Below are 72089 nucleotides of genomic sequence, written 5' to 3' on the forward strand. Positions count from 1 at the left end.
CGTTCCAAAGATGCTGCTAGCAGGACTTTTTGTAGTGGCCTGCCAGCGCACCACTCCAGTGTGAAAGCCCTCGGGGCTTTCACATTGGAGACACAGCAGTGGCTCTTTCAGGGCGCTTTGCAGGCACTATTTTTAGCGCTGTATCGCCTGCAAAGTGCCCCAGTGTGAAAGGGGTCTTTTAGTAGTCAGCATATAGAACAATTTTATCAATATGTCTTTGTTAATATACCTTGAAATCAATTTAGATATATCAATAAAATACAATTTAAGCCCTCACAAACTCATACTTTAAAATACGTTTAATATAAAAATCAATATATATCTAACAAGTTCTGAACTGGACTAGAAGCAACAACTTCAACAATAGAAACCTTTCACTCTAACCATTATGCTATCACCTAAAGACTTTTAATTAGTGCTTTTTAAGTTTAATATGAGATTAATTCTCGGTGAAACCACTGTACTAGTCCAGACAAGTAATTGCTATGATCGATCTGTTATGACCAGTCTCCTGAAATTGTGAACCGCCCCCGGGGAAACTGAAGATGACATCTTAATGCTCCCATCTGATCAACCTAATATATACACATTTTTTTCTTCTAAATCTCTACTCTCTAATTTATAGTAGCCAGCATATTCTGACTTTTAAACTCAGAGTTCTGACTTTCAAACTCAGAATTCTGACTTTTAATCTCAGAATTCTGTAAAAAAAAAAAATTAATTTACAATTCTGACTTTGAAAGTCAGAATTCTGAGATTAAAAGTCAGAATTCTGAGTTTTAAAGTCAGAATTCTGAGATTCAAAGTCAGAATTCTGACTTTCAAACTCAAAATTCTGAAATGTTTTTTTTGATTGCCCCAGGGCTCTTCCATATTATACAGCCTACTTCCTGTATCTTGTGTGGTCATTAGCTGAGGCTTATGACAGCATATAGTTACATAGTTAGTCAGGTTGAAAAAAGACACAAGTCCACCCAGTTCAACCAAAAAAAAAATATATATAAAAATATCATACCAGCCCATATACCCAATTCTATACCCACAGTTGATCCAGAGGAAGGCAAAAAACCAGAGCATAGCATGATCCAATTTGCTAAAGCAGGGGAAAAAATTCCTTCCTGATCCCCCGAGAGGCAATCGGATTTTCCCCGGATCAACTTTACCTATAAATGTTAGTACCCAGTTATATTATGTACACTTAGGAAATAATCCAGGCCTTTCTTAAAGCAATCCACTAAGCTGGCCAGAACCACCTCTGCAGGGAGTCTATTCCACATTTTCACAGCTCTTACTGTGAAGAAACCTTTCCATATTTGGAGATGAAATCTCTTTTCCTCTAGACGTAAAGAGTGCCCCCTTGTCCTCTTTGTTGACTGTAAAGTAAATAACTCGACACCAAGTTCACTATATGGACCCCTTATATATTTGTACATGTTGATCATATCCCCCCTTTAACTCCTCTTATCAAGAGTGAATAAATTCAGTTCCTCTAATATTTCCTCATAGCTGAGTTCTTCCATGCCTCTTATCAGTTTGGTTGCCCTTCTCTGCACTTTCTCCAGTTCCCCGATATCCTTTTTGAGAACTGGTGCCAAAACTGAACTGCATATTCCAGATGAGGTCTTACTAATGATTTGAACAGGGGCAAATGATATCTCTCTCTCTGGAGTTCATACCTCTCTTAATACAGGAAAGGACTTTGCTCGCTTTGGAAACCGCAGCTTGGCATTGCATGCTATTATTTAGCTTATGATCTACCAAAACCCCCAGATCCTTCTCCACTATGGATTCCCCCAGTTGTACTCCATCTAGCATGTATGATGCATGCATATTCTTAGCCCGCAAGTGCATAACTTTACATTTCTCAACATTAAACCTCATCTGCCACATGGTCGCCCAATTAGACAGAGCATTGAGGTCGGCTTGTAAATTGGAGACATTCTGTAAGGAGTACAGTTCCACTGCATAGCTTGGTGTCATCTGCAAAGACAGAAATGTTACTTTTGATCCCAGACCCAATATCATTTATAAAGATATTAAAAAGTAAGGGTCCCAGCACTGAACCTTGGGGTACACCACTGATAACCTTAGACCATTCAGAGTAAGAATCATTAACCACTACTCTCTGAATTCTGTCTTTTAGCCAGTTTTCTATCCATTTACAAACCGATATTTCCAAACCTGTAGACTTTACCTTACACATGAGCCGTGTGTGCGGAACTGTATCGAACGCTTTTGAAAAATCCAAGTATACCACGTCCACCGCCACCCCTCTGTCCAAGGTTTTACTTACCACCTCATAAAAAGAAATCAGGTTTGTCTGACAACTTCTATCTTTCATGAATCCATGCTGTCTGTTGCTTAAAATATTTTTTTCCTGCAAGAACTCGTCTATGTGGTCTTTTATTAATCCCTCCAGTATCTTCCCAACTATAGAAGTTAAACTAACAGGTCTATAGTTACTTGGTAAAGACTTTGTTCCTTTTTATTACATTAAAAATGCAAGCGGTTTGAAATGACTTTATATCTGTTAAATGTCATTTTGTGCAGGGACTGTTCTAAACACGGGAAACATGTGGCACTTCACAGGCATACTATAGACACCCCCCAGGCACGATATTTAAAGGAATATTTCACTTTTTTTTTTTCACTTTAATTGTCATTCGTTAATCGTCAGTGCTCCCGCCAAAATGGCCATTTTTAAAAACATTTTAGGCATTGATTCATGTCCCCTGGGGCAGGAGCCAGGTCCCCAAACCCTTTTTAGGACAGTATCTTGCATATTAGCCATTAAAATTAGCACTTTTTATTTCGAACGTTCGAGTCCCATAGACTTCAATGGAGTTCTAACGTTCGTATGAATTTGTGGTCCATTCGAAAGTTCTGATGCGAACCGAACCGGGGAGTGTTTGGCTCATCCCTAGCTAAGATCATCAGCATTATGATAACTCACAGACAGCAGGCACTCTCATAACATGGCTGCTGGGTGCTGATTTTGTAAACTAAAAAAACAAGAGCAACCAGTTGGGACTTTGTATTAAAAGGCAGGGCTGATACCGCCAAGCGCCTCCATCCCTAATAATTGATGAAAAGGAAGAAAGGTAGGACTTTATATGAAGCATGCACCCCTGGAGATCACGATATACATGAAGATGGGCGGTACTAAGTATATTAGAACTATGGACATTCCATGACAGCAATGAACTTTGCTCTATTTAATGCTTATATTATGAACTTACTATGTCAATATTTTATCATGGTATTACTATTATTGTTATTTTTATATCAATAAACTAATGACTTGCCAATTGTTGTTTTACAATGCTATCATGGAATGTCCATAGTTCTAATATACTTATCACGATATACATGAAGATGGGTGGTACTATCTCCAGGGGTGTATGCTTCATATAAAGTCCCACCTTTCTTTCTTTTCATCGATTTTGTGAACTTATGACCAATAAGTGCCTACTACCTGTGAGTTCTGATACCATCCATTATGCCAGAGAGACAGACACAGTGCAATGTAGTCTATTCATAGACACCCCCAAAGCACTCCTGTGTTGAAGCCTTGAAGGCACTGGCAGCCCCACGATTGGATCTGCTTCCCCTCTACTTCTGCTGCTGGATATAGCCAGCTGAGCTCAGCTGCCTCTCTCTGCCCGTCGCCACCTCCGCCGGCCTCACAGCCTCTCAGGTCTCACTCTCCGGGCTACTACTGGGTGGGGAGCAGAGGAAAATAATTCTGCCGGGGAAGGCAAGCAGATAAGCAGGCAGGCGGCTGGCCGGGATTTGAGCCAAAGCAGAAGAACATGTGAGCTGAATGGGCATGTGCCAAAAGCTGAAGAAATAGTCCATCCGCTCTGACCAGCACATCATCATCAGAAAGGGACACAGATAATAGAAAAAATACACCCGCCTAAGCTAGTAGGAGCGGGGGCGTGCAATTCATATTTTTTTTTATTATTCTGCACTGACTGGCTTTGAAAATTGCCCCAGCTCCTGTTGAAGTCAAATCCGGGGACAAAACCGGGGACAGAACTGGTCCGGGGACAGTGTCCTCAATCCGGGGACTGTCCCCTGAATCCGGGGACATCTGGTCACCTTAGAGTAAGGACTATGCAAGTATAAATGAGAACTCCTTTCTATTAAAATATATATGACTTGTTTCACAGTTGGGCAACTTTTCCAGCAAATTTGGACCTCTGAGTTGCATGACAAGTTTTACCCCGTGATTCTCAATGAAAACCATTCATATCTGTGCTACTTCAAGTTGCAACAACTTCAAAGTAGTCACTGTACTACTTTGGTCTGACTTTCATGTGACTTGAGGCACATAGGGCGCAATATTACACAGGCATTCCCAGAAGTTGGGGCCAAGTTGCAGCAGCAAAGTGGCAGCAAAATAATGTGACTTTCAGGTCGCAGCAGTGTGAATGAGATTCATGGTCAATACCTTTGAATTAGGCACTATTCTCACTTGCATCCTGTAAGTGGGTTAAATTCGTTCCTGCACTACTTTGGTCTGACTTTGATGCGACTTGAGGTCCATATACCTCAAGATTACACAGGCATTGGTTGCAAAAGGGGCCTAATTCAGATGTGTTATCAATGAATCTCATTAGGTTCCTTTCATACTTGGCTGACTATTCATACAACTTAAGGTCTATAAGGCCCCTTTCACAATTTTGTGATCTAAAAGACCAGCGATTTAGCAGCGCTTTTTCCTGCAAATTTGATGTGATCTGAAGCAATGCCAATGTAATCTTGAGGTCTATGGATGCAGGAGTCACAGGAAAAGTTGCATAAGTGTGAAAGGGGCCTTGGGGCCGGTTCACAATGCTGTACTGTCTGACATCGGATGTGATTTGGCCCACACTGCAAATCACATCCGATGTCTGTGTGATGCAAACTCAGCCATACAGATTGTATGGTTGATTTTGCATCGTGTTTTGTACCAAACTCGCACAGGACCCTTTTTTTGTTCCACAGCAGAATTGGATCGCATGGGTGTTGTCTGAATTTGAAGTTCGCTCTGCGATATGCAAACCGATTTGGGGGTGTCATTAGCTTTCTACTGACACTCCCAGAAGTTCGCATAACGCAGTGTGAACCCGCACTGGATTCACAGGGTTCCCGCATCGCTCCAGTGTTAACTGGCCCTGACCCTGGGTTCACACCTATGCATTTTGCAGTTTGCAAAAACACTCTACAGTCCATTTAACTAATTGCCGACCACTGCACGAACATTTATGTCAACAGAATGGCCGTGTGGACGCGTGCGTCCCTGTTGCAAGCTCCGTGACCGTTGGACCCGGGGACTCTATGTCCGCTGGTGTCCCGCGATTGTGTCACAGAGCTGCAGAATGGGGAGATGCCTATGTAAACAAGGCATTTCCCTGTTCTGTCTAGTGACATGACAGAGATAACCACTCCCTGTCATCGGGAGCAGTGATCAATGTTGTGCCACTGGTAGCCCAGCCCCCACACAGTTAGAATCACTCCCTAGGCCTCTCTTAACCCTTTGATCGCCTCCTAGTGTTTAACCCCTTCCTTGCCAGTGTCATTTATACAGTAATCAGTGCATTTGTATAGCACTGATCACTGTATAAATGACTGGTCGCAAAATAGCATCAAAAGTGTCCAATCAAAAATCGCAGATAGCCGCCATTTCTAATGAAATAAAAAATATTAATAAAAATGCCATAAATCTATCCCCTACTTTGTAGGCGCTATAACTTTCGCACAAACCAATCAATTTATTGTGCTTTTGGTAAAAAAATAAATAAAAATAAATAAATGTAGTAGAATACATATAGGCCTAAACTGAGGAAAGAACATTGTTTTTTTATATATTTTGGGGGATATTTATTATAGCAAAAAGTTTTAAAAAATTGCTTTTTTTTCAAAATTGTTGCTTTCTTTTGTTTATACCGCAAAAAATAAAAACCGCAGAGGTGATCAAATACCACCAAAAGAAAGCTGTACTTGTGGGGAAAAAAGTACGTAAATTTTGTTTGGGAGCCACTTCGCATGACCGCGTAATTGTCAGTTAAAACCACACTGCAGAATCGTAAAAAATGGCCAGGTCATTGGGCAGCCAAATGGTTCGGGGCTGAAGTGGTTAACATGGTTACCTATGGTACTAGTTCATATATACACGATTTGCGGGTAAAATATATTTCAATGGACCTGCACCAGAAATGCGACTGTTGCGTTTGTGATGTGATTTTTGATGTTTTGTGGCTATTTTAACACTGTATATAGCCGTTTGCTATCCGGGGGGCCGGGAAGCCAGCTGCCGTGTCCTTAACAACCAATGAGTCATCAGCTATCAGCAGCTTCCCCACTGAAAGTAAAAAAAAAAAATGCCATCCAAAAACATCGCAAAAAACTCCATGGGGTTCCCCCCTGGTCTATACCAGACCCTTTTGAGTCATTAAGGGAAACCTTAACCCTAACATTAAGGGAAACCCCGCATCAAAATATAAAAAATTGTGTGGGGGTTCCACCAAGATCCATACCAGGCAATTCAGGTCCGCAGACCCCGACGACCAACGGCCAGGTTTGTTGTGAAGGGGCCCTTGTCCTCATCAACATGGGGGCAAGGTGCTTTGGGGAGGGGGGGTGCAGGCCCCCCTGCCCCCAAGCACCCACCCCCCATGTTGAGAGCATGTGGCCTGGTAAGGTTCAGGAGGGGGGGGTCGCTCGCCCCTTATCACCCCTTTCCTGATCTGCCAGCTGCGTGCTTGGATAAGGGTCTGGTATGGATTTTGGGGGGACTCCCAAGCAGTTTTTTTCGACATGGGGGGTTCCCCTTAAAATCCATACCAGACGGAAGGGCCCCGTATGCTCATGAATGCAATGCACACCCTAAAATTCAAAAATTTCCTGGCACTCGGAGATTTCAACCTTTGGGCAAACGAGCCTAAAGACCCCATCGCAACTGCCTGCATCAATCAACTAGAACCACTTAAACCACTCTACGGAGGAAACACTCAACTCCCTGAACAAGGCATTACTGCAATCAGCAGACTCGGTAGCACAAAACGCAGGGCACTCATCAGGAAGAAAAATGCTGGATGGTTTAATAGCTCCCTCTCCGTACTAAAGCAAGAACGCAGAAGAGCGAAAAGAACATGGAGAAGAAATTCCACCGAGGAAAACCTATTTAACTACAAAGGTCTCACAGAGAATTATCGGAAAGCAATCTTCAATGCCAAAAAGGACCACTTCTCATATACAATCGCAACGGCTGCAAACCAACCACGGGAACTGTTTAAACTGGTTAATCAATCAATGAATCCGGTGTGCCTAGAACCCCCAGAAAGCGAATCCCAGGATTACTGTGACAAACTGTCGGATTTTTTCATTGATAAAGTCAAAACCATCAGGGAAACAATTTGTCAGAAGAAAACATCCAACCTCAGCCAGCAAATACATAAAGAGGATGTCTGCACCAACATACCGCAACCGCCAAAATTTTCACTATCCCCAATTACCGTAGACACCGCAAAAAACATCATTAATAAACTGCGTGACAGTACCTCACCTATTGACATCATACCCACAAAACTACTGAAAGAATGCTCCGACATCGTGGCTCCAACCATAACCCACCTCATAAACCGATCATTACACGAAGGGATTGTTCCCAGCATCCTCAAACAAGGCATCGTCAAACCTCTACTCAAGAAAACAAACCTGGACCCTCAGGATCCAAACAACCGTAGGCCAATTACAAGCCTCAACACCATTTCTAAGATCATAGAGAAAGCTGTAGTACATCAGCTACAACTTCACCTGGATACTCACAAACTCCTGGACCCGCTGCAATCAGGCTTCCGCCCGGGTCATGGAACAGAAACAGCTCTCCCCAAGATTTGGGATGACGCCCTCGAAGCAGCAGATGACGGAGAGCCGTGTCTCCTCGTACTGCTAGACCTAAGTGCAGCGTTTGATACAGTAGATCACAATACTCTACTCGTCCGCCTCACAGAAGTAGCCGGAGTCCAAGACATAGATCTCCAATGGTTCGCGTCCTTCCTAGGAAATCGGTCACAGACAGTGAAACTAGGAAAATTCCTCTCCGAAACTAGGGCAGTCACCTGCGGAGTCCCTCAAGGCTCTCCGTTGTCACCCGTTCTCTTCAACATTTACATTCGCCCACTCCTTCAAATCATCAGATGCTCAGATCTCTGCTTCCACTCTTACGCTGACGACACGCAACTTTATTTCCGGATCAATGGAAAAAAAGATCACCAACAACAACTTGAAAACTGCCTCAAATCAATAGAGGACTGGATGACCACCAACTCCCTCCAGCTGAACGAATCAAAGACAGAGCTTCTTATCTTACACCCAAATCATAAGCCCGCAACCAAAACCTCCTGGTCTCCACCAACTGTCTTTGGGCAGACTATCTCCCCAAAGACCAAAGCAAAGAGTCTCGGGGTTATTTTAGACGCACAAATGTCAATGGATGCGCAAATAGGATCTGTAGTCAGTGGATCTCACCATCTGCTGCGCATGCTTCGCAGACTCATCCCTTTTATCCCAAAGAATGACAAAGCAGTGGTAGTTGGAACAATCATTAATTCACGACTGGACTACGCAAACTCGCTTTACATAGGATTACCACAATATCAACTTGCGCGATTACAACTGATCCAAAACACGGCGGCAAGGCTGATAACAGGAAAAAAACCCTGGGAATCCATCTCTCCTTCACTGAGGAGCTTACATTGGCTAACCGTAAAAAATCGGATCACGGTCAAGACCCTGTGCCTCACCCACGTGCGTGCATAGAGAAGCTTCGCAATACCTAATGGAGAAAATAAATCATTACACACCAAACCGCAGTCTTCGATCAGCCAACAAAAACCTCCTCCTCGTGCCCAAAGCCCGGTATAAATCCAAGGGTGATCGGAGATTCGCTGTCCAAGGGCCTCGGCTATGGAATGCTCTACCAATCAACATCCGCCAGGAAGAAAATCACCTGGCTTTTAGGAAAAAACTCAAGACCTTCCTCTTTTAGCAGATGATCAAAGCTCGCCACAGCGCCTAGAGACAATTCAGTTCGCATTGTGCGCTATACAAGTATTTCATTCATTCATTCATTCATGAAGGGGGAACCCATGCCGGTTTTAAAAAAAAAATTGATGTGGAGTTCCCCATAATTATTAGGGGATCAAAGTCGCATCCCCGTCATTGAAGTCATACTTCAAGTCGTAGGGCAAAGTCGGATTCATTGTTGTATGACTGTCTTGTCAAAATCGTGGCCGCATCGTGCAACTTTGGAGTAGCACAAGAGTGAAAGGGGCCTTAATATCACTGCACCTGAAAAAACGGATGTTTTTAAAAAAAAAAAAAAATGCATTTATGCATGTCCCTTGGGGCAGGACCCAGGTTCCCAAACACTTTTTTATGGCAATAACTTGCATAAAAGCCTTTAAAGTTAGCACTTTTGATTTTTCATGTTCGTGTCCTATAGACGTTAACGGTGCTCACACAAATTTTTGACCTGTTCGCAAGTTCTGGTGCGAACCAAACTTGTGTTCGGGAATCGGCTCATCCCTACCCAATAGCCAATGGCACATGATCATGGTTGGTACCATAATATTAATGCCTCAAATGCAAAACATTATTGTATAGAATACAAAATCAAACATTAGTAATAGTATTTTCTATAAAGGATTGTGCTCAGCTCCATAGTGTAGTTGTATGCCCTGCTACCTTCAAAGGGTCATGCCATGGCTTTGAATCCCACCAATGGTATCACCTCCTGAAAACATACATTAAGAGAAAAAGATTTTGAGAGAGAGGGAATCTTAACAGATTATGGATACCACGTCCCCATATTGATGAATACAACAAGAAAAGAGGGAGGCCAAAAGAGGGCTGGGGAATCACCAACCCCCGGGACTTTAACGGTATCAAGTCAAAAAGTATTCGCAGAGGAAAAATCTTAATGTATAAAATATTACAATTTTATTCAAACTAATACACAATTATTAAACATTCATAAAAACGATGTTTTGACATCAATTTGCCAGAAAGAGCATATTCATGTTTGATCCCATTTTTCACCAAACAAGAAGAGTGAAAAGAAGGCAAGCTGCAATCATTCTCGACATGTTTCGCCCGGAATGGGCTTCTTCAGGAAAAAACTGATTGAACAGCCAACAAAGCTAAGGTAATAGATAATAGAGAATGAATGTTACTATCAATTGGTGTATAGAATAATAACAGTCAATAAAGTAAATAACAAAATTGATATAAACAATCTATTACATAAGTCAAATTATGAAAACACAGATACATAATATGTTATAAATAATTAAGTTATAAATTACAATCAATAAGTATCTCACCAGAATTGCCAATGCTCCAAAGAATTCAAAGTCTTAGACAACAGTCAATGTAGGGCAGTGTTAAAGAAAGAAAGTCTCTCTATATTTGTTATAACGAAAAAACGCACAAATCAGAGTGAGGTTTGGCGCCTAATGGGAATCTGCAGAGAGAAATAAACATTCAGGAGATATAAAACAATAAAGAAACTCCAATTGGACCCTTTAACGAAGAGAGGGCCAATTATGAAAATTGAGCTAAGAATACATAAGTCATAAATATGATAAATTACCATGATGGTGACGTTGAATCAATGACAATTTGTAACCGAGATTATGTGAATTTCCCAGGTGGGTCAAAGTCAACATAGTCTATGTGAAAATAGACGTAATGGTTAAAGCTGAAAAAATAGAAGAAATACTATTGAGAAAGGAATTCAGCATACATTTTCTTGTTGTATTCCTGAAAACATACATTGTACTCAGCAGCTTAATTAGCGAATGCACATCAGTTTGGTTTATTTCATCATTTTAAGTCTTCAAATGCATGCAATGGTATGTAATTATTCAATAACAATATGGTGTTGAATTCCAAAAATCCAGCTATTCAAAAATCAAGGAAAAAAATGGCGTAAGGCCCCCCCCACCCCCGTGCATACCAGGCCCTTCAGAGCTGGTATGGACTTTAAGGGGAGCTCTATGCCGAAATTAAAAAAAAAAGTGAAATGGGGTCCCCCTCAGAATCCATACCAGACCCTTCAGGTCTGGTATGGATATTAAGGGGAACCCTGCACCAAAATTTGAAAAAAAATGGCGTGGGGGGCCCCCTCCCAAAATCCATACCAGACCCTTATCCGAGCACGCAACCTGGCAGGCCACAGGAAAAGAGGGGGGATGAGAGCGCTCCCTTCCTGAACCAAACCAGGCCTCATGCCCTCAACATGGGGAGGATGCTTTGGGGTCCCCCCAAAGAACCTTGTCCCCATGTTGATGGGGACAAGGGCCTCATCCCCACAACCCTTGCCCGGTGGTTATGGGGGTCTCTGGGCGGGGGCTTATCGGAATCTGTAAGCCCTCTTTAACAAAGGGACCTCCCGATCCCAGCTCCCCCTATGTGAATTGGTAACGGGAAAAAGACCGGAGGACGTATCAGGGAAGAAGAAGACCGGAGGAAGATGGAGAAGACCGGAGGAAGATCGAAAAGACCGGAGGAAGATGGAGGGGAAAGAAGAAGCTTGAGGAAGATGGAGAAGACCGGAGGAAGATGGAGGGAAAAGAAGAAGCTTGAGGAAGATAGAGAAGACCGGATGAAGATGGAGGGAAAAGAAGAAGCTTGAGGAAGATGGAGAAGACCGGAGGAAGATGGAGGGGAAAGAAGAAGCTTGAGGAAGATGGAGAAGACCGGAGGAAGATGGAGGGGAAAGAAGCTGGGGAAGATGGAGGGGAAAGAATAAGCTTGAGGAAGAAGGCAAAGACCGGAGGAAGATGGAGGAAGAAGCAGGGGAAAGAAGAAGACATTTTTAATAAAGGAATTGTCAAAAACCAGCTATTGTCTTTTGTCCCATTTCACTGCTTTTTTTGGTGAAATGGTAGGGGTATAATGTACTTGTTAAAGGGGGCTTCCAGATTCCGATAAGCCCCCCGCCAGCAGACACTCACAACCACTGGGCAAGGGTTGCGGGGATGAGGCCCTTGTCCCCATTAACATGGTGACAAGGTGCTTGGGGGGGAACCCCAAAGCATCCTCCCCATGTTGAGGGCATGTGGCCCTCTCACCCCCCCACTTTTCCTGCAACCTGCCAGGTTGCGTGCTCAGATAAGGGTCTAGTATGGATTTTGGGGGTGACCCCACACCATTTTTTTTTCAAATTTTGGCACAGGGTTACCCTTAATATCCATATCAGACCAGAAGGGTCTGGTATGCACTGGGGGGGGTCACGACTTTTTTTTTAAAATTTGGCGTTGCGTTCCCCTTAATATCCATACCAGACTCAAAGGACCTGCTATGGACTGGTGGGGGGAACCTACGCCATTTATTTGATTTTTACTCTATATTGCTGGCAACCGGCAATTCATTACAGCTGCAAGCAATTTTAAATGACAATTTTTCCTTTAGAAATGTAAATTACAGTATAGACATGGGAAAGGTGCGCTACTTTACAGGCATACTAGAGACACCCCCCAGGCACGATATTCAAAGGCATTTTTAATTTTGTTTCACTTTAACAACTTCCCGACCGGCGCGCGCCAATGTATGTCAGCAAAATGACACGGACAGGCAAATGGGTGTAACTGTACGTCCCTTTAAGTTTGCCGCTGGGCCATCGCGTGCGCACCAGCTGGGACCTCCTTTAGTCAGATTGTGTGTCCCGCTGACTCAATCGCCGTGGGGATACCCATGATCGTCTCACCGGGAGGAAGAATGGGGAGATGCTAATGTAAACAAGCATCTCCCCGTTCTGCCTAGTGACAGTGTTACTGATCTCTGCTCCCTGTCATCAGGAGCAGAGATCAGTGATGTGTCACACACAGCCAAGCTCCCCCACAGTTAGAAACATGCCCCAGGACACACTTAACCCCTACACTGCCACCTAGTGGTTAACCCTTTCACTGCCAGTGTCATTTATGCAGGAATCAGTGAATTATAGCACTGATTGCTGTATAAAGGACAATGGTCCCAAAAATGTGTCAAAAATGTCCAATGTGTCTACCATAATGTCACAGTCACAATAAAAATCACTGAACGCCGCCATTACTAGTAAAAAAAAAAATATTAATAAAAATGCCATAAAACTATCCCCTATTTTGTGAACACTATAACTTTTATGCAAACCAATCAATTGCGATTTTTTTTTTTTACATTTTTTACCAAAAATATGTAGAAAAATACATATCGGCCTTAACTGAGGGAAAAAAATGTTTTTTTTTAAAATATATTTTTGGAGGATATTTATTATAGCAAATTGTAAAAAAGAATGCGTTTTTTTTTTTTTTTAAATTGTCACACTTTTTTTGTTTATAGCACAAAAAATAAACCACAAGGGCGATCAAATACAACCAAAAGAAAGCTCTATTTGTGGAAAAAAAAAGGACATCAATTTTGTTTGGGAGCCACGTCATACAACCCCGCAATTGTCAGTTAAAGCAACGCAGTGCCGAATCGCAAACAGTGCTCTGGTCTTTTGCCAGCCAAATGGTCCACGGCTTAAGTGGTTAAGCATTATTTAAATCACAATATTTAAAGCGTTGCTTGCCATTTGCATTAGCACCTAGTTTCTGAGAGTTGAAGTCTTATTGGCCTTATTTGAGCACTATTTTTTGACACTGCAGGATAATTTTGGGGAGCTAAAGTAAATGACCCCCAATGAGTTCTATATGGTTGATTTGAGTTTGAGTATAATATACACCAAATTGTTGGGGTCAGTGATTGCAAGAATAAGCTGTGGTTAAGTACATAATCCTATGCTGTTGCTCTGCCTCTGCTGGGCAGAACATTTACTGTTGGGCAGAAGACCAGTCTTCTTATCAGTCCCACATGGCAATGCAGAATGCTTTTTAGCCTCCGGGCCTGTGGGACATGCCCAGAGGATTTGGCACACTTAGCATGTGTGTCTTCCTTGCCAGAGGAAGCCTTGAGGCTGAAGTGTGGATGCTGGACCACTATGCAAATAGCATGTGTTTTAAATGGGTTAAAGCTTTAGCACCCCCACTCAGAAAGCATCTGAATGTGAGCTTGATCATAATGAGGGTTTGTGGTCCTGGAGACTGCTAATGGTAGTAAAGTGGAAATAAACCTTCCTAGTCTGTACAGACAGGAAAGGTAACATTCTAGCATCTATTTAGATCTGCAGTTGCCATGTTGCCATATATGCGATCAGCTATGACACCAACTATATGAGTAGTTTGGTTGAGGGCTGACATAAGCACACTGACAGCTAGCCATACCTGGGTTAATTTCAGCATACCTTCAGCGAGATTCTGATGCCAAACCTGAACCCCTTTAAAATCACAAAAAATCCCACACAAAATTTAATTTGGTGTGGGGCAGCAATTTTAATAATGCGCTGTGAGTGGCCAGAGCCACGATATCGTCATTCCCGCGCAGTGTTCAGCATCTGCTGGACTTTCAGCCGAGAATCCCCTGTGCGCATGCGCTGCTGCAGCCAGCGGCGCATTGCGAGGGGAATATCTCCTAAACCGTACAGGTTCAGGAGATATTTTTTTACCTACAGGTAAGCCTTATTATAGGCTTTCCTGTAGGTTAAAGTAAAAAATTTGACTATACAACCACTTTAATAGCACTTAGTTTTCCAACCACCCAATCGATTAATAAAAGTTTCAAAAAGTCCTAACCTAGATACTTCTGTTGAAATACGAAATAAATTGGGCTTGATCTTCAAATGTTGAACACCAAGGTAAGTTAAGCATTTATTAAGCAGTGCCACAAACTTATAATAGGTAAGCCATTCTGATGGCTAAGGAGGTGATTTTTAATCTGATTAAATGCAAATAAATAGTTTAGGTAGCAAAAAGGAAGGGTCAATAATTTGTCTGAACAAAATCCATTGACCTTTTTTCGAAGCTGATCAAGCCCAATTTATTTCGTATTTCAACAGAAGTATCTAGGTTAGGACTTTTTGAAACTTTTATTAATCGATTGGGTGGTTGGAAAACTAAGTGCTATTAAAGTGGTTGGATAGTCAAATTTTTTACTTTAACCTACAGGAAAGCCTATAATAAGGCTTACCTGTAGGTAAAAAAATATCTCCTAAACCTGTACGGTTTAGGAGATATTCCCCTCGCAATGCGCCACTGGCTGCAGCGGAGCATATGCGCACAGGGGATTCTCGGTTGAAAGTCCAGCAGATGCCGGACCCTGCGCGGGAATGACGATATCGCGGCTCTGGCCACTCACAGCGCCGGAGCCGCGATACCCGGAAGAAACGCAGAGGGAACATGTCAGCTCCCTCGGCGTGGATCGGGCCAGATGTCGAGGCCTTTTTCTAGGTAAGTATTTCATAATGAGCTAGTATGCGGTGCATACTAGCTCATTATGCCTTTTCCTTTGCAGGTCTGGAAAAAAAAAAAACTTCAGCGGGTATACAACCGTTTTAAAGGAGAAGTCCAGCCTGAGCTTTTTAGACTGGGCTTCTCTTAAGAGTCACATAAACACAATTAGTTTTGTACTCCTGTGACCCGTTTTCAGCGGAGAAGGGTCTGAAGTCCACTCTCGGCTGATGCCACTGCCATCAGTCGAGGTCGGGCGTCATCTCGACTTTCAAGTTGGGATCCGCCAGCTGCCCTGATTGATGGCAGTCTCAGCAAGCCACTGAGACAGCCTCTGCCCGCTCTTCCACAGCTCAGTGCTCCAATGATACTGACTTCACAGATCCGAGAGGAAAGCTGCTGACAAACTGAGCCATCTGCAGTGTTCAGTGGCTCGGTTCTCAGTGCAGAGACGGCGGGGGGCAGATGGTCTGGTGCTCCTTCCACCGAGCTAAGTATGAATCAAAAATAAAAACAAAACTCATACTTCTCTCTTAACCACTTAGCAACTGCCCTATGTACATTTACTTTGGCAGGGTGGACGCTGTGCGCTGGATCACATATCTGGTACGTGATCGGCACTTCTGGGTAGGGTGGACATCTGCCGCCCCGGTTGTACTGTTATTTGTTACAGAACAAGCTGATCAGCAATTACCAAGGGCCCACTGATCAGCTCAGTGATTTACGGAACAGAGCTCTGTGTTGGACAGGCAGTATTGCTGTTTTTAATTCCCTGCAAAGGTAAAAAAATGACAAGGTCACTTAGTAAAAGCAGCATACAGTATATTACATGCATTACAAATAGTTAGGTACATGGTTAACCCCTTGATCGGGCCTCGATGTTAACCCCTTCCCAACCAGTGTCATTAGTACAGTGACAGTATATAGTATTAGCACTGATCACTGTATTAGTGTCACTGGAGATGTAAGTAGCAGTTAGTCAGTTCCCCTGCCCACTCCCCCCCCAGCATCAGTTAATGATCGCAGTCCCAATATAAGTGATCACTGCCATCACTAGTATATAAAAAAATGATCTATGGGTGGTTAATTTTTCTAGACTGGTGTCAACAAGATACCATCTCATACAGTACAAGTTCTTACACTCACTCCTGCCAGATTGGCTAGGATCTTCCCCACTCAGTCATCCAGCTACTGGTGGTGCACTTCTTCTAGGGTGCATTTCATATATATATTCTGGGAGTGCACGGCTTTACAAAAGTTTTACTAATCCATGAGAACGTTATATTTTTGTTAATTTGGATCATAAATATGAATGCATCATGTCAATTTTATGTATCATTTGTTAAAGCGGGAGTCTGGCGTTTTTTTTTTTTTTTAAAAGCCAGCAGCTACAAATACTGCAGCTGCTGACTTTTAAAATAGTGACACTTACCCGCCCAGCGCGCCCGCGATGTCGGCACCTGAAGCCGATCTCTCGATCGTCTCTCGGGTGCTGCCGCCGCCATCTTGGGTATGGGAATCAGGAAGTGGAGCCTTTCGGCTTCATTTCCCGGTTCCCTACTGCGCACGCGCTGTGCAATAAGGATGGTCCCTGCTGTCTCTGGGATCCGTGTGTTTCCCAGCAGGCAGCGGGGGACTTTCAGAAAGGGGCGTAGATTCTGCGGAAAGGGGCGTACCTTCTGCAGAATCTATGCCGGAAGTGGGTGCAGATACCTGTACTGTACAGGTACCTGCACCCCCCTCCCCCCTGAAAGGTGCCAATTGTGGCGCCGGAGGGGGGGAGGATTCCAATGAGTGGAAGGTCCACTTTAGGGTGGACCTCCGCTTTAAAGTATATCACCTTTATCTGTAGGCAGTATGTTGAAAAAAGTCAAATTCCATGAATTATATTTTCTAATAACTTTAAGTGTCATTGAAGTGAAATGCAAGCAAAACCTAAATTCTTTAGTTTTTGGAGTGGAGAAGCATTAGAATCTTGTACTTTATTGGCATATGTAAGCCCATTGAGACTAACTTTCTGTTCTGTAATCATTGTCACTGGGACAGGAAGTTAAGGGAAACTTAAAAACTGTCCACAGAGAAGTAGAAGAAACTCAATAGGGACACTTGTTCAGGTGCCAATTATTAAAGGGAATATTTTCCCTCGATATGTAGGCATTTCCTCTCACTCTAGGACAGGAAACCCTCTAATTGTAACAGAGACTACAATAACAATCTGAAAGCGGTTCTAAACCTTTTCTTCTCTTTTTACAGTAGAGAAAAAAGTTTTCCTCTGAATTATCACATTAATGCTTAGTTTCAGGTCAGTTGAAACTTAAAATTTTGATGAACAGTTAGTTTGAGGTGCCAATTTCTACAAAAAGAAAAAAAAAACTCACACCATATTCCATGCTAAAGCATTTATTTATTTACTATTATTTAATAGGAAATTACATAGAATTTATGCATCATTTCATTTGATTCAGAACAAATGTCACTAGACAAAGATTAAATATTCCCACGTACAGTATAATTATCAGTGTTATTCAATAGGCATTCCCATGTATTTTGTTTTTTTTTCTGAACTAGAATAATCTGGAAATCTTCACACTTTTTGTTACGGTTTGTCTGGGGTGATCATAGTTGATGAAAATGGATGTCCTACAACATCTGACACATACAACTTGGAGTAGCTTGGATTCATTTTATTTTGGTTGATCTATTTGATTTGGATAGGGTTTATTTTGGAATGTATAATGTTAGATTTTGGTTTAGATAGTGAAGTGAAAGAGAGGTCATAATGGATCAGGTAGGCATCATTATACATGTAGAGCCTGTGATCATTTGGATTGTAGGACAGGCTTTGCACTTTCTCCTTCATCTTATCAAAAACTACACTCAACCTCCCTTCCTCATTAGTTTTGGTATCATACATGTAGAAGATCTCCTCTTGCTTTGTGCTGATGGCTCGGGTAGCATACAAGACCCCACACACCATGAAAGCATTGCTGACTCCATGTTTGAACTGGGTGGTGTTCCAGGTCTGCAGTACTGCAAGACTAGTATCGTTAAGTTTGCTGATAACAATATTTCCAGCATTCTGCTCAGTTGCATAAATGACCCAAAGACCCTCTTCATCAGCTGATAAGTCAATGTCTTGAAAAGCAGTGTGAGAATAGGAGAAACGGTTTGTGTATGTGGCACCAGGGAGAGCTGCTCTGGAATACACATTCTTATTCCAGTCATATTTACAGATGTTCAAGGTGTTATAGCAGTTATAGTACAACATGTTATTGTACAAAATCATTCCACCACCTTGACCACAATCAGTATAAATATAATCATAGCCATTGCTAGCCCTCCTTGAGAGAACCCTCTCTGTAGCACCACTGTAGATTGTGAGATCATTATAAGAAGGGTAGACGTGCAGAGTTTCCATCATTCTTGCATCAGTTCTTAGTGGTGCAACCCACTGGACATTCTGATCAGCTCCTAGTAGTGAATCTCTCCCCCATCCTCCATACAAATAGTTGCCTAGCATCCAGTTTACTTGGACTACAAATGGTTTGCTGATGTTATTGATTTGACCATGTTCACAAGTACCTGCAAAAAAAAGAATAAACAAATAAAAAAATAAAATAAAAAATACAAAACAAAATGTAAATGCAGCAAAATGCAACATCTGGACCAGCCAAGGCTTTGCTAAGAACACGTTGTAATATCAGGCATTGCTACATTTGACTAAGTTCTTTATTCATGGATGATACCAAGTTGTCGGCTTAACTATATCACTGGACATTTGACAAGGTGTGATTTCAATGGCTTGCAATATCTGTAGGTAAATCAATCTGACATACAGACGTGTTATATTTATGGATTTTCTTGGTTGGCTATGAATGATGATTATAGTGGAGGAAAGGGAAGAGTGAGCGAATTTTATTCTATGCCCCCTGTCGCTTTTCTATGGTTGTTCCACATGTTATTTTGGGAAAAGAGGAATATCGGCTCAAAATGACTCAACCATAGAATTTTGAAAGGCGACAAAATTATGTAGACACACAAAAGATAAAAAATATATAATTAGCATAAACACATGTGGAGCAACTAGTAAACCACGTTATCTGGTGCACATAGAGACAAAGAAGCAAGGCAGATGATAAAAAAAAGTTGCAAAAAAGTTTAAAAAAATCTGTGCCTTGTCCATGCAAAGCAATGCAACAGATCCTGGTTAAAGCTGGGTATGATGATAGTGAGGTAAAATGAACCCCAAACAATACCTCTTTATGAACCTTTACCATCTTTGAATGTTCATGATGGCTGTTTATGATTGATTGTGTTTTATTCCCACCTGTTTGGAATTGTAAGGCCTGTAATTTTTACATTTTGGCAATAAAAATGATTAGAAACTAAAATGAACCCTAAGAATATGTGGTGAGAATGGGGAAATGAGGTTAAACACAAATCCATCCTAATTTTCCCCAAAATTCCAAAGTTATTAGCAAGACAGTCAGATGAAGCAGTCATGATAGTCCACACATTTGACAAAAAGCAATCCAGTTAGATGGAATGCAGAGGCATCATAAACCTCAACTAGCCCTGGGTTGTCAAAGAACTTCTGATGTAAATGGTCTTATGGCTTAGAAATACACAACTGGGGAGCTGAGATATTGACTTAAATTTTTTGTCTTTGTAGCACTAACCCCCCGAAGGAGCTGCTGGTTTGATTGGGCTTACCATTACCTTCTTCATCTCGATTTGCGTGTCTAGGGGTTCCCATGGTAGATGGCCCAGAAACTTTAGAGACTGACGACAGATCCGCTTTTATTTGCAAAAACGTAGTTAACGAACAGTCTCTCAGTATGGGATCAGAGGGTTAGGAGAAAAGTCCAGGTACTCTTAGCCCTTGTACACACGGTCGGACATTCTGAAGGAAAATGTCAGATCGCACCGTGTTGTCGGATAATTGTGGGCTCCATTGAGAGCTGGATATAAAATTTTCTGACAACATGATCCAATCGGACTTTGTCTGATCGGTATTCTCTACAAACGATTGGACAAAGTGCCACGCATGCTCAGATCAAATTAGGAGACAAAAGCTATTGGATACTAGGCTGAACGTAGTGCCGTCAGGAACAAACGTCCTCACGTTCTGCACAATTGGATTTTCTGACAACTTTGTCCGACCGTGTGTATGCAACACCAGTTTCGGACAAAATCCGTCCTAAAAAATCAGACGGATTTTGTGATTGGAATGTCCAACCATGTGTACAAGGAGTGTCAAAGTCAATAATAAAGAACTTTCTTACTTTGACTAAATCCAGAGAATAGCCATTCACAGCTGGATGTTCACTCTAGTTGGATAGTCCCTCTCTCACAAGGCCTAGCAGCCAACAGGGTGCTTAAATCAAGAACAACTATCTGCCACAGACTTTGTTGTAGAACATTAACAAGGAAACTTGAATACTTGTAGAACACTCGTATGGTACCAGTATTTTTCAGTCGGTTCGGCGATACCTCACAAAACTGGATTCACTTAGGTCCCTCATCCTCACCAGGCTCTTGCTAAGAAGCCAACCCATGCGTGGCCTTCTACTGAAGAGTCCTCCCCTGGATAGCTACGACGTTGCAGGGCCTCTCCAAAACCGAAGACGGCACCGGACCACCTCTGAATCCTTTCAGAGATCCTTAGATCCTTAGATTCCTTGCCTCGGGCTAGCCAGCCCAGAGACATAAAGTCAGGTGGATCCGCACCCCAGGCCATAGCCTTCCTGGGGGCTGGTCGGGAGGACCAGGGTCATGGAGTCAGAACATACTTCTGGACTGGAACCCCGAACCACGTGACATCCGCATTTTAAGTACCCCTTCCCAGAAAGCACAGCAAGAGTGACACTCCCACTGGGCTGGCTCCAAAAGAAAGTAACCTTAAAGCATTCAACCAGACTGTGTTCCTATGCCTGCCAGAAGAGACAGTGCCCCTTATGGCCAGGCTGAACACTCTATAGTCCAGTCAGACTGATGCTGAGTTCAAAATTTGGAATAATTATACCCAAACCAAACTGCAGTTCAGGTGTAACATTAAATTTCAAAACACATAGCACGTGTTCTTCAGGAGACAGCGCTACATCTTTTTGACTGATATTGACCTACAGCTGATCATCAGTGTTCATTCTTAAACATGTACCAGAATTCTTGATGGAATGGAATTACCATCCTAAAAAGTGGTTACGTTTATATAGAAGAAGATGACACTTGGACATCAAAGACGACTATATCTAAAGGTTTAGAAGGATGATATTATCAATTAGACTTTATAGGAAGAATACACATCAGAAATATATTATGTCTGGTCTCTAACTCATAATTTCATCCTGATAAATGATGTACTGGTTTTCAGACCATGGAACACTGTCCTATGGAAATCTAGATCTACCAAGGAGTTGGCATTATAAAATAAATACACAAAACACATTATAACATACCTACAACACACTCCTCAGACCTTTAGATTGGGTGTAGCTGGTTCAGCCACACCCTGTTCAGAAAGATGAAAGGATGGCTCCAGCTGGGGACTCTTAATTTACCATCAGAACTACTAATTATTGCTGAGAATCACTCTACAAGGGCCAGTGAATCTTGGAACATCAAATAGGCCTTCTTCAAGTAACCTGATCTCTGCACTGTATCAAAGAAAAGATAGTCTTAACTTAAAGCGTAACTTCACCCAAAAGGGCAAGTTCCGCTCTTTCTCCTCCTCCTCCATCCTCCTTCACATTTGTCACAGGTCAAGAAAGATACGGGACTATTTAGATTGTACATGTGCAGTGAGCAGCTGACTGTGAAGCAGCAAGCAGTCACAGCCCGCTGCCCACAGTTAATATGTGGTGCCTGGGCTTGAAGGCGATGATGACAGCGCTGGATCTTGGGACAGGTCAGTGTCTAATTATTAAATGTCAACAGCTACACTTTTGTAGCTGCTGGCTTTTAATTTCTTGAAAAGTGATTGAAGAACTACTTTAAGTATCTTTTCACTTTCAAATCCAGTTTTTACAGTTGTATGTCTGTTTTGTAATATATTTTCTGTAAATAGTTACAATATAAAATATTTAAAAATCATTAAGCTTAATATCTTAATGCTTTAGCTAGAAATGTAGGAATCCTGCATTTCTGAAGAAGTTATCATAGTGTAAGCTCTGTTACATTTTTTCTGGGCATAACAGCTAGGTCAGAATCGCAATTATGGATGGTGAGTGTGAATGGTGCATGTTTCCATTAATATGTGCCGGTAGCTACCATGTGTATGTGCTCAGTTGACTTGCCCCAGTGATAGTCACTCCTAATCTGTTGGTACTTAGATTGTTATCCCACTAGCTGTAAAATCTTTGTGCAGGGTGAGGCAGAGATCATGTACATCACACTTGTTACTTCTGGGTATGAAGGAGTATAGGACTTGGTTCATTCCTTCCATGTAACAATGATGATCCCTTACGACTGAACTAGTGTTGTGACAACTCTGATAGGAGATCTGCCTAGAGAACTTACAAAGTTGCCTTTTCTAGTTCCCAATGACTGAATAAATCTATGAGATAGTAACAGGAAGATAAGTACTGTATATGACCTCACATCCTGCAATACAGGGCCAGTGGAAGAAACCACCTGACAGCAGAGAGGGTTATGATTTATGCTTAATGATGGCATTAGGTTCAATGTGTGTAAAAACCTTCCAGCACTGCAGGCAGGAAATATAAAGTGAGAGCAGAATAAGGAGATGCTGATACTACACTTACCACAGGGGAGAGCCATGTCCATGGCAAGTTTTCTGACCTACCCAACAGGTGTTATCCTTCAGAGCTGTCATAGGCATTAAAGTTTGATTTTGTTTTATCCCCTTATCTGTTTTGGCCTAAAAATATATCTTGTGCTTATAATAATTAGGCAGGTGTATAAACTATTGGACTGAAAGAAATATGGGGCCAACCATTTCTCAAAAATTCTAGTTGCTTGGCTGTTATGATCGCCAACTTTAATCATTTCTAAGTATCTGACCCAGTACAAGTATTCAGAAAAACAGAACTCATCTTTATACTTGTTGCAGGACAATGACTCAATATATTGAAGTCAGGAGTTCAGTTTGACAGCCAGGTACCTAGATACTTTTAGAGGGAGAGAACCAAAAATGGCAACAAAGTGTGGACAAGGGCCCATGGGTTCTGTATATCGTAATACATTGTTAAATATATAATTTGTCTCCTGAATTTCAGTCTTTCTTCTAACCTACCAATATCAGGTGAAGGCAGGGAAGGATAGCTTGGTTTTGTATTGTTCTTCTCACATTCCTCCAGGCGTTTCTTCAGAGCCTCAATCTCCCGTCTGATTACCAGCACGTTGTTCTTATCATAGATTTCCAACTGGTTCACCATGATGGTAATGTTACGAATCTACAAAGAAAATACAGACAAATTAGTAAAGACTTGTTTTAAAGTGTTTCACTGCTTGTTCAGAGTATGTAAGTACTTTACCATTCATAGTCTTGGCACAAGTTCACTTAAATAGGAACATACATCTCAGTGTTTATAGAAATGAAGGGTGTGTCTACAATGACCAATATGGACAATCTGGCATGTTTTCTAATCTTTCTGCATGTCTGGGTGTTCCATAGAAATATCACAACATCATTATGGTCATGAAATGTGACCCAGTCCTACCTAAAAGTGTCCACATTGTATATCTTATATACATTTAAATATTTTGGTAATTAGGTATATACAGCATCCATTTTTCTTTACCGCTCTAAACATTTTTTGAGTAATCATTTTCCAGTTTAGCTCCCTAGTGACCGATTTAGGACCCGTCTCCATTTTATTTTATTTATCACTCTGAAGAGGGCCAAAGTACAGTAAGACAATGCTCCAGTAGGGATGAGCTGAACACCCCTCTGTTCGGTTTGCACCAGAACCTGCGAATGGACCGAAAATTCATGTAAACTTTAGAACCCTGTTAAAGTCTATGGTTCTCGAATGTTTGAAATCAAAAGTGCTAATTTTTAAAGGCTAATATGTAAGTTATTGTCCTAAAAAGGGTTTGGGGACCCGGGGGTCTGCCACAGGGGGTATCAATGCAAAAAAAAAGTTTTAAAAACAGCCGTTTTTTGGGAGCACTGATTTTAATGATGCTTAAAAAAAAGTTTAAATATCATACCTGGGAGGTGTCTATAGTATGCCTGTAAAGTGGCGTGTCTTTCCCGTGCTTAGAACAGTCCCTGCGCAAAATGACATCTTTAAAGGAATACAAGTCATTTAAAATTGCTTGCGGCTTTAATGTAATGTCTGGTCCCAACAATATGGATAAAAATCTGTGAGACAAATGGCAAGGGTACCCCCCCCCCAGTCCATTACCAGGCCGTTTGGGTCTTGTATGGATATTAAGGGGAACCACCCAAATTAAAAAAAGGAAAGGTGTGGGGCCCCCAGGTCCAATATACTCTGAACAGCAGTATACAGGCGGTGCAAACAAGACAGGGACTGTAGGTTTGTTGTTAAGTAGAATCTGTTTGTAATTTTGAACTGGTACATTTTCAGTTTATTAAGCTTTTTGGAAAACATAGGGAAGGGTTATCACCCCTGTAACATTTTTTTTGCTGTCTGTGCACCTCTTCAGAAGATTTCACCTCACTTTCTGTCCCAATGACAAATGTTTTTTGAAAATTTAGAGTTTTTAGTGAAATAAGAATTGGTGATAAAGCATCAGTGGAGAGGAGACACGTTTTTCCCATATCAACTCTTACAGGAAAATATTTGCCTTCCTAAGGGTAGATTTCATCTCACTTCCTGTTGTCTCCTTCCATTTTCAAGTAGGAGACGTTTGTAAGTTGGATGTTTGAAAGTAGGGGCCTGCCCTATATGCTCTGCAGAAATTTGGGCCTAAGGTGTTGGTGTTGCCACAACACTGTATGGCCTCACAGTTACTGTTTGTGGGCACTGGAACACCCAGCTGTGAAATATTATATCAAGAATTGTAATTACATGCACCTGTTGAACAGGGGCAGAAAAATTGGGCCTTAGGCACTGGTGCCACAACACTGCAACACCTCACAGTTACTCCTGGTGGGTGCAGGAATGGGCCCTGCTGCAAAGTATTGCATCAAAAATTGTAATTACACGCCCCTGTTAAACAGGGGCTGAAAAATTGGGCCTTAGCGACTGGTGGCAGTACCCAGAATCAAAAATGTTCTTACAAGCTATCAGCATGATCATTGAGGAGGAAGAGGATAGTCACTCAGCATCAACATAGGCAGCCTTGAAGGGATCTGACATTTCAAAAAAAAATTTGGTTACATCAGCATCAGGTGCTTGGTAGCTGGTGGTGATCCAAAACTGATGCATTTTTATGAAGGTCAGTCGATCAACCGAGTCGGTGGATAGGCGCACCCTGTTATCAGTTACAAAGCCTCCAGCAGCACTGAATGTGCGTTCTGAAAGAACGCTGGATGCAGGACAGGCCAGTAGCTCAATTGCATACTGTGCAAGCTCTGGCCAGTGATCCATCCTCAAGACCCAGTAACCCAGAGGATTTTCGGTGGGAAAGGTGTCCAAGTCTAATATTGCCCCTAGGTATTCCTGCACCATGTAAATCAGACACTGGCGATAGTTGCTGGAACCGGTCATACCTTGGGGCTGCGGACTAAAAAATTGTCTGAATGCATCGGTCAGACAGCCACTTTCTCCACCATTCCTTCTGTGACTGACCGAAGCCTCAGCAACACGTTGCCCAGGACCAGGAATTTTTAACCTCCCAGTCTCTGGGAACGCGTTGCACAGACCTTTCTGCAAGGCCTCCTGAAGATGTTTCATCCTCTGCTCCCTCTGTGACAGCAAGATCCACAACCTTACCCTTGTAACGTGGATCAAGGAGGGTTGCCAGCCAGTAATGATCCCTCTCCGATGGATATGAGGATCCTTCCGCAGGCTTTGCAGGATCAGGGAGGCCATGCAGTGTAGGTTTGCTGAGGCATTCAGTCCGGAGTCCTCTGAGTCACTAAGGATGACATGATCTGCAGCCACCTCCTCCCAGCCACATACAAGTCCATTAGTTTCTTGGGACTGTAAATGATCCCTTAAAGACTGCTGCTGATGCTGAGTGCCAGGATCCACCTCCATGCTGACACAATCCTCCTTCTCATCCTCTTCCTGTGTGATCGGCGGGCCAGCAGGAACACTGTCTGGATAAAGGGGGCCTTGAAAGGTAAGGAAGTCCTCCTCTTCCTCTGTTCTGCCTCAAGTGCTCTGTCCATTATTCCACGCAGAGTGTGCTCCAACAGGTGGACAAGAGGGGGACAGTGTCACTGATGCATGCACTGTTACTGCTCACCATCCACGTGGCCTCCTCAAAAGGTGATAGAACAATGCATGCATCCTTGATCATGGCCCACTGGCGTAGAGAAAAAAACTAAGCTCCCCTGACCCTGTCCTGGTGCAATAGTTGCACAGGTACTCATTGATGGCCGGTGGAAATGCATACAGTCTTTCCTGGCCTGCCTCAGGACATCCTGTAAGCCTGGGTACCTGCCCAAGAACCGCTGCACCACCAAGTTAAGGACGCGAGCCACACAGGGCACATGGGTCAGTTGTCCCTGTTGGAGGGCTTAAGCTGGCATGGCGTCAACCACCTCTCGACCTGCCCCTGCAGAGTTGACAGAATATCTGCCCCAGTGTGGCTCCTGTCCCCCAAGCACACCAGCGCAAGCACCGCATGCCATCTTTTTGCCTGTGTACTTGCCAAGCCCCTTGAACGCCTAAAGAGCACCGCTGGTTCAGAGGACAAAGCACAGTAAAAGGCCATGGAGTAAGAAGAAATGGAGAGGAGGAATCACCAGTAATAGCATTTTGGAGGTGTGATGGCGGAACAACCTCCAACACTACTGCACCTTGTCCTGCATCCTTCCCAGCTGCCAGCAGAGTCACCCAATGCACCGTGAAAGATAGGTAACATCCCTGTCCATGCCTGCTGGACCATAAGCCAGTGGTAATATGCACCTTACTGCTGACCGCCCTGTCCAGCGAGGCAAAGGCATTGCCTTCCACATGGCGGTAGAGAGCCAGAATGTGAAAAAATGGCATTTGGGTACCTGACACTGAGGAACCGCACATTCCACAAACTCACGGAAGGGGGCAGAGTCTACCAACTGAAAAGGCAGCAGTTGAAGTGCTAGCAATTTAGCCAAGCTAGCATTCAACCGCTGGGCATGTGGATAGCTGGGAGTGAACTTCTTTCGGCGGTGCAGCAGCAAGGGCAGGGAAATTTGCCTGGTACAATCGGACGTCAGTGTGCAGATAGCAGATTGCCCACAAGTACTTCGCTGTGACACACCTAATTCTACATCTTCATTCCTCTCAGTGCAGGTTTCAGAGAGGACTGAAGGTATAGCGGGGTTGGCGATCGCAGCTGATGAGGAGCAAGGAGAGGTCCGCTTTGTACTTTGGTGTGTGTCTTTTAGGTACGCTTGCCAATGAACTGAATGGCAGGCCGACATATGCCTGATCAAGCATGTGGTGCCCAAGCTGCTGATGTTTTGGCCATGCGTGATACGCTCGAGACATATATTGCAAATAGCAACGGTGTGATCTCATGCACTCGTCTCAAAAAAGGCCCACACCAAAGAACTTTTTGGAATAATGCGGAGGCAGAGCTCTGAACATGTGTAGCTCTGTGGTGTGATGCAGTCCTTAAGTTCCTTAAGCCTGGGGGGCATCCTGCCTCATTGGAGAAGTGCCTCCTCCTCCTCTCTCCTATCAGACACCCATGTGGAGTCAGTGACCTCATCATCCCCTCCCTCCTCATCATTGGAGCAAACCTGGCAGTATGCTGCAGCTGGAGGAACATGACTGCCAGATTGCTGTCCTTCTGGGGCACCCCCTCTATCTGGGCTCATGTTACTGCCTTCCTCTAGCTGGGTATCATCATCAGAGCCTTCAAAACGCTGGGCATCCTCCTGGAGCATGTACCCAACACTGTGGTGAAACAGTTTGGGGGACTCCTCAGGAGGACTAGGGAAGGAGTAACTGATGCCTTTGACCCGAGGGAAGAGGCCACGTTGGCAGCTGCTTCACCAGACAAAGTACCCTGCACCTGGGTGAAAGAGGATGAGGAGCATAAGGATGGCTTGATCATCCACTCTACCAAGTCTTCGGCATGTTGCGGCTCAACATGGCCAGCTGCTGAAAAAAAGGACAAGCGTGTCCCATGGCCACGTGCTGATGAGGATGCACCGCGTGTCCACGACCAGCACTGTTGCCTGTAGACACAGAGCCTACTTGCCCTCTTTTATTGGCTCGTGACTGTCTGCTTCTCCTTGTTGGCCTTCCAGACATATTAATGGCCTGCAGGGAGATGTAGCTGCACAAAGCTGGGACGTATATAATGATTATACTGCAGCTAGCAGAAGAAACTGCTTGCCTGTAGTATTATTAGTATGAGAACACCAGCAATTTCCTTCAGGTAGCTTTATGTGCACACCATGCAGAGGACACAGTACACCAACTGTAAATACTGCAGCTGCCTGCCTGTGGTATAGGATCAGAAGAACACCAGCAATTGGGGTAGCTTTATGTGCACACTGTGCAGAGTACACAGTACACCAACTGTAATTACTGCAGCTGATGGCCTGTGGTATAGGATCAGAAGAACACCAGCAATTGGGGTAGCTTTAAGTGCAAACTGTGCAGAGTACACAGTACACCAACTGTAATTACTGCAGCTGCCTGCCTGTGGTATAGGATCAGAAGAACACCAGCAATTGGGGTAGCTTTAGGTGCACACTGTGCAGAGTACACAGTACACCAACTATAATTACTGCAGCTGCCTGTGGTATAGGATCAGAAGAACACCAGCAACTGGGGTAGCTTTAAGTACACACTGTGCAGAGCACACAATACTCAACTGTAATTACTGCAGCTGCCTGCGGTATAGGATCAGAAGAACACCAGCAATCAGGTAGCTTTATGTGCACACTGTGCAGAGTACACAGTACCTCAACTGTAATTACTGCAGCTGCCTGTGATATAGGATCAGAAGAACACCAGCAACTGGGGTAGCTTTAAGTACACACTGTGCAGAGCACACAATACTCAACTGTAATTACTGCAGCTGCCTGCGGTATAGGATCAGAAGAACACCAGCAATCAGGTAGCTTTATGTGCACACTGTGCAGAGTACACAGTACCTCAACTGTAATTACTGCAGCTGCCTGTGATATAGGATCAGAAGAACACCAGCAATTGGGGTAGTTTTGGCTGCACACTGTGCAGAGGACACAGTACCCCCACTGTAATTAGTGCAGCAGCCTGCCTGTGGTATCGGAACAGAAGAACACCAGCAATTGGGGTAGCTTTAAGTGCACACTGTGCAAAGGACACAGTACACAGGAACGAATCTAGCTAAACTGAATACAGTGTGTGTATATATATATATATATATATATATATATATATACACAACATCTAGGATGCATATATATACACTCACTGCAGATAACTGCAGATGACTCGCCTCCTGCCTGCTCTAACTCAAAAGAAATGAAATGACACTGCCTATCTCTCTCTCCTATCTCTCTCTCTATCAGCACGCCGGAACACACTATACAAGGCCGACTTCCAGGCGGCCTTATATAGTGTGGGGCGTGTACTAAACCCCCTGAACCATAATTGGCCAAAGCCACCCTGGTTTTGGCCAATTATGGCTCACTGTAGAGACGGAGCTGCGATTGGCCAAGCATGCGGGTCATAGTGCATGCTTGGCCAATCATCAGCCAGCAATGCACTGTGAATTATGGGCCGTGACGCACCACTCTAATTTGGCACAAACGGCCCATAACGCTCGCAATTTGAAGAACGGTCGAACAGCCGATGTTCGAGCTCATCCCTATGCTCCAGTTAAAGCATATTCAAGCACAAAAATAAAATTGTAATATAATACAGCTTGCTGGTCCTTTGATGGTGGTGACCAGCGGTGGCCTGTCCATAAGGAGCGCAGGGGCACTGCTCCTTGTACACACGGTCGGACATTCCGATGGACAATGTCCGTTAGGACCGCGTTGTCGGATAATCCGACAGTGTGTGGGCTCCATCGGACTGTTTCCTTCGGAGTATGCAACGGACCAAGTTTTCCAGCTGGGCTATAAAATTTTCCCACAACATGATCCGATTAAACTTTGTCCGATCATGTGTAGAGAATTCCGATCGAACAAAGTGCCACGCATGCTCAGATCAAATTCCTAGACCAAAGCTATTGACTACTAGCCTGAACGTAGTCCCGTCCTAATGAAATAACGTCATCACGTTAAGTATGATCGGATTTTCTGACAACTTTGTCCGACTGTGTGTATGTAACAGTTTCGGACAAAATCCGAGGGATTTGGTTGTTGGAATGTCCGACCGTGTGTACAAGGGCTTAGATATTTTAGACATATTCACAAGTGAGGCTTCAAAATAACATGTATAACATATGTTAAATGCTCTTATTTGGGAAGATTTTTGTTGAAATAAAAAATCTTAAGGTATGTTCAACATTGCTCTTGTACAAGTAACAAGGCCCTTACCATATTGTGAGAATACACAGTTTTGTCTTACCTCCTGGTAGAGAGTCTCTATTATGACACTAGAACCATTAAACGATGCTTTCAGCTGTAGTATGAGGGTCTCCATCTCTTTGATCTCTAACTTGATGAGTTCAAACTCCAGCTCAGTGTAGGAGAGACCTCCATTCTCCATGATCTCCACACGTTTGGTCAAGTTCTTCATCTGCTCTATGTACACAGTCAGTGTGCTCTGATAGATGTAGATCTGTACAGAGAATTCACATCTGTAGTTATTACTGTCAGTATACTTTACAGTCTGCTAAAAATATATGTGAAAACAAAACTATGTTTTTACAATTTTTGTGCCATGATGGAGATTTGGACAAAAGTATATTTAAAGCCTATTTTTTTTAAGATTTGAATACAGTGGGGAAAGGTTAACAATTTAGGAAGTGAAGGGACATCTCCCCAAAAAGAACACACAGCAATAAATGTCTGATAGATTAAAACATTCCTTACTTTAACCACAACAGAATTAAAAGTTTTGGCAGATGCACTTTTAGGCACTTGCAGTCTGTGCTCCCCACTGTAGGTAGCGCTTGACCGAAGTGGCAATGCAGAAGGGGCAGGAAACCTTGAGAAACTTGTTGCCTCTATGACTATCAGGGTAGATAGCTGTCAGATTGGACACCCGACCCCACATGACCACTATTTTAGAACCTGCCTCCTGGGTATGACGTGCTTTGTGCATGTGGCCAGCATAGGGACAGGTTTCCTGTCTGGCAGGGACAACACATAGTAGCAGGGAAAGGTTCCTGAGGAGGAAGGAAAGTGCAGGGACTATGCAACTCCACTTAGGAAGCCTTCATTTTGGGTGTGAACCAGCCAGGCCACATTTCCACTCCTCAATGAAGAAGCTGTTAGCATTATTTCAAGATCACAATACTCTGCTACTGTTTATAAGTGGCTCTGGTCGGCTGTACCTACCCTCCGGACCTGATTGTACATTGTCAGGACTTTCCTTAAATATTATTGTAGGCAGGTGGCCTACTGCATTGTATGTTAGTTAGCTATTTGTTAGTTAGCTATTTGGCCGACCAGGTCAGGTTAATATACAGTGGTGTGAAAAAGTGTTTGCCCCCTTCCTCATTTCCTGTTCCTTTTGCATGTTTGTCACACTTAAGTGTTTCGGAACATCAAACCAATTTAAACAATAGTCAAGGACAACACAAGTAAACACAAAATGCAATTTGTAAATGAAGGTGTTTATTATTAAAGGTGAAAAAAAATCTAAACCATCATGGCGCTGTGTGAAACAGTGATTGCCCCCCTTGTTAAAACATACTATAACTGTGGTTGTCCACACCTGAGTTCAATTTCTCTAGCCACACCCAGGCCTGATTATTGCCACACCTGTTCACAATCAAGGCATCACTTAAATAGGAGCTGCTTGACACAGTAAGGTCCACCAGAAGATCCTTAAGGCCGGGTTCACACCGCTGCGATGCGGGAACGCCGCGAATCCGCAGCGTTTTCCCGCATCGCATTACTCCTGCCGGCAGTTCACACTGCCCTATGCGAACGGCTGGGAGTGTCAATGATATGTTAATGACACCCCCAGATCCGTCCGCATATCGCAGTGCGATCTGCCGACTCGCACAGGAATCGGATCGCATGGTGTGAACACCCATGCGATCCGATTCTGTTGCGGACCAAAAAAAGGGTCCCGTGCGAGTTTGCTGCGGGAGCGATGCGAATTCAGCCATACTATCTGTATGGCTGAACTCGCATCGCTACGGAGATCGGATGTGATTAGCACTGCAGTGCGGTGCGAATCACATCCGGATCTCCCCCCCCAGCAGTGTGAACCCGGCCTAAAAGCTACACATCATGCCGAGACCCAAAGAAATTCAGGAACAATTGAGAAAGAAAGTAATTGAGATCTATCAGTCTGGAAAGGGTTATAAAACCATTTCCAAAGCTTTGGGAATCCAGCAAACCACAGTGAGAGCCATTATCCACAAATGGCGAAGACATGGAACAGTGGTGAACCTTCCCAGGAGTGGCCGGCCGCCCAAAATTACCCCAAGAGCGCAGCGACGACTCATCCAAGAGGTCACAAAAGACCCCACAACAACGTCCAAGGAACTGCAGGCCTCACTTGCCTCAGTTAAGGTCAGCGTTCATGCCTCCACCATCAGGAAAAGACTGGGCAAAAATGGCCTGCATGGCAGAGTTCCAAGGAGAAAACCACTGCTGAGCAAAAAGAACATCAAAGTTCGTCTCAATTTCTCCACAACACATCTTGATGATCCCCAAGACTTTTGGGACAACATTCTGTGGACCGATGAGACAAAAGTGGAACTCTTTGGAAGGTGTGTGTCCAAGTATATCTGGCGTAGAAGGAACACTGCATTTCATAAAAAGAACATTATACCAACAGTAAAATATGGTGGTGGTAGTGTGATGGTCTGGGGCTGTTTTGCTGCTTCAGGACCTGGAAGACTTGCCGTGATAAAAGGAACTATGAATTCTGCTGTCTACCAAGAGATCCTGAAGGAGAATGTCCGACCATCTGTTCGTGTACTCAAGCTGAAACGAACTTGGGTTCTGCAGCAGGACAATGATCCTAAACACACCAGCAAGTCTACCACCGAATGGCTGAAGAAAAACAAAATGAAGACTTTGGAGTGGCCTAGCCAAAGTCCTGACCTGAATCCTATTGAGATGTTGTGGTATGACCTTAAAAAGGCAGTTCATGCTCGAAAACCCTCTAATGTAACTGAATTAGGACAATTCTGCAAAGATGAGTGGGCCAAAATTCCTCCAGGACGCTGTAAAAGCCTCATTGCACGTTATCGCAAACGCTTGGTTGCAGTTGTTGCTGCTAAGGGTGGCCCAACCAGTTATTAGGTTTAGGGGGCAATCACTTTTTCACACAGGGCCATGATGGTTTGGATTTTTTTTCACCTTTAATAATAAACACCTTCATTTACAAATTGCATTTTGTGTTTACTTGTGTTGTCCTTGACTATTGTTTAAATTGGTTTGATGTTCCGAAACACTTAAGTGTGACAAACATGCAAAGGAACAGGAAATGAGGAAGGGGGCAAACACTTTTTCACACCACTGTATTTTGCCACCTTCCCTGAGTATGTTCACAGACTTTTTCTTGTCCAGCCTCCCTCCTGTGTATTATAAAAAGGGAAGAGGTTCCGATCCCAGAGAGGGGGTCAGAAAGAGAAGGCCTGAGAAAGAATCAAAACATTGCAGAGGTCTGTTGGGACCAATAGTCCACCAAATCATGGACTTCTCTGTTAAAGTTTGGCAAATATGGATTCTTCCCCTAAGGACTCCACCTGTGCGGGTACACTGGGTCAGCCACAGTTGGCCTTAGTTAGGAGAAGTACATTTATAGAGATTATGATATCAAGATATTATTCAAAGTCTAGGCTCAGCAAGGTGCAGGAGCCTTAGAGCAGTAAATTAAGCAGAGAAGAAGGCAAAAGTGCACAAACAGCATGAGCCACTCATTCCAAAAACTGGACCAGAAATAGTAAGAGTTTGGCCCTGGCAGGTGGCAGTAGCCTTAGCAACAGTGGCAGTGTGTCCACCCCTTGTATCACCAAAAGATAGATTCATGCATTGCATGAATCTAACTATGGCCGCCGCTGCCACCCCCTATTCAGGTGCCCAGCCCCTCTTCGGGTGCCAGGCGCCTGAATTACAGTGGCAGGGGATTTTTTTAAGCACCTGATTAGAGCCACAGGCTCTAATAGGCATGAAAAAAGGCAAACAGCGAGTGCCATGCAGATCACCTATTTAGTACACTTTGGGTATTAACAGTGTCCCGTGCCCCACAAGCATGCCACAGGAGTTCTTTGTTACTCTTTAGGGAAGCAACTTCTTTTTCACTTATTATTTTAGTTTTATTTGTAATTTCTTTCACATTCTCTACTGTAAGTATCAAAAATTTGTATTTTTTGAACTTTTTCACACTCACGAAGCCATGGATGTATTTAATTTCATGAAGGAACGCCAAATCAATATTGAAGAAGTCAAAATAGAAGTCAACAGACCCCCAGTCCCAATCTAGATCTAGAAAAGGGGGTTAAACAATTACAATATGACATGGAGAAGCAAATTAGGTTATGGTGGGACATTGGGTGAATGGTACCAGTTCTTTAATGCCTGCGAACAAAAGCTTATGTAAATGATTAGGAGAGGCAGAGCTAAGAATGTGATTTTGGAATCTAAAATTGCAGATGTAAAAGAAAAAAATCGAACCATTTAAGACCAATAATGAATATGTAGAGAGAGCTAAAACGTTATTTCCCCATCATATTTGGATAGATGGGTTTGTAAAGAAAAAAAAAAATGTAAAAAATATCAAAGGGACTTTAAGGATTTTGATAAAAATAAAGTTTATAAATGGCAGGAGACCCTCCCACCTCATCATCAGAAACATCAGCAGAAAGGGAGATTGAAATTCATACAAATGGCCAAGACACCAAAAACTTCCGGTACCCCCCAAAAAAACAAACAAACCTCTAAATAATCCAAAAATTACCCCCCACCAAACCCCTACTCTTATCCACCTCCATACCCAGTGCCCACCTACAATAGGTTTACTCCTTTGGACAACAGACCATCTGAGTACATTTACTATGATCAGAGTCGCAATCACTATCCACCTAGACCACAAAGAGGGGGTTCTGGAGGCAGTTTTAGGGGGAGAACAGCACCCTATTAAAATCAATACGGGGGGGAGGTGGAGAGGATGGAAAGAGCCTTACAGGATCTCGTCCATTTCCAACGCACAGAAAAAGAGATAGAAGAGGAAGAGGGAGAAAGAAAAGGAAAAGGACAGACAATTAAACTCAGGTATTTTTAACTTAGCAGGGGTCCAATTTTCAAACAAAGAATTGGAAGTTTTACATCAGGGTTTGAAATTTGCACCAGATGAAGATGTTAAGTTTGATCTATTTATAGATATTGAGAAATATATTACAAAATTAAACATTAAAAAACACTTTGCAGGCCAAAGCAACAATCCCAGTGTAGCAAGCATCGACCAACATTTTCTACATAGTGAGTTGAAAAACAATTCCAATCCCAAAAAAGGCACTAATCATTATATAGAGGTATTTAGAAACATGGTGTAGGACGAAGCCAGAGAATTTCAAATTAAAAAAAACATAACACAAATCAGCATATATGGGAAGGAATAAAACTATTGAAAGAAAACAAACAAATAGTTGTCAGACCAGTCGACAAGGGGGGGGGGGGTGCTACTATAAAGAAATGAAAGGTTACATGATAATACAGCCACCTACAAAAAGCTTAATGGCTTAGCTTAACTGTCAAAGTGGGTAACAGAAGGATTGAATAAACACATTTTGAATCAAAATGAAGCAGACTACATAATTCTCCATGCTCCCAATTTTCTGGTGTTTTATATAGTGCCAAAGATACATAAAAATAAAGAATTTCCCCAAAATGAAAAGATCCCAGATAAAGTTTGTGATAAAAGGTCTAGACTTGGCGATGGGGAACAATTATTTTTGGGCCAAGGATCACTACTATAACCACACCGGGGGCATAGCCATGGGGGCTCGCTATGCCCCGAGTGTGGCCAACGTAGTGTTAAATAAATGGGAACAGGAAACTATAACAACACAAACAAATCACTTTCCTTTTACAAAAGGTATATTGATGATGTTATCTTGTTTTGGGAGGGATCTCAGACAAAGTTGAAATATTTTTGGCACAACTGAACAATAATCAATATGGTTTAAAGTTCACAGCGGAACTTAGCAAAAAAAGGTGAATTATCTAGATCTTACACTTACAAAAAACAATGGTATTATTGGCACAAAGACATTTTTTAAGGCCACCGACAGAAATGGCTTTGTGCCAGCCCACAGTTGTCACCATCCTCAGTGGATAGGGGTTATCCCAAAAGGACAATACATGTGATTAAGGTGCAATTTCAACAAAAAATTTTTTTTTTTCTCCAAGCAGAAACACTTACCAGTAGGTTCCTTGACAAAGGCTACCCATTGGAGACACTGAACAAAGCACTTGATCAGGTGTCTTCAATGGATAGACAATCCCTTATGAAATGAAGTGGCTTTTGTATCAGGATTCCACAGACAATACAAACAAGTTGAATCCATATTCAGGAAATTCTGGCCTATACTTTTAAAAGATAAAGATTTACATTCTTCAATACCTTCAAATCCTAAATGTATCTATAGGAGGGCTCCAGGATTAAGGAATCTAATAGCTCGCAATGTTCCATACCCCCCAAAGAAACCTTCAACGTTTCTGGATGGTTCTGTCTTCCATTTCTGTACTAGATGTAAAGCCCATAGAACAACAAGAAAACCAGGCACTTCTAAAAAAAATCTCACACTTCTAGTAACTTGTAACTAAAGAAAAAATTAAGATCAAAACCCTGATTACATGTTTTTCAGACCATGTCACCTATGTGTTGGAGTGCCCTTTTTCCCTCCAATACATGGGTAGAATTACACGGCAACTCAGATTCTGAATAAACTAACACCTTGCTAATACCAAAAAAGGTTTTCCAAACCATAGTGTATCAAAACATTTTTAAACTCTTTCATAATAATGATCCCACTCCTTTGACATTCTATGGAATCAACAAGATTTCCAAACATTGGAGGGGAACACATATGAAGAGAGCAATTTCACAAAATGAAACCCAGTGGCTGTATAAATTGAGGAATATGCAGTGTTATAATATGAATATAGAGTTAGATTTGAGCTGCTTCTGTCAAATGACTAATGGTATTATGTGCCCGCCATACTGTCGCCATCTGGTGGATATATGGTGTTTTTTTCATTTGAGTTTCCAATTCCCTCCTCTCATCACCATTTCTCCAATTGCATTCTTTATAGGCATTTTCTATATGTTGGTCCATGCTGTTACAAATTCTACAGTACATTATTTTTACAAACCTAGATTACCTTATAACATTTTAGGAAGTTTTACATTACTATTGACATTTGTCTGTTGATATTAATTCCGCTGTACTTAGTTTGCCACAGGAGTTCTTTGTTACTCTTTAGGGGAGGAGCTTCTTTTTCACTTATTATTTTAGTTTTATTTGTAATTTGTTGGCGCAGAGGTTTCTTTTACATTCCATGCTTGGCGCTCGCCGTTCACCCAGCTGTGTTAGGAAAGCGAATGACTATGACTATGAACCACCTCTCAGCCAATCAGGTACCCATCACCTGATTGGCTGAAATGACAGGTGATGTGTTTGGATGCCTATCAGGCGTCCAATCATAGCAGAGGACAAGAAGAGAGGACGGGAGAAGACACTGTGGTGCATGGGGGAACATGGAGGACACCGCTCGCCGCCCGGGGGGGTGGGGCACACTGGCAGCATTTGATGGGCACAGTGGGAGTATTTCATGGGCACAGTGGGATCAATTCATTGCACAGTGGGAGCATTTCATGGGGCACAATGGCAGCATTTGATATGGCACAGTTGGAGCATTTTATGGCACAGTGGCTGCGTTTGATGGGCACAGTGGCGGGATTTGATGTGCACAATGGTGGCAATTGATGGCACAGTGGCGGTAACTGATAGGCACAATGGCTGCGTTTGATAAGCACAGTGGCTGCGTTTGATAAGCACAGTAGCTGCGTTTGATGGGCACAGTGGCGGCAATTGATGGGCACAGTGGCTGCAATTGATGAGCACAGTGGCTGCAATTGATGGGCACAGTGGCGGCAATTGATGGGCCCAGTGGCTGCATTTGATGACACAGTGGCTGCGTTTGATGTCACAGTGAGGCTGCAATTGATGGTCGGACATTCTGACCACAAAATCTGTCGGATTTTGTCCCAAACTTGTGTTGCATACACACGGTCGCACAAAGTTGTCGGAAAATCTTATTGTTCTGAACGAGGTGACGTCAAACGCGTATGTCGGGACTATAAACAGGCCAGTAGCCAATAGCTTTTGTCTCTTAGTTTATTCTGAGCATGGGTGGCACTTTTTGTCTGTCAGAATTGTCTACACATCATCGGAATTTATGTGATCGGATTTTGTTATCGGAAATTTTAGATCCTGCTCTCAAACTTTGTGTGTCGGAAATTCCGATGGAAAAAGTCCGATAGAGTCCACGCACATTTGAATTTTCTGACAATATAATCCAATCTGATTTTTTCCATCGGAATTTATGACCATGTGTACAGGGCATTACAGATATCCAGTGCCCCTCCTTCATCTTCCTTTACTCACTGGTCTTAACACAACACTGGTGGTCTCTTCATCTTGCAATCCACTATTGATTCGAAATAAAATCTTTGTAGATTTCTCTCTTTAGATATCAAGAGTACCTTGCAAAACACAGTCCAACTGCTAGGTTCTCCCCATTAAGGGGAGACACCAGTTCATACTCTTATGGTGGCCTCAAAGTCTCTCCACACCTTAAAAATAAGTCTCTTTTCAGTCTCTCAGAATGCCTCTATCACCCATCAATTGGCACAATTTCTCCAGATTGTAGGTAGAGTTTCCCCAATCAAAGGGGTCAGAAATATGTAAGCACACCTTACATACAGATTGATCAGGGTGAGAATATTGAAGAAACTAATTCAGTATAGCATCCAAACAACTAACATTTTCATATGAAGCATGACAATAAGCAAAACATTCACTTTACCTACTTTCACTTTACCTTCCTTTATCTCTTTGAAAATATACTTGCGTCTAGTTATTAATTCACCATTTCCCCCAACTCCCTTAGTCAGCATACTAATGATCTTTTTCTTATCTGTTGGCAGTAAAGGGGAGGGATTCCTCAACACACCAACTGCAAACTCCTCGCCCTCTTTTACATGCAGAAAGCCTCATTGCCACTTAGTAATTTGCCCGTTTTTTTTTCTGATGTATAGGCCTTTACAAAGAAATGTACTAGAAGTGTTATATTGCAGTAAAACTTATATTTAAATGCAAAATTATTGCATTTGTTTATTTAAATTGCTGGTATAAAAAAAAATATATATATAATTTGTTAGTTTAATGAATACATTTTTACATATCAATTCTTCATGGCCTACATAACATGGTGCATCGTATTCATGTGTACTATATACCTTATACTAAAAATGTGTCCCTCTTTTGCTTCTCAGACAGTTGTGCGGTATATTAATCTATATTCCCTAGTTATATATAGAAGATACAATATTTATACCTTAGTGATTTCCTTCTGCACAGTGATTGTCAGGTTGCGGTTTGCTATCTCCAGCTTCTCAAAGCGGTCAACCGGGAAGGTGGTATCTGGGAGGTTGATGGTGCAGTAACAGACTCCATTCTCATCAAGGAATCCAGATCCAGATTCAGAGATCAAACTCTGCGTCTTGTAAAAGACAAAACATACACATTACTAACCCATACATAATTGCTCTAACAGATAAACACACAAAGTATTAAAATATAATTAGAATCATTGGAAGGGGTTCTAATATTTATATCTTATTATGAAAATAACTACAATATGTTAAATGCACTGGTATTGCCTTTTGTTCACACCAGATGCTTTGTCATGTATTTCCAGTGGAAGCAAAACACATAGAGATGAGAGAATAAATGCTTTGCAGTAGAACCTGTTCCAACAAAATGTAAAGGTGAAATCCAGGGACATTATAAAAATGACTCCTTCGTGAGGCTCCCCTCACTCTGCCAGGGTCAAATACTAATTTTTGCCTAGCGTACCAAAAAGCACATTTACTTACCTTATACCACACTCCCACTGGCTTCTCCTTCCATGCAACCCGTCCCCCACAGCCTCTGCTCTTCAGCAATCTAGCTGGTGGTTACAGCTGAGACATCATCACATACAATGCAGGACATTGTAAGTGACGACGCCGGGGGACCCTTCTACAAGTCATAGCAAAGGGGTGAGTGGTGGCTGTTGAGGGATCAAGGATAAGATAAGAAAACATGCTTTTCCCTGTTATCCCAGGCAAAAAGAGGACTTCAGCCTTGTACTGCAGTGTGTGGAAGGAGACACATTGCATGAGCTTTTTTTTTTGTTGGTGTCCCTGTTCAGATAAAAAAAAAAAAGTCCTATGCGCTGCATTGTGGGTGTTTAAAACCCACCCAAATTCTCAGAAATGGAAATATAGTCAGATAACCTTTTCACTGAGGCACACGGGGCTGTATGCAGAACAATACATAAATAATAATTAATCAAATAAATAAAAAAAGACAACCTCATTTATAATGGTTTGAAATCGGCGCAGACCTTTATTATTGGTATTTAATATAGTTTAACCAATAAGAACATGTCTTTATTATAATACCATGACACTCACTTATATAATACCATACCACACTTTTAACTCAGCCATAACAGCTCGAGTTAATACCAAAAACATGTTCAAAACTGTATAACTGTCCCTTTTCTAAAGAAAAGGACGAAAACCACATAATAAGGTCCGCGACATGGGCTTTTAACCAGTAAATTTAAACTTTAACTGCCAATATTAACCCTTAGTCTACCCTGGTCCCATAGATGGGAGGAGCCAATTTCTTCGCTCCTCCCTTTTCCTTTCAATGAATATCAGTTGAAAGCCTAACATATCGTGGCACAGGAACATGAAGAGAAAAATATCTAAAAACTTTATATAAGCTCTGATACAGAATAGGGTTAATTTTACTAAAACTGGATAGTGCAAAACTTGGGGAAGCTCTGCATATAAACCAATCAACTTTCAGGTTTTATTGTCAAAGCTTAGTTGAACAAGCTGAAGTTAGAAACCAACTGGATACCATGTACAGCTGCACCGGATTTTGCACTCTCTAGCTGTAGTAAATCAACCCCATTGCATCTAACCAGCTCACCACTATAGACAAAGACATATTTAATTTATCTTGAAGGACATTGCTGGGAATATATTGAGATTTTTGATTGCAACAATTAGTTACTGTATAAGATCAGTTCAAGATCAAAGTGAGATGCCTTTGAGAAAGTTTTGTATTGACTTTGTAGAGAGGCAAAAACCAGAAGCAATATAATGCATGCATATACTGTATATTGTTTCATAAATTGAAATGAAACATTCTGACATTGCTTTCCACGGCTTTGAAAAAAAACATTCACAGCTGATGTCAGAATAAAGCAAAATGCCTGTAACTCCTAAAGTGCATCTAAATGCTTTTGTGTGACAGCCTCATAAATAAAAAAAAAGCTTTTTACATCCCTTTAGTCAAGCAAACCTTCCTTCATTTTTGTCTCACTTGCTCCTACTCCAAGACACTGCATATCAAGTGGAAGGGATTCAGCAGCATAATCAGTTCTGCCAATGTATTAGTGCTTGGTGTGGCCAGCTGCTACTTGACAAGCTACAAGCTTGCCCTCTGCAACATCTTCTCATCCTCTGTAGTAAAAGCAGCCACAGCCTACATGAGGGACAATTCAGCTTTGAATTCAGTATCAGTAAAGCAGTATAGTCCCCCAATAGAGAAAGCTGCATGAAATGGATCAACAGGCATTTCTGAGACTTTACCGGGGGACTAAGGGAAAAAGTTAAAGTAGTTTAATTTGTAATTTTTACCTAAAATACCTATGTAAAATTAATATCTCCTAAACCTGTACGGTTTAGGAGATATTCCCTTTGCATGCAGCCACTGACGTCAGCGGCGCATGTGCTCTGAATGCCTGGCTGAATGTCCAGCAGATGCGATGCATACTAGCTTATTATGCCTTTGCCTTGCAGGGTTTTTTCTTTTTTTTTTCAGATGTGCGGGTATACAACTGCTTTAAGGGCAGATTCACTCACAATTAGCGCTGGAATCTATGGAGCCAGTCAGTTGCTGAAGTGCTCATAAAATGGGACATGCTCATAGGTGAATGGAGTAAAGTGACAGAAAGATGAGCTCATCAGTCTACAGGTCACCAGTCCCAGGGTAGGGAGGGTCAAGACCTGTAAGGCCCCATCCACACCTGAGCAATTTTCTGCTTGAAGCTTGTAGCTCTAAAACACTGCGCCTTAAATAAAATGCCTTAAGCTCAAAAATGAAGCATTTTTGACCCCATAGACTTCAATAGGAATGCCTGACTTGAGCATTTTACGAGTGTTTTCTGCTCAAATAAAAAAGCTCTCCAACCCTAATTTCCTCTCCCTCTCCTCCCCTAGTGCTTTCTATCGGTTATACAAGAATACATGAAGTTGTAAAACGCTTGTAATGCTCTTCTAAAAAGCTTTAAAAATCTTGTAAAAAGCTGCAAAAAAAGCTTAAAAGAACACCCGAAAAACGCCAACAAATCTCTACACTCGAATGGAGTGCGAATGGAGCCTAAGCCCACGTACACACGGTCGGAGATTTTGCCAACCAAATCCATCGGATTTTGCCCGTCGGATTTAGTCCGACGGATTGTGTCCGAAACTGTTGCATACACACGGTTGGGCCAAGTTGGCGAAAAATCCGATCTTTCAGAACGTGATGACGTAATTTCGTTACGATGGGACTACATTCAGGCTAGTAGCCAATAGCTTTGATGTAGGAATTTGATCTGAACATGCGTGGCACTTGGTCCGATCAAAATGCTCTACACATGATCGGATTAGGTCCGTCCGGCCCAGTTGGTCGGGAAATATTTCCAACATGTTGGAAAATTGGGTCGGACGGAGATTCGGACAGAATCAGTCCGATGCATACCACACACAGTCGGATTATCTGATGACACGGTCCGATAAGACTCATTCCGATAGATTCTCCGACCGTGTGTACAAGGGCTTAGTGCTACTAAACATTAGAGGAGAAAAAGCAGGTATTTTGCTCTGCCGGATAGAGCAGCAGTACTGTGTTTCAAAGCTGTGTATATCTCAGGACTGAGTGGGCAGAAATACAAATCCTTTGACAGGTAAAACTGTTCTCTTACAAATATTTAATTTTTCCATTTAGCTGTTTGCCTGGAGTTCTGCTTTGAATGTTATAGCACATAGGGGATTATTTACCAAAGGCAAATCCACTTTGCACTACAAGTGCAAACTAAAGTACAAAGTGTACTTGAAATTGCACTGAAAGTGCACTTGGAAGTGCAGTTACTGTAGATCTGAGGGGGACATGCAAGGAAAATAAAAAACAGCATTTTAGCTTGCAAATGATTGGATGATAAAATCAGCAGAGCTTCCCCTCATTTCAGATCTACCCCTCAGATTTACAGCGACTGCACGTCCAAGTTCACTTTCAGTGCATTTACAAGTGCACTTTGCACTTGTAGTTTTCACTTGTAGTGCAAAGTGGATTTACCTTTTCGTAAATAACCCCCATAGTTTTTAATGCAAGGCTATAGTCCGGCTTTAAATATATGTACTAAGAAAAAACGTCATATGACAATCAATGACATTGGCAGTACATTTTTATACCCGCATATGAACTGCAGTGTGTGTTTCCTAAAAAATTAAGAAAATAATACAATGCTTTTGCAGGAAATCTTTCCCTAAAATTATGGCAGTGGCTAATAATGTTTAATCTCTCTGTTAAGTTGTTGTTGACTTACCAAAGTGACAGCTTGAGTCTGCCAGATGGAGAGCAGAAGAATGAAGAAGGTGTACATGGTGCCTCTCTGATCTTCTGTACTGATGACCTTCTGCTGTCCCACTATATATACCTATAAGGCCACGTCCACCCCCATTTACCCACTGTTATTCATTAATAAAAGTAGGATGTGAAAAACTGTAAATGATAACATGGTTATAAAAATGTACTGATTTTGATGAGCAGATAGACAAATTGAATAATTATTGCAATCAGGCTATGACATTTCGATAACTGTGTAAAATACTATAAAAGTTTTAGAGATAAAGGAACATAAATATCTCTTTGTTAGATTTGCAAATGTACCTCCAGCAGACTCTTCAAGCACTATCCTTATTTGGGAGGAATAGCAATTACTGAATCCAGCTCCACTAGTCTATCCCCCCAGCATATTAAGTTGCAGGTCTGATGGCATCCCAATGAACCCCTAATACCTACACGCAATTTTTAGTGATTCTTTCGCTATCTTTAAAACATGAAATAAAGGTCTGCTTTATTACTTACTTGCCCTGCTGCCCATACCACCAAACTTGGCTAGGGTAATGCTTGCTCTAAGATTTTCTGTATTTGACACTGTTGGCAATGTGGAATGTTGGTGTACCCTGCTGTGCTATATGGTTTCCTTTACCAGCCAATAAATTACTACAGGAAACATGGGCTAGCAAAGGGAACCAAACCACACAGCATGGGACCATGCATCTGACACACTTTAATGCCGCGTACACACGATTGCACATTACGACAACAAAATCCATGGGATTGTTTCCGACAGATGTTGGCTCAAACTTGTCTTGCATACACATGGTCGCACAATGTTGTAGGAAATTCCGAACGGCAAGAACGTGGTGACATACCACACGTATGACGACACTATAAAAGGGAAGTTTCAAACCAAGTGTGCCACCCTTTTGTGCTCTTTCTGCTAATCTTGTGTTTATCTTTTGTTAGTAGAAGTTTGGTGAGAGACGATTCGCGCTTTTCAGCCTCGTGCTTTTCAGATCGTTACTGCTCTTCAGTTTGTGCTTGTGGGTTCATATCTGTTCTTTAGTGCATGTAGTCAGTTTACATTTGTTTGTCAGTGCGTATTATTATTATTATTATTAATAGTACGTATTGATCTTCAGTGTGTTCTTGTCCGCTTGTTTCTGATTTTCAGCTTACTCTTCTCGGGCCTTTCTGTTTTTCAGTGCTTTCTGTTAAGTTCGCTCTGGCCAGCTGACCATTTTGAAGCCATGTTGTGGTTATGTACTCGTTGCAGACTTCATGCTCTTGCTTTGACTCAAGCTCAGTCCATGAACAGGGTGGGGAGGAGTTCATGGACGAAGAATTGGTTTCTCCAGCATGACCAATTTTTACACATGCCTTTGTTGCGGGAGATCCGTGAGAATATTCCTGATGATTTCAGGAATTATCTCTGGGTGACGGACCCCATTTTTCACGGCAGTTGGCTTTGCTGTCCCCTTATATTATGAAGCAGGACATCTGCATGCGGCAAGCCATCACTCCCGAACAGAGTGATGGTACTTGAGGACAGGGAGAAGTCTGCAGGACATCAAGTTCTTGACAGGAATCTCCCCCAGGCTCTGTTCTGCCGTCATTCAGGTCCTGCAGAAGGACTATATTAGGGTTTTCTCCTTTACTAACATCACATTCTATGTATTTAATGCTTGCTAATGTATTGTATTTCTTTCATCATTCCCTAATTACCATGAATGTAATATGCTGTGAATGTCCTCTTTATCCTGTATGCATGCTTGTATTTTTTCAAGTTCCTTTTTTGTCCTTCATGCCTATTTGCCTTCACTAACCTCCCCAGCATGCTATCTTGGGCCCATACACACCTAGCCTAGTGACTTAACAATGTATTTTGTAGCTCAATTTACCCTAAACACCCCTTAAAATGTGTACAAATGCTATTTGTGTCCTTAAATTCAGGCAGAGTGCCATAGGCTTTTTTTGTGTTCCCAAACTCATTTGAAACTCTACCTCCCCCCAACCGCTAAATCAGCTGATACCAATCCTCTGCTGACTTTGCCCAAACCGTGCACACTATACCTACATTTTTGTGTTCATATTTATGGATGAATTCACCAAAACATGTAGTGAAAGGGCCTGCCTGAATACTTTCAAATGGTACTGTTTCTAGTTTTGTTCTCCTATTATCTTGATAGTGTGACATTTGCGAATGTTTAACTCAGTGGTAGGTGCCTTTTCAGTAAGTTCACAGTGAACAGGAACTTTCGTTTAAGGGCATTGTAGCCCACTTTTATTAAGAGGAACAAAATAAAGTTCATACATACACTTGGTTGCCCACACAGGGGTTCTTCTTCCAAAAACAATAAATGAAAAATGCGGAGCCACCTGGCTCTCTTCAGCAGTACTTCCACTTAAGTTTTACGTTTCAGCCCTCTTGGCCATATAACAGGGTTCCTGTACAACTACTGTACCTCTTTTCAGCTTCCTTGCTACTCAGGCATTCCACTTCAGGCTCTCATCTGTCTCCTTAGATGCACACAGCTTCAACACAGCTTCAACGCACACAGCGTCTATCTAGAAAGCGACCCCTAACTGCTCTGATCCTCAGACTTGGGTCTCTGGCTTTCACTAGTGCACACCTGCACTCTCTGGACTCCTGGAATCCTCCTGTCTCTCTGGGTGAAGCCCAGAACCCTAATCCTGACTCTGCTATAAGGCAAGGACCCATCTGCTTAATCAACCAGACAGAATCCTGACTGTTCCCAAAACCTGGTCCCATGTTTGAAGATTTCGTCCCACCCATAACTTAATGGACTCTCCGGGTTCCAGGTCCCTAACTGGATTTTACAAACTTTGGAGGAAACTGACAAAACAGATTCCTCCACATTAAATACCCCTGGAGCCCCTTAACCTGCCTATTTGAGAAACCTGGACGACAACTACTAGGATAGGGAACTGTACTGTCACAATAGGTAATTGTAGAATGTATAAATGTGCTTCAATTTGTAGAGTATGTATTCATATTTTTGTATTATCACACTTCTTACCTGTCTAGTGGGCTGCCATGTCCACATTGTCCCACCCCCCCAAGTCGGGGGTCATACTATTATAACTATAATGAGTTTAATAGTATTTTGTTGTTGGCGGTGGTGTCGGCTACATATGAGTGTGGACGTGTGAAAGAATGGCCGGATTTTGGATGGGGGAGTCATCGTCCCGACTGAATTTTACCAACGGCTCCAGAATGGTGGCTTGGTATTACCATCTGCTGAAGAGAACGTGGAAGGCTCCTGTTCGTCTTTGTGGCTGATGAAGCATTTGGTCTAGGTGAACACCTGATGTGGCCGTTCCTGATGAGGAACCTTACCCCAGAGCAGAGGGTCTTTAACTACTGGCTGGCCAGAGCCAGAAGAATCGTGGAGAACGCTTTCGGAATAATGGCCAGCCGGTTCTGCCTATTCCTTATGGCAATAAACATGGCGGAATATAAAATCAATTATCTTGTTCTGGTATGCTGCATATTGCATAACTTTTTATGAAAAAATGCATTGAACTATGTGGCCTCAGTTGGGACTGAGGCCAGATTATTACCGGATACAACCCTGATGGCTCTTGAAACTGGCCGTCCTGGCTTGCCACCTCAAGGCGCCAGCGAGGTCCGTCTCAAATATATGGAGTACTTTGCGGGTAGGGGGGCCATTGATATGCCAACAAATTCTGAAACAACATTTTAAAAATACATTTTTCATTTAAAATGAAATAAGATTTCCTTTGATTTACTGCTTGTGTTTCTTTTAGCGGTCTCCTAGGTTATGAACAGATTGTGACAAATTATAAAGCACTGTGGGAGTTTCTTTACTAAAGGAAAATCCACTTTACACTCCAAGTGCACTGCAAAGTGCACTTCAAACTGCACTGAAAGTGCACTTGGAGTGCAAAGTGGATTAGCCTTTAGTAAATAATCCCCATTGCCACTGTAAACAACTTACTCCAAAAATGGTATTGTGCATTGAAAGAAGGAAGCCACACATTTTTGAGTAGAAAACATTTTACTCAAAGAACATTCACATGTGTGTTATTATAAATGGGATTTTGAACAAACCAACATTTTGTGTATAAAACTTTTTATCAAAAATTACACTTTTTTTTTGTTTAAACACGCATGTTTAAAAACATAACGTACACAACTCAGGAACTTACAAAGTTCAACTTTTTGAAAAAGTGAAGGCAATATCAGACATTAGTATGTCCAAACTGTGTTGATCTTGCCTTCATCAGATGGGGTGATGTCACCCCTGTAAAAAAAACATTTTGTGTTTTGGGGGTGCAAACCCTTCCTCTCAGCTACTAGAGTTGCGAGGAAGGAGTTGCACACACAAAACGCGTACCTTGATATCCCGTGATGGCAGATAGCGCATCTTAACACATTGTGTGCATCTTCAAAATTTGGCATAGAAAATATATTAAAACCTGACGTTAAAAAAGCAAAGATACAAAACGATAACATTTTTCAGGGTTTTATAGGCTGCCTAAAACATCAATGATGTTCTTCATTTTTTGTTGAACATCATTGATGTTTTCCTTTAACGTTTCTAAAGTATAATTGCACCCCATTATCTCCCCGATGAGTATCTGGGCACTTGCACTTGTGAAATGAGATTCTTCCACCATCTCCACCATTTCTACAAAGGACATATTTGAGGCCTTAAATCTCCTCCCAGATCAGGAAGTTCATGGCTCCGGGCTTTCGTTGTTGCTGCTATATGCATCCCTTTGCTCTTTCTCAGCCATGTGCTCTTCCCACTGCGTAGAAAGATAAGAGGTGGGAAATATACTAGAAAGAACATTGGAAATATACTAGAAAGAGCGTTAGGGACAAGCGGAGTTTCACGCATACGCAGTGTATATAAAGCGTAACACACGTGCGTCGTACGTACGTTCTGTGAGTGGAGGAAGGAGTAGCGGAAGCAGCGATCTTGATAAAGAAGGTAAAATTTTAACTTGGTGCATCAGTGGCCTATACTGCTTATAGATTGAGGCCTATATTGGGTCAAGATTAGGAGAGTTTCACCTGACATTTAAGGGTTTGTCTTATGTTGTGTCTTGTAGAGAAAATGGATCCCTTCAATGATAGGGAATTTCTAGCAAGATTCATTGATATGTTCAGGGAGCTGCCCTGTCTGTGGCAGATGAACCACCCATTTTTTAATAATCAAAGAGGCAGGCAGCGATGGAGAAACTACTTGCATTTGTGAAACCGCAGATACCCATGGCAGACATCAACTATTTAAAGTCCAAAATTGGTGGCATGAGGAGCACTTATCGTAGAGAGCACAAAAAGGTCCAGGATTCCCAGAGATCTTAAGCAGCAGATGAAATTTATGTACCCAGGCTGTGGTACTATGACAGACTGCATTTTCTGGCAGACCAGAGGGAACCCAGGCAAGCCCTCTACAATATTCCTTCAAGGCTTCCTTCCACCCCAGCTGAGGCTTCTGATGACCAACCTGGACCTTCCAGGCAGCAACATGTGGAGGAGCCCAGCTTAAGTCAGGTATATCATTGTTCAACATATTTCTGGTTGTCAAGTTAATGATGTTTAATTGTTATTTATGATCAATAATTGATGATTTCACAAAGTGTTTTACATATCAATAGACAGTAGAAGACAAAAATGATTAGGACAATAATGAAAAATGCTAGGGTCAGAATGATAGTCTTTTCTATTTATTAGCATTCAATTTGTAACAGTCGTTAGCAGAAAATTGTGTGTGATTGATGAACAAAAAACTAAAACTATGTCCCTTTTTCATGCACAGGAAAGCCTCGGCCAGGCAGTGGAAAGTGGCAGTCAGGAGGTGGCCGGGCCCAGTAGCCTGCCCGAATCCCAGGTCTCTCCCCTCCGCATTCCAACAGAAAGTCCCAGGAAGGAGTAAGGAGTAACCTGGAGGAGGCAGCAACTGGCCTATTTCGGAAGGCTACTGTGGCCCTCAGAACCCGCCACAATATTCCAGATGACTTTGCCTACATGACAGCTTGCAAAATTCAGAAAATGGAGGAGGGCCAACGCCTATGTGAGTATCTGATCTTACAAGCCCTAAATAAAGGGTTGAGGGGCAAACTCACAAACCAAAGCCACATTTGTGAGTTCAACCATGGTCCTGCTCCTCTTCCTCCACCTCTACCTCCTGCCACAACTACAACACCAGAGCCACAACCTGAAAGGAAGCCTGGAAGGAAGTGTTTAAGGAAGACTGTCAGTCTGGTCTGACAAAAGATTCAGGCTGTTATATGAGGCAGGGGTTCATACAACCAAATACCATTCCTGCCTGCACACTGCTAAACAGACCTACTTTATCACTCTCATTAATACCCTCTCACTATCAGGGAAGCGGAATGGCGCTTTGGCGCACACATATGCGCAATAGAGCTGGGCTTTGGCACATGCACGTTCACGGCTCTGCTCCAGCACAAGTTGCTGGTTAGTTTTCAGCTCTCCTGTGATCCTTGCTTCCTGTTCCTGTGTACCGTCTACCTGCTGTGACCCAGACTGTTTCAAGACCATGCTGACTCTCTCCTGGATCCGACCTCTGGCTTGTTTTACAGACTTCCTGCTCTCATCTGTGTTTGACCCTCGGCCTGTTCTCAGATTGTCTCCTGTGATTCACCTTCAGCCTGCCCCTGGATTGCCTTCTTTCTTCAGTGCTTCAGACTCTTGCTTGTTCCTGGACTTCTTGCTTGTGTTTGACCCCCGGCCTGCCTTTGGACTTTCGCTTACTTCTTCATGGACTTGTTTGCTACTGGCTTCCTGGACCTACCCTGGGCTACTACCTACCTGCCATGCACAGCTATCTTCTTGACCTTCATGCAAGTCAGATGTCCTACTGGTAGCTTGTGCCTCTTGGTGCAAACCACTCTCTGTACCATCTTCAGGGGTGGTGTGCACTGAGTCGCAACAGCGACCGCTCTCTGCATCTTGGCCTCGGTGAGTTCTCCTTTTGCTGATACTCACGCAGTCCCTGTCAACTCTTTTCTACCTTTACCACTCTACTTCGTCCTCCATTACCTCCACCCACTAACTTAATGCCCAGGAGATTGCTAATCACTTCAAAAATAAGATTGAAAGTCTTGAGATCTCTGCTCTACAGATATAGCCCTCACTTTACACTCCTCCTGCCCAATTAGAGATGGTTTCGCGGTTCATCCCGCGGTCGGTTTGAGGCGAACTTTGTGCATTCACTATTCGCCAAACTGGCGGACATATGGCGCTGTTTGCAGCTGCCATATTCTTTTACATTGTGAAGAACTTTGACCCATGACACATCCATCATGTGGTACAGGACAGCCAATTGAGACATTTGAGCACATGGACATACCCCCTACCTTATAAATAGACCTCATCTGGCTGCCATTTTACATTCTGTCTTTTGTCAGTGTAGGGAGAGGTTGCTGTGTGGAGCAGGGACAGTCTGTAATCACTAGCTATTAGGTCCACAAAAGTCCTTTTAAGGACTGGTATAGGTGTACTATTTGGTGTGCAGTATATAGGGGTGTAATACACGTATAAAATACTTGCAAATATAGAAAGCATAGTATAGTGCATTTCTACTGTGCAGCATTGTGACTGCTGAGCGGTTCTGCAGCTCTTTTGTCAGTTTAAGGAGAGGTTGCTGTGTGTCGCAGGGACAGACTGTAGCGACACAAATCACTAATGGATATAGGTCCACAAAAGTTCTTTTAAGGACTGGTATAGGTGTACTATTTGGTGTGCAGTACATAGGGGTGTAATACATGTATAAAATACTTTCAAATATAGAAAGCATAGTATAGTGCATTTCTACTGTGCAGCATTGTGACTGCTGAGCGGTTCTGCAGCTCTTTTGTCAGTGTAGGGAGAGGTTGCTGTGTGTCGTAGGGACAGACTGTAGCGACACAAATCGCTAACGAATATAGGTCCACAAAAGTCCTTTGAAGGACTGGTGTAGGTGTACTATTAGGTGTGCACTATATAGGGGTGTAATACACGTATAAAATACTTTCAAATATAGAAAGCATATTATAATGCATTTCTATTGTGCAGCATTGTGACTGCTGAGCGGTTATGCAGCGATACTACAAAGAGTGACAAACGCAATTAGAAAAAAGTATTATAACTGGTGTTATAGACCAGTGGCCCCCCAAAACGACAGATTGAAGTGGGGTGTTATATACCTTCTTCCACATATGACTCACTTGTAGAAAAAAAGCACACCGTATTATATGCCCGTACCCTCCTCTTTGAAGAGGTTGAGCGGTGTCATATATATTATTTTTTTCATTTTTCCAATATAATTTTTATTAGTAAAGAACAGACAATTACAATAAATCGCAACATAACTTTTGAGCTGATACAGCGTGCCTTAGTACATACTCACACTTCTTAGTCTAACATTTCAGTAAAACAATTCAACCGTATGCATATTCCAAACTTAAGTACTATAGTACTAACTGTTCCCCTGAAAAGAATACCACAGCTGCATGTGGTGAAGGGGATGTATAAAGGATGATCGGTCTGAGCCAAGTTGAATGATACAAATTGTAAAGGTATTGCCAACAACTTTCAAGTAGAACCATAGCAGCCCCTCTCGACCCCCGCACCCCTAATGGGACCTCACTGTGCGGGGGGAGTGGGGAAATGGGTTTCTCATGACATAGCGGTAATCTTGGTCTACATTTTGCAGGGGAGCTTGCCTCTACCTTGAGAAAGTTGAGTGGTGTCATATTTTTGGGTCCCGCAGTGAGTTGCTTCCTTCCACTGGTTCTCCCCTCTAGAGTTTAGAGGCAAGTCTTTACCTTTCCCAAAGATGGGCAATGTCCACACCACGCTTCAACTACAACACAAGTTTATTTTCTTTTTACGCTTCAGTAACCGGAGAGTTGAAAAGAGAAAGGGGTTAGCAGATAAAACTGATTCAGGCACACTCTTGGCTTCATCACCACTTGGTCTCGAGTGGGTACAGCTCACTTGGATAGTCACCCAATGGCACTAGCAGCCGGCATGTAGCTCGATCAGTGACTTAGTCCCCTCCAAGGACAAAGTCAAGGAGATTCCTCCTTAGGTAGCAGGCTAGCAGCACTCCACAAAGGCAGTCTGCGGAGCAAGGAATCCTTCCCTCCGACAGGTCAACAGGCCTCTCCTGAGACAGCAATCTTTATCACTCGCCTCCTGTTATGGGACCGATCCTCCCCTGGCTTCCTCTTAGACAGAGCGGCTGCCCTCCCCTGGGCTCCCTGGGTTTCCTTTCTGGCTTTGTAGACCCAGTTAAAGGTACTGGGCCTACCTGGAACTCTGTAGCCTCGGGCTGAAGGTGCCCAAGACCCCACAGGCAATGCTCGTATCCCCCTTCAAGGGGATACACTCCTCCGGGTACAGGTCCCTGGGTATTCACGCCCAGAACCATGACGTCTGCCCCTTTTGTACCCTCTTCCAGCATGCACAGCAGATAGACCACGCCTACTGCATGGCTGCCAAGAGAGGATACCCAATAGCCACTCCATCACCTGTGGTTAAACCCCGGGTACAAGTGTCAGCACCACCTATACACCTAAGGGGAACTGCAGGTGAAACAGCAGCAAGGCGGAGTCCAAACAATTAGAAGACCGAGCCAATTATTGCTCAGGTCACCCCTAAATTTGGGATACCCGCTACAATAACTTATATTAAAAAAAAAAATATGGCAACTTTTCCAATAGAACGATCATCTCCTGCACCCCCTTCATAGCCTGGCCTGGCCTTGCCTCTCCTCCCTGGCCTTCATGCGCTCCTGAATTGACGAAATTTCACAGATAAAAAAAGAATGCTTGAGGATTGCAGATTCGCTTAATACTTCTGGTATGTCAGTGTCCATGTTGTGGAACTATGTGTGCACAGCTAGTAAGTATTTTGTGGCTGAAAATATGACCTGGAGGTTTTTAATGTTCGCCTGCCATTAAAATGAATGGGACAAACTGCGAACCTGCGGTTCGCAAACATTTGTGCACGTTCGCGAACCGTCCCGTTAGATGTTCATCCATCACTATGCACAATCAATACTTCCCTCTTTTAACCCAGCTACTATAGAGGAAGTCACTAAACTTTTTTCTAATGCCCACCTAACCTCCTGCCCCCTGGACCCTGTTCCTTCTAAAATACTACAGTCACCATCTGACTGAATCCTACACTCCTTAACTCATATCTTCAACCTCTCACTCTCTACTGGCATCTTCCTCAACCCTCTAAAATATGCGCTAGTCAATCCTATACCAAAAAAGGTCTTAGACCCCACCAATCTTAACAACCTAACACCCATCTCTTTACTCCACAGAAACTGCCCTCCTAAAACGCACAAACGACTTACTAACAGCCAAAACCAATGGTCATTAAAACATACTCTTAAAACTTACCCTTTTTTAACTAATGACACCACCAAGCTTCTAATTCAATCCCTGGTTATCTCTCGCCTTGACTACTGAAACTCCCTCCTCATTGGATTACCTTTACATAGACTATATTAATGGTGTTGTGGTATCTTGACACACAAAACGATAGCAAAGATTATGTAGATCACTATAAAAAAAAGAAAAAAAGGAGATCTTGAGAAAAAAAAATAACACTATAAACAAAAATTAAAAACATTATTATGGAGATCTGATGAAAAAAATAAATAACATTAATCATGAGATCATGAGAAATAATAAATAAATCAGTTTGTGAGAACTCTGTGTGAATATCAGCAGCAAAAAAACTTCATTATTCTAGCATTATAAAGAAAAAGAGAATGCGCTGCATTAAAAAATGTAAAAATGACGAATCTCCATTACGAATGCTAGTTTTACCAGACCGAGTGCTTCCATCTCGTAATTTATTCTGAGCATGTGTGGCACTTTGTGCGTCGGAATTGTGTACACACGATCGGAATTTACGCAAACCGATTTTTTTGTCCCAAAATTTGAGATCCAGATCTCAAATTTTGTGTGTTGGAAATTCTGATGGAAAATATCCGGTGGAGCCTACACACGGTCTTCCATTGAAGCTCCCATTGAACATTTTCCATTGCAAAATCCGACCAAGTGCAGAATGCTGAAAGATATTTCAACAAAATAATAATTTGAACTCAGCAGAGTTCGGCAAGGCAGGCAATGGGACAGATAACCAAAGGGCCCCTGTGAAAGATCCATTTTCTGGTCTCTATTCAAATACTGCCCAAATACAAATACTTATTTAATGCATATAGATAACAGACAGCTAAACAGAAGGATAGACAGACACCTTAAAGGGGGGAATTTACTAAAAGTGGAGCACACCTTACTAAAAGTGCAGCTGTTTATGGTAGCAAATCAGCATCTAACTTCAGCTTGTTCATTTAAGCTTTGGCAATAAAACCTGGAAGCTGATTCATTTCGATGCAGAGCTGCACCAGATGTTGCACACTCCGGTTTTAGTAAATCTCCTATATGTCTCAGGGACGATCAGCCAGGTGATGCTCTGAGAATCACCCAATTTAACTATTTCAAATTATTGTCCAGGTCTAAGTGGCTGCAGAGGGAATTCCAGTACACTCTGGAGCCAAAACAAGTATAATTACTGTAGATTCCTAACTCACAAAGTGATTTTTTGAAACTGTAAAGTTTATAGAGGGTATATTCACCCTTGCTGGCCTTTCCTTCTGAAAATGATAGGGGAGTTTACTTCCACTTTAATAGGTGGTTTGGATTGAAGATCTTTATGATTTTATGATAGACATGCCTTTATGTACCAGATTAAAGGAAACTGTCACATTGTCATATGGATTCAAACAGAACTTGAAAGCCTAATGTTACCTCCAGACATTAGCGAATGTTTTCAAATTCAGCCTTTTACAAATGGGGGCATTTCCGTCTGTGCAGATGACACCAAGCTATGCAGTGGAATAACGTCCTTACAGGATGTCTCCAATTTACATGCCGACCTCAATTCTCTGACTAATTGGGCGTCTATGTGGCATATGAGGGTTAATGTTGAAAAATGTAAAGTTATGCTCTTGCGGGCTAAGAATATGCATGCATCATACATGCTAGGGGAGTACAACTGGGGGGATCTATAGTGTAGAAGGATCTGGGGGTTTTGGTAGATCATAAGCTCAATAATAGCATGCAATGCCAAGCTGCAGTTTCCAAAGCGAGCAAAGTCTTTTCCTGTATTAAGTGAGGCATAGACTCCAGAGAGAGAGAGATATCATTTTGCCCTTGTTCAAATCATTAGTAAGACCTCATCTGGAATATGCAGTTCAGTTTTGGGCACCAGTTCTCAAAAAGGATATCGGGGAACTGGAGAAAGTGCAGAGAAGGGCAACTGAATTTATTCACTCTTGATAAGAGGAGATTAAGGGGGATATGATCAACATGTACAAATATATAAGGGGTCCATATAGTGAACTTGGTGTCGAGTTATTCACTTTACAGTCAACAAAGAGGACAAGGGGGCACTCGTTACGTCTAGAGGAAAAGAGATTTCATATCCAAATACAGAAAGGTTTCTTTACAGTAAGAGCTGTGAAAATGTGGAATAGACTCCCTGCAGAGGTGGTTCTGGCCAGCTCAGTGGATTGCTTTAAGAAGGGCCTGGATTATTTCCTAAGTGTACATAATATAACTGGGTACTAACATTTATAGGTAAAGTTGATCTGGGGAAAATCTGATTGCCTCACCGGGGGATCAGGAAGGAATTGTTTCTCCTGCTTTAGCAAATTGGATCATGCTCTGCTGGGGTTTTTTGCCTTCCACTGGATCAACTGTGGGTGTATAATTGGGTATATGGGATTGTATGATATTTTTTTTTTGTGGTTGAACTGAATGGACTTGTGTCTTTTTTCAACCTGACTAACTATGAAACTATGTAAATGGATCAGGGAATGGCCGATGGTCCCTGGCCAAACCTTCCCAATGGAAAGTTGACTGTACAAACATTACTGTATCTCCTTCCTCCAGGTCTCTCCCTCCATCTTTTCTATGCACAAATTATCCTGATGCGGACTAGCACATTTGTAAGAAAGAGCAACATTGTCAGTGAGAGCAAGAATAAAGCTGGCCATAGACGGAGCGATTTCTTACAGGAAAGAAAATTGATTCTCTGCCTCAGCCAGGCAGAATATTTACTTTTGGTCAGACGATCAGTCTGCATCATCGTGTACAAAGTGTATTATCATTTGGGACCCTCGTTCCACTAAATACTCTAAATCCTGAGGAATGGCCTGTGGGAGCCAGACACTACGCAACAAGTCCTGGGACGCTTGGCATTGATGCCAGAGGGAGCTTTGAGGCTGAGGAGTGGATGCTGGCACACTAAAAATGGCATATGTTTTCAAGTGGCTAAAGCTTCAGCACCCCCACTCAGAGAGCATTTGAGTGCTGGAGTTAAGCCTGTGCACACTGAGGGTTTGTGGTCCTGGAGGCTGCTGGTGATATTAAAGTGGAAATAAACCCTCCTATTCTTTACAGACAGGGAAAGGGACATTCTAGCAGCTACTTTATTTAGATCTGCAGTTGCTGCGTTGCCTGATCAGCTATGATACCAACTATTTAAGGATTTAAACGTTTGTCTGAGAGCAGTCTAAAGTGCACTGACAACTGTGAGACAGTTGTCACTAGTGATCAGCTGAATGTACCAAGGTAGATTTCTGTATATATTCAAGCAAAGTTTCTGAAGTACGGATGCCAAATCTTTGTAATCAATGGGAGTTGAGTCCTTGAGATCAGTGAATTTTCTAGGCTAATAGACAAGAGATTTTGAAAACGTAGCAGTGCCCAGGGAACATGTACCAAAGCAAAAAATCAGTTTGGCATGTAGCAGCAATTGTAACAATGCCTAAAAAGAAAAAGTCAAAATGCAAAATGTCTTCAAGTAACATGCTTGGGGTGCCTTTAACCTGCCTGTGAAGTGGTGCATCCACACAATGTCTAAAACCTACTACAGCAAAAGTGATATTTCCACAACTAAAATGCTGTTTAACTTGCCAGTAGATGACAGCTCCCAGCTGCTTCACAGTAAAGGAATAGAGAAGAATGCCCTTTATCTATGCCAGACCCCTATCCTTAATGAGGGTCTGGTATAGATGTTAATAGGGGAACCCATGGGAATGAGCATGTGGCTCTCTCCTCCTGAACTATACCAGGCCACATGCCCTCATAGCGTCTTGTCCCCATCTTGATAAGTACAAGGGCCTCTTCCCCACAACACTGGCTCAGTGGTTGTATTGATCTGTGGGCAGGGAGTTTTTTTGAGTCTGAAAGTCCTCTTTAAAATAAAGGGCCTCCAGCTACACACCCCCGCATGAATGAGTAAGTGGCACATACTATCCTTGCCCAAACACAAAAAACTTGAATAAATAAACATACAAACACACAAAGTCCCTTAATGAAAATAATATTAACAGTAAAAAAAAATCCTTTTAATATTACTTTAATATTATATGATTTTTTTTTTAGAGGCTGGATTCACACTGATGTGAATCAGATGAAGCTTTCCCCGCGTCCAATTTGCATGACAGGAGAGTGTGACTGGCTCTCAATGGAGCCAGTTCACATACCTCTGGGGCGGCTGCGGTCCGAATAGCAGAAGGGTCCTGTGCATCTTCTGGTCCATTTCAGGTGCGAATTCAGCCAAAAATTTGGACCTGAATCACACCTGAAATGGTGAACAGACACGCACGAGACCCCTTCTGTTAGTGTGAACCCAGCTTGTTTACATTCAGCTGCAGGATGCAGGAGCTGTCATAAGGGCAAGCAGTAACTGGGATTGAATATGGTAATTTGTTTTTTTTCTTACAGCCGGCATCACTCATCACAGTTATAAAGGATTGACATTGCTTGGTGAGGCAAGTGGTGATGGATTACTTTTTTATATAAAAATTGTACCATGTACGCTTTACCCATTCATGTGGGGGGATGGTATCTGAGGGCCCCTTATTGTTAGTGATAGTCTACACATGTTAAGGGAAGTGGCCTTGTAGGTTCCGGGGGAGGAGGGGGGCATGCTGGTTACCTCCTATTTCCTGACCAGCCGGGCTGCATACTTGGATAAGGGCAAGGCAAATGGACAGCATAGATATTTATTGCACTGCAGCCAATCCTGGGAAGGTGTGCTAAAAAGGTGGCTGAGGAGTGCAAAAATAGTCTGAGCTCTGGAACAATTAGGGTTCCTGTTCAGAGGAGACCACCTGTCCGGGTGCTTGGTGGCTACCTCTTATTTCCAAGCTGTTCCACTGATCCAAGTGGCTGATGATTGAGGTTCCAGCTGTGGCATAGCCGGAGAGCCTACACTCGGGAGTTTTATAACACCCCAAAGACTTCACCTTAGGATCCAGCTACATTTTGTTCCCTAAAAGGCACCTGGAGAAAGCTGAATGGGCACAGCTGCTCCCCTAGCTATGTAAGTACTGCTCTGCTGCAAGATCTGGGTGACTGTACACTATTGAGATTGCTGGGATAGTTCTTCTCCTGAGAGGTACATACTAACCAGTCCCCTCTAGTTCTGCAGAACGACTTTATGCTAATTTTGGGATAAGTATTCTGTGTGTGAGGTTCACACTGTTAATCACGCTTGTATCTCCTGGGAGAACTGTCCTTTTAAATTGGAAGATAAGTAGTTCCCCTCTGGAGGGGTACATACTCTACTACGTTTTATTTTGAGTTGGCAGAAGATTAGTTCCTGAAGTTGCAGCTTAGAGAAGTGTGTACTCCTGTTTCCAATATGACCTTGGAGTATCTTATACTACCCTACACTCCATCCAAGTTACCCAAAATAAAACAGCAAAAAAACATCCCCTAGACTACTGTTAGTGTCAGTGTGCCAGCACTATGCTTTGTGTGTGCTGGCAGCCTCAGCACCTGTGAGAGATAACCCTAACCATCATCATCATCAGTGCTGGGGCTGCTATTACAAAGTGTACAGTGACTGTGTTTGTGATCCTCATCAACCAGTGACCTTCTTGGGGGTTTGCTACATTATTAAGGACATGTTGTGATATGTTTATTTATTAATTACATTTTTACTTATTTACATGGGGATATATCTGTTGGAGGGGCTTCAAGACGTTGATTAGCCCCCAGTCTACAGACCTCCACAACTACTGTGCCAGGGTTGTGGGGAAGAAGCCCTTTTCTTCATCAACATAGATAGACACCCATGTAACACCATTAGGAACTTGTTACATGATACACCTGTATCCCCATCGCCAGAGTCCTCTTCCTTGTGACAGCGGGTGACAGCGGGTGGGGATTCTTCTCCCCTGCATTTGCTGTTACATTTAAAATTGGCGTGGTTGTGAAGAAATAAACTCCAAGTCCTGTCTTCCACTGCAGCAGTAGGACTGGACTGCAAGTATGCTGATCAAACTTGAATATAATTTTAGGATGAATACTGTTCCAGGCAAGTGTAATGTGGTCATTAATTATTTTTCCCATCTACAGATGGATTGGTTTCAGGCTTGGCACCAGATGCAGAAGTAGACAACATAGGATATTTCTTCCTGCATCTTCTTTTGAATCTGGTTTTAGTGTTGTTCAGTTTGTTATATCACATTCAGTGGCAGTCTCTAAGTAGGCCTATCACCAGGTCACCTGGTCTTTATTGCTCTTGTAGGGCTGGCTCCTGAGGAGCATGCGCTATATGTTTTTCAAAGTTAAATCTCCTGAAACCACAGTTGGGTTTTTTGGCAAATTTTACAAAATTTATGGTTTCAGTACCAGTCTAGCTGGGTTTCACTGGGTTCTCCTTGAACACAGGTGTCACTGCCACCGCTGGCAAGAGTAAGAACGCAGTCTAGCTGGGTGTATTGAATGCCACATTTCTTTCAGAACCAGCCCAATGGGAGTGTTCTCCTGCTGTGCATTCTAGGAGGTGGTATTTAAGGTACCGACATCACGTGCTACCGGGTTCCGTTACGGAGAATATTTTCTGCCTGTTTGGTTCTGGTCCTCCTGACCAGACCCCTGGCCCTTCTGGCCTGGGGTGCGAGACCATGCATTTCCAAGTCTCGGGGCTGGGTAACCTGAGGCAACGCAATTGCAGGGACAGGCCTGAATGGATTTCGAGGGCTTGTTGATCAAAAGGTGGTCCGGTGCCGTCTCATCTAAGGGAGAGGCCCAGTAACTGAGTAACTAAGCATCCAGGGGAGGACTCTTCAGGAGAAGGCCATGCGCAAGGTTGGCCTCTCTGAAGGAGCCTGGAGGCTTAGTTTAAGGACACTAAATGGATCTACACTCATACAGTATTGCCGGATCAACTGAGAGATACTGGTATCGTATGATAGCTCTTTAAATTTCTCAAATATCCTACGCTCAAAATCTGTGGCAGAGACTTTCTCAAATATCCTACGCTCGGGTCTGTGGCAGAGACTTTACTTAACACCCTACAGGCTGCTAGGCCTAGTGAGAGGAGGTCTATTCGGGGCTGTGGAATCCAGCTGTGAAACGTTTATTATTCTCTGGATTTTTTTTCTATAAGAGACTTTCCTTTTTTGCAGTCTAAAGTACCTGCACTTACTCCTAACCCTCTACCCTAAACTGAGAGACTCTGTTTTTTCTTCAAATAAATAACCCAAAAGAAGATTTGGTGTCAGTTTCCACATTTATTTGGGCCATCTACCACGGGAACCCCTAGACGGAGAAGCATTCAAGAAGGTAACGGTAAGCCCAATAAAACCAGCAGCTCCTTCGGGGATCAGTGCTACATGTGGGGGCTTGTCCGAGATTTACCGTTAACTCTTGCAACTAAAAAGGAACTGTCTGTGTGAAATTTATATGGTAGAGGGTTGTGATTTTGTGGACTGCACCATTTTACATGGAGTGATTGACGCCCACTGGCGCATAAACTGTGGGTGGACCCAAAAATAGCCAACGAGTTGCATGACTGGAGGAACCAGTGGGAGGAGTCTTGCCTGTTTCTTTTTCCTGCATGAGGCACCGTGTGAGTGTGTCATGGGAGAAAGAGGTGAGAGGTTATTTTTTCTTTGCAGAAGAGAGAAAATGTTCCGGATGCCAGGAACATCGTCCATCATGGGACCCAGGATGCCTTCGGTGGGAAATCCCACAAGTATGAGACTGCCTGGGACTTTACTCACGGATACAGGAACTTGCCTGAGACCGCAGGGGCGTTTTGTACTGTGCATATAAAGACCAAAATTAGCTGCGCTAATTTTGTACTGTACACGACGGAAAACGTTGAGGCGCTGGGAATGCTCTGCAACAAGTGCGAGGGACTGGTCGCAGGTCTCTGACCTTTTGTCCATTGTCTACAATGTGGAGAATATTTTTTCAAAGTGGAGCAACCCACCATGCCACCTCGGGCATACTGCATGGACTGGGCCATGGGCGTTGCCACAAAGGAGACTGTTGTCTATGCTCCTGTGGCGAGGCCTTCAACTTCTATACTGATTACTACAACCAGTGTCCCAGAGGGAGATGCTGTGACCACCGTTACCGGAGGAGCCACTCCGGATGTCATGGACACTACCTCATCTACCATTACCACAATTACTGTGCCTGCTTCGAAGGAAGTTGGCTACGTCAAGGCCTCCTGCGGCCACAGTAGAGGTCCATCCCAGAACTTGTCTGAATCGGATCAGGAGAAGGATATTGTTCCCAAGGAATCCACCACAGATACGGGTAAGAACTCTGGAGAAATTGTGTTAAGTGGGACTGTACATAATTATTTGCCAGCAGAGGAGTTGTAGGACTCAGAGATAGATTCCCTGTCCGATTTGTCAGGGGATGAAGATTTTTTTAAAAAACTCTGTCCCAAGAAATGTTGTGGGCCAATGCAGATGATGTGGCCGAAACCTGCAATGTTTCTGGCTGGTTAACTTTAAATTTGGGGAGTGCATCGCCTCAGGTGGGAACCCTTACAACTATTGACTTGACTTACCTAAACCTGTTAGTTTGCCTGAACCTAAGAAAATGTCTTTCTCCATGGTGCGTAAATCACCAAACTCTTGTGTGTCTCCCGGGGATGGAAGTGCTTGAGCTCTGCCTAGGCTCACACGGTCCCAGTGGCTGCTGAACAAGCGGGTGGCAACAGAATACGGTTTGGAGTTCCCTTACGTTCCTATGGAGATTACGCAAGAAATTGTGAAAAATCTGGAATATTGGTATGCCAGTGATGTGTGGGACTACTTGAAAGTACCTAAACCCTTCAGGAAGCAAGGATTTTCCCCTGCTATGTATGAACGCTTCAATGGGTGTCTTCAGCATTGGGGCTTTGGAAGACACATATTGTAAAAATATTTGAATATATATACATATGTCTTATATATATATCTGGTAAGACCGATTGAGATTGTGAGATGAATTTCCTTAATTAGTTCTGAGTCAGCATAAATCAAAAAGTATGTTTTATTGTATATAGAAAATAATACTTACAAAAATAGTACAATGATAAAATTCTAGTATCGTTCATTCGTTTCAAAGATATAAAAATACTTAACATCAAACAATGTTTTTTTTTAAATCTAAAATGGCGGAATAACCCTTTGTATGCTGAAGAATAGCTGAAAGTCTGTGTGCTGAAATAGATGGATGTATTCAAAGCTTAGTGTAGTTGCCAGAGAGAGCCTCCTCACCAGCCTTTTTTTATATGAACCAAAGCTTCTAAATTCGCACCAAAAGAATAAACCCTCCTTCACAAGGGTGTGGGCTAAAGAGTGGTTACCATAGCTATCATCTGGTATCACTCAGAAATAGACTTAATCACAGGAAGTGGGTGAAGGGAAAAACTAAACCTTAAACAACATCTCAGTTACATAGGAATATGTCCTTCAAAGCATATATAAGATTTACAATATTCATCAAAATCCTGACAGGTTTTAAATGTTTACTTTTTCAATTACCGCATGTTATAACATGAAGATTAATTGCTTCAGAGTTTTCTTTCACACAATATGGAGAATTCATATTCTAAATAAAGTATAATAAAGCCAATTGAAATTTTAGATATTAAGAATATAACATTCCCCCCTGAAATATGAATACTAATCATATTTTTCAGATATAAATCCATTCAAAACATACATGTCTCATTCAAACAGACTTTGATTCAATAACTCCAAATGTTCTGTCATGTGCAACTGAATCCGTAACTCCAAAACCCATTCTCCTTTTAAGCTTGTTTTGCAGTAAATCATCTCCTTTGTTAATTTCACTTCTAATTCGATAATATCATTTTTCATTCTAAACATCAAACATAACTGGAATATAAGAAATAACATAATAACAATAAAAATAATTACAATAGGATGTGATAAAATATTTCCTGCTGCTGAAGTTATCAAAGTTTTTCCCAAATGGATACACTATTACTAAATTTTTTCTACCAATTACTTCCTGAAAATTCTGACCATTGATGTGATATTTCTTGCAAATTACCTTGTTCATGTTTAAACAATACTTCTGCATTTTGCAATTCCTTAGCCAAAGCTATTAATAAACCTTGATCCTTTTGAATTATATTTGCCCATTTTTCCCATGGAAATTCATCCATTTGGGAAATATTATACTGTGTAGGAAGAGCGCTAATATTTTTCATAAACATTGTTAATGACATTTGTTAACTTTGTTCTCAATCCATTAATACTTATTGCAACAATGTCTCCTTCTATACAATACAAACCTTGATTTAGGTTTTCTGTATTTGTACAAGAAGAGAAAAAAGCTTTCTGTATCTGACATAATCTGAAAACAAACCTTCTTTTTATCTACACGAGTAATTAATTCAGAAATTGTTTCAACTTTTTCTATTCTTGCTGAACACAATGTGTGATTATGATAACAAGAATGAAATATACTTTTATCTTGATTAGGTAAACAGATAACTTTAGACTGGAATTGTAAACATGATGACAGATCTAATTGTTCTAATTCAGAATTTTCATTGTTAAGTACACAATCTGTATACTGTAATTTATAGTATAATAATTGTGTATTGCTGACAGGTAATCCCAAAACAGTGATTGGAACCAAAATTTGTTCTTTTCCGGCTATTGGAATCATAGAAGAACTATAACATATGTCCTGCTTGCATCCTATCCATTTATTTACCCATAAATCTGTATGATTTATAGCATATGCAAATTCTTTGGGAACATACTGTAAAATGGCAAGAGGAGTTATTCCACTCTGAAATGCTTGCACAATTATTTTAAAATTAGTGGAATATTCAGTTTGAATCTCTAAGCATGCTCTGGCTATATGAGAATGTTGTTCACTTATCATCAAATCAAGAGTAATATTTTGAAGATGTAAAATAGATGGACCCATTATACTAGCAGTTTTAATTACCATATTTTCTAAAATCTGATTCAAATGCCTTTGTATTTTAATACCATTACTTCCCACTAAACCAGCGGTTTCTAGATCAGACTTTAAAGTATTAATATCCATACTATTTGTTATACTCCCGATTGTGCCAATCCCTCCTAAAATTCCTTCAACAATACCACACTTATTTCTGTTATAATTTCTAGACAAGTGCAGAGTAAAATATTTTGTTTCGGAATTTCGTTTTCGTCCGAAAACTTAATTTATTTAGTTACTTCCGAAATTTGTTTTTATTTATTTCGTTTTTCGTTCAAAAATTGCATTCGTCCGAAAATCCACATGAATTACGGTCGAATCTGTCTTTGAAGGCTTATGGTGTCTGTCGAATGTATAAAGAAGATTCGACAGAGCTAGTATATAGCATACTTTAGAACCCCTGTTAAAGTCTATGGGACTCCAACATTCAAAATCTAAAGTGCTAATTTTAAAGACTAATTTGCAAGTTACTGTCCTAAAAAGTGTTTGGGGACCTGGGTCCTGCCCGAGGGGACATGGATCAATGCAAAAAAAAGTTTTAAAAACGGCCATTTTTCGGGAGCAGTGATTATAATAATGATTAAAGTGAAACAATAAAAGTGTAATATTCCTTTAAATTTCATAGGGGGGGTTGTCTATAGTATGCCTGTGAAGGGGCTCATGTTTCTGGTGCTTAGAACTGTCCCTGCACAAAATGTCATTTATGCAGGAAAAAAAGTCCTTTAAAATCACTCGCAGCTATTATGAATTGTCGGCTCCCGTAATACAGAGAACACTCATTGAAAGTCATTGATAAAAAAAATTAATAAATAAAAAAGCGTCTGGTATGGATATTAAGGGGAACCCCGCGTCAAATTAAAAAAAAAATTGACGTGGTAGTCCCCCTAAAAATCCATACCAGACCCTTTATCCGAGCATGCAACCTGGCAGGCCGCAGGGAAAGAGGGGGGGACGAGAGAGTGCCCCCCCCTCCATCCTGAACTGTACCAGGCCACATGCCCTCAACATTGGGAGGATGCTTTGGGGGTCTGTGACCCCTCAAAGCACCTTGTCCCCATGTTGATGAGGACAAGGGCCTCATCCCCACAACCGTGGCCGGTGGTTGTGGAGGTCTGCGGGCGGGGGGCTTATCAGAATCTGGAAGCCCCCTTTAACAAGGGGACCCCCAGATCCCGGCCCCCCCTGTTTGAAATGGTAAGGGGGTACAAAAGTACCCCTACCATTTCACAAAGAAAGTGTAAAAAATAGTTAAATAAGACAAACACACTTTTGAAAAATTCCTTTATTAAAAATAAAAAAAATAAAAAAAAGATTCCAGCGGCGGTAATCCACTCTTGCTATCCAGCGACGGACGGTCATCTCTCCAGCGATGGCTCATCTCATCCAGCGTAGCGAATACATCCTTCTTCTGTCTCCGCAGAGGAGACACTGCAAGGATTCCGGCGGCCTGACGTTTCTTATATACAGAGGGCGGGGCCACCCGTCACCTGACCCCACCCCCCTCTGACACAAGGGGAAACCCGGGGTTCCCTGTGACGTATGGGTGACCCCGCCCCCTCTGATGTAACGGAAACCTGCCTGTGTTACATCAGAGGGGTGCGGGGTCACCCATACGTCACAGGGAACCCCGGGTTTCCCCTTGCGTCAGAGGGGGGCGGGGTCAGGTGACAGGTGGCCCCGCCCTCTGTATATAAGAAACGTCAGGCCGCCGGAATCCTTGCAGTGTCTCCTCCGCGGAGACAGAAGAAGGATGTATTCGCTGCGCTGGATGAGATGAGCCATCGCTGGAGAGATGACCGTCCGTCGCTGGATAGCAAGAATGGATTACCACCGCTGGAATCTTTTGTTTATTTTTTTTATTTTTAATAAAGGAATTTTTCAAAAGTGTGTTTGTCTTATTTAACTATTTTTTACACTTTCTTTGTGAAATGGTAGGGGTACTTTTCTACCCCCTTACCATTTCAAACAGGGGGGGGCCGGGATCTGGGGGTCCCCTTGTTAAAGGGGGCTTCCAGATTCTGATAAGCCCCCCACCCGCAGACCTCCACAACCACCGGCCACGGTTGTGGGGATGAGGCCCTTGTCCTCATCAACATGGGGACAAGGTGCTTTGAGGGGTCACAGACCCCCAAAGCATCCTCCCAATGTTGAGGGCATGTGGCCTGGTACGGTTCAGGAGGGGGGGGCGCTCTCTCGTCCCCCCCTCTTTTCCTGCAGCCTGCCAGGTTGCGTGCTCGGATAAAGGGTCTGATATGGATTTTTAGGGGGACCCCCACGTCAATTTTTTTTTAAATTTGATGCGGGGTTCCCCTTAATATCCATACCAGACCTGAAGGGTCTGGTTATGGATATTTAGGGGGAACCCCACATCAAATTTTTTCTTAAATTTGAGGCAGGGTTCCCCTTAATATCCATACCAGACCTGAAGGGCCTGGTAATTGAATTTGGGGGACCCCCACGCTTTTTTTATTTATTTTTTTTTTTTTTTTTTTATCAATGACTTTCAATAAGTGTTCTCTGTATTACGGGAGCCGACAATTCATAATAGCTGCGAGTGATTTTAAAGGACTTTTTTTCCTGCATAAATGACACTTTGTGTAGGGACAGTTCTAAGCACGGGAAACATGCGCCCCTTCACAGGCATACTATAGACAACCCCCCCCCTACGAAATTTAAAGGAATATTACACTTTTATTGTTTCACTTTAATCATTATTAAAATCACTGCTCCCGAAAAAACGGCTGTTTTTAAAACTTTTTTTTGCATTGATCCATGTCCCCTGGAGCAGGACCCAGGTCCTCAAACACTTTTTAGGACAGTAACTTGCAGAATCTTTTCTCTCTGTAAAATCTTTTTTCTCTGTCGAATATTTTCTCTATATAATCTTGGACTAATAGAGGTAAGGTTAGGCACATTCGACCACAGGTTCTATAGACAGATTGTTATTGTCAGAGCCATGTCGAATCGCCTATTCTATATCGAACTGTTGTAACAAGGAAAACGAAAATAAAGCATTTATTTATGTCGGATCTTTCGTTTTTCGGATTTTGTGCTTTCGTTATCGTTTGTCAAAACGAAAACGAAAATAGCTGAAATTCGGACGAAAATTCATTCTGACGAAAACGAATGCACATGTCTAATAATTTCTATTATTAATTCCAAACCATCTCTCAATACCCAATTCCATATTAACCAAATGTCCTTGACATTGTGGAAACCTTGTAGAAATTTTCCATTCTGAAACATTCAAATTCCACAAAATAATGACAAACTTTCCCTCTCTCAAAAGAGTTCTGGATTGTAAATGGTTAATCTGAAAAGGACTCGCAGATAAACTTTTCTTATTAACACATGGAGTTTTCCTTGGAGACATAACAATAACACTTGCCTTAGCACATTTCACCGGATAATTGATATGCAACATTCATATATACCAGTATCATTCAAAGATACTCTTATTTTTGATAAACAAATGTATCATTGATCCAATTCACACTACCAAAAATTCCTTTATGAATTATGATAGTAGAACTGTAAAGAAAATTACCCAAAAACTCATCATTCCTTTTCCAAGTTAACAATGAATTTTGAGGTAAAGATATTTTTGTATCACATATCAAATTCAAATTATCTTTATCTTCCATAATTTTCATAGATTGTGGTAAGATATTAATTTCTGGAACAATCCTATCAACTATAAAAATATCAATTCTGACCCTTATTTGAGTAAATTTTCTTGTTACTTTAAAATCCCATGTTCTTACAACGTCCCCTTTTTCATCTCCAATGATGTTTAAATGTTTTGGATTTAATATCTTTACAAAACTTTGAAAAAGGTAATGAAATTGATCAAAGGGATAAAGTATTTTCCCAGATCTTGACATAGTATTAGTAACATCTCCAGACCACATTGTTGAATCATTACCTTTTAAATATATAGACCAGAAACTCCTCAACAATATGTTACATTCAAAAGTTCAGTTTTTGTTATTTAGTCTATAAGATCCCTGCATTTTAACAAAATTTGTTTTGGATTCTATTTTAACTTTGATTTCAATATTATTGCTGTTAATGAAATACAATTGTAAACAGCGATCATATCCCTGTCCTACACATACAAATCCATACAAATCTTCTGCTGTATTAATATCAACATCTCTAAAATTATGATTTTTGTCATATGCATTAATATCAATAACTCTATCATTTTTGTCCTTTGTAATGATATCAATGTTCTTATTTTTTAGTTCATCTGCATTGATATCAATGTCTACATCTCTCTTTTTTCTGAATAATATGTGATCTTTGTGTAATTCTTCAATCCTGTTAACCTCTGCATAACTGGAACAGTTCGTGATATATATTATCACAAATAAAATTGTCACTAGGGAAAAGATGCATCCTGTGATGATGATACATTTTCTCTCTTTAAAACTTTTCTTTTGTTGAGCTGACATCTTTTCATCTTTTTGGGATCCATGATTCCTCCAGATTAGATTTTTATAATTCATTCCTGAAAAACGGAATGCAGCATCATTATCTCGGCATATACAACTTGTTATACCCAACTTTATTTCTACATACATTTTTCACTGCACTAAAAAAGTATTTGTACCCCTTGAACATCCAAAATGTCAAATGGACCTTCCTAATTACTTTTCCATGTTCCAACTCCTGAAACTCTAGCTCTGCCTGTGGCATGCATCTCACCATCTCTGGGGGTGACCTCACATGTGACAATTCTTTAATCAACTTTATCCTTTCTGTCTTAGACTTGTGCCAACAATATCTAATTTTATTTTAAATAAACCTTTCTGTTCTTGGTCAAATTAATAGCCCGCTTATCTTGTACAAAAGATAATTTTGGTTTAATAACAAAATAACAAAATGTTACAAAAACAATATCAATTGTAGAATATCAAAAATAGATTATTCTTACAATGAAGATTAAATCCGATATGTGTGTGGATTTAACAGTTCTTCATGCTATATATGTGCCTTGTGTATGCTAGAGTGAAAATCTCTCTGGAATGCGTGTCCTCCATTAATTGACTGTGTCCTCATGTTACAAGATCTACTCCTAAAACACCAACCCCCACCTTTTTCCTTTTTAAGACTAGCTTAAAAATTCTGCTGGGCAATACAGTGCCACAGAATGAGCAATTTCCCTCCCACCTTTCTAAAACAATGAGCGTTACTCATTCTAAATTCCTAAGGGTAGGCCTATGAGTACTATATATAAAACATTTTAAACATATACAATCCTTTTTACCTTAAAACAAATACTACATATCAATATATATACAAATTATTTCTTAATAATCTCTTAATCAAGAAATATTGTAATATAAAAGACTTATATTTTTAGCTAACACACTGACACTTTTTATCATGAATTAACTTCCTTTCTCAACTGAAAATGTGTAGAGGGACCATTCTTTTCATAATATCTGCAACCAATTTGACTTCTCTATAGCCTCTCTTTGAGGTGAAAACAAAAAAAAATCACGAGGTAACACAAACGCCATTTTCCTTTCTATTTTAAACTCAAAAGGAGAATACTTTCTTACACCCATTAAATTAAATGGAACAACATCAACCCAAGTATTTCCTCTGTCCAACAACATTTTTGCAATCCTAGATTTAATTGTCCGATTCATCCTCTCAACAATACCTGCAGACTGTGGATGATATGATACATGAAATCTCTGTTCTATTCCCAAGATTTTACACATCCTCTGCCACTACTGAGGTGTGCTGGTATACCCCAAACTGGAAAAACATGATTAATCAACATCTCAACAATAGTTAAAGCATCATCATTAGTGAATCCCACCTGTAGGTGTTGTGGTATATGAAACACAAAAACCCTTTTAGTCATGACACAAACGTATGGTCTACTGACCCAAAATAATAATTTTGTGACAACCGATGAAGAAGAAAAAAGTGACGTGTCCCCTTTTTGTTCCTCTGAAAATGAAGGAATCTGTGTGTCTGTTTTCTTCACAACATTAATTGAGACCATTTCAGGTTGAACTACTAATTCTCCATACAAATCTGTTTTCTTAGCTAATTGAATGTGTCTGTAGTTTTACTGCCTACAGCTAACTCTCTTTTGTCTTAAACATAAGGTATTCAGTTGCTAATTGAGTACCAAGCTGAAAATGTATTCCGTTACTAACTGAGTACAAAGCTGTTCTTTAACCTTCGTTTCAGGTGAACTAAACCTTTCAATATTCAGTCTGAACAAAACAAAAATAAAAACATAATAATCATAACAAT

At 42.0% G+C, this 72089-nt stretch overlaps 1 protein-coding gene across 1 annotated transcript; it reads right to left on the reverse strand.

The window, feature by feature from the left end:
* Positions 1 to 17740: 17740 nt before the first annotated feature.
* Positions 17741 to 44554, reverse strand: LOC143982466 (olfactomedin-4-like). Its single transcript, XM_077481205.1, has 5 exons — positions 44452 to 44554; positions 40138 to 40302; positions 30956 to 31168; positions 23611 to 23770; positions 17741 to 18938 (listed from the first exon to the last, which is right to left on the reverse strand). Exons 1-5 carry the CDS (start codon positions 44506 to 44508, stop codon positions 18055 to 18057), a joined length of 1479 nt encoding a protein of 492 aa, XP_077337331.1. The 5' UTR covers positions 44509 to 44554; the 3' UTR covers positions 17741 to 18054.
* Between the last annotated feature and the right edge of the window lie 27535 nt (positions 44555 to 72089).

Source organism: Lithobates pipiens, unplaced genomic scaffold, assembly GCF_037356315.1.
Source record: "Lithobates pipiens isolate NorthernLeopardFrog02 unplaced genomic scaffold, aLitPip1_a1.2 Scaffold_1, whole genome shotgun sequence".
In the NCBI taxonomy this organism is placed as follows: domain Eukaryota; kingdom Metazoa; phylum Chordata; class Amphibia; order Anura; family Ranidae; genus Lithobates; species Lithobates pipiens.

What these genes read in the sequence shown, in the direction of transcription:
- LOC143982466 (XM_077481205.1), bottom strand. Translation starts at nt 44,508, where the DNA reads ATGTACACCTTCTTCATTCTTCTGCTCTCCATCTGGCAGACTCAAGCT. An exon ending in TAGAGACTCTCTACCAGGAG is followed by an intron (nt 23,771 to 30,955) that starts GTAAGACAAAAC and finishes TTTTCTTTGTAG; the next exon opens with ATTCGTAACATTACCATCAT. An exon ending in CCTGCCTTCACCTGATATTG is followed by an intron (nt 18,939 to 23,610) that starts GTAGGTTAGAAG and finishes TTTTTTTTGCAG; the next exon opens with GTACTTGTGAACATGGTCAA.